At 38.3% G+C, this 72,089-nt stretch overlaps 3 protein-coding genes across 3 annotated transcripts; 2 read left to right on the plus strand and 1 right to left on the minus strand.

Moving 5' to 3' along the window:
* Positions 1–5,275: 5,275 nt before the first annotated feature.
* Positions 5,276–31,104, plus strand: LOC114706624 (interferon-induced very large GTPase 1-like). The gene is made up of 2 exons (XM_028889101.2): positions 5,276–5,347; positions 23,414–31,104. Exon 2 carries the CDS (start codon positions 23,418–23,420, stop codon positions 30,699–30,701), a length of 7,284 nt encoding a protein of 2,427 aa, XP_028744934.1. The 5' UTR covers positions 5,276–5,347; positions 23,414–23,417; the 3' UTR covers positions 30,702–31,104.
* Positions 31,105–52,182: 21,078 nt separating this feature from the next.
* LOC114706636 (olfactory receptor 52D1-like) lies at positions 52,183–53,732 on the plus strand. Its single transcript, XM_028889128.1, has one exon. It carries the CDS (start codon positions 52,183–52,185, stop codon positions 53,149–53,151), a length of 969 nt encoding a protein of 322 aa, XP_028744961.1. The 3' UTR covers positions 53,152–53,732.
* Positions 53,733–62,875: 9,143 nt separating this feature from the next.
* Positions 62,876–63,811, minus strand: LOC114706638 (olfactory receptor 52J3). The gene has a single exon (XM_028889130.1). The coding sequence runs from the start codon at positions 63,809–63,811 to the stop codon at positions 62,876–62,878; it is 936 nt and encodes a 311-aa protein (XP_028744963.1).
* Between the last annotated feature and the right edge of the window lie 8,278 nt (positions 63,812–72,089).

Genomic DNA, 72,089 nt, shown 5'->3' on the forward strand with positions numbered 1-72,089 from the left:
TTATAGGCATCACCTTCTTTATGTTAGGAAAACTTAATCTAGGATTTGTTGTAAATATTTTCTGGTCTTTTGATCTGGGATTCTTTTTCTTCCATTCCTATTATTCTTAGGTTTCTTCTTTTCATAGCATTCCAGATTTCCTGGATGTTTTATGTCAGAAATTTAGATTTAACATTTTCTTTGACAGATATACTCTTCTATTGTATCTTCAATGTCTGAGACTCTCTCTTGCATCTCTTGTATTCTGTTGAGAATAACTGCATCTGTAGTTCCTGTTCACTTACCTAGATTTTCCAATTCTGGGATTTGCTCAGTTAGTTTTCTTTATTGTTTCTATTTCCACTTTATTCATTTCTTTTGAATATGTTTTATTTGTTCTCCACACAAGTTGGGGGCTGGAACAGGATAATGTGGATGGGAATAGAGACTGGGAATAGTGTTGAGGGGGCACAGAGAGTGGAGGAGGTCTGTAGGATTGCATCCTACCTATAGTTCTGGAAGCCTGTAACTTGAGTGACCTCTGGTCCATCAAGGAGTCCTCACCCAAGTTGGAAACTGGTACAGAGTTACCAGGAGGGTAAGGGAGATTGGGACTAGTATTGGTGGGGGCACCAAGAGAGTGGAGTTGGTCTGTATGTGGGTTGCCTACTTGGTCTTCTGACAGGCATTACCTTGTTTGGGCAGGGGTGTTTGCCGGAGTTGGGAGCTTGGAAACAATGACAAGGAGGGAGGAATAACTGAGGATTGGGTCTGTTGGAAGTTAGAGAGTGGGGAGAATCTGTGGGTAGGTAGGAAATCTGGTCTTCTAGCAGGTGTGGCCTGTGGTTGACCAGGGGGTGTCTACCTGAGTTGGGGGCTGGGGCATAGTAATGAGAGAGGAAGGGATAATTGATTGAGCGTTGGGTCTATTTGAAGCTAGAGGGTAAGGAGGGTCTGTGGGCAGACAGCCTACCTGGTCTTATGGCAGACATTGCCTGTAGTGGGGCAGGGGGTGTCTGCCTAAAGGAACCAAGAGAATGGGGACATTCCAAGTGGGGCTGATCTACCTTGTTTTCTGGCAGGCCTGTCCAGTGGTTGGGCAGGGGTGTCTGCAGGAGTTCAGGGCTGGGGCATGGTGATGAAAGGGGATGATAACTGAGGATTGGATCTGTTGGAAGCTAGAGAGTGAGGAGGGCCCTTGGGAAGGTGGCTTACTGAGTCTTCTGGCAGGTGTGGCTGGCACTTGGACAGGGGTATCTACTAGAGTTGGGGGCTGGGACACCATCAGAATAACTCTTAAGGAAGCAAACAATGACATGTTTGCACCAATAAATAAATGCCATTCTTTATTCTAATGTGGGCACATGCATGTGTTAAAATCTTATTTCAGTAGCCAGGACAAGAACTTGCTAAACAAAGGGTATAACTCTTTCACTGTTAAATGGAAGAAGCCTAACACTATGATGGCAGTAGCCCCCAAACAAATCTATCTTCCAACAACTAGTATGTACATAAGGGGCAGAGAGAAAGAGAGAGAGAAGAGAGAGAGAGAGAGAGAGAGAGAGAGAGAGAGAGAGAGAATTCAGACTGTCACAGATAACTTTAGACCCACTGAATGGGAAATTGAACAAACATATATGACTGAATAAAAGTTACAATTAGCCTGTAAGTCAATTAAGTGGATGTTTTCACCCTCTTACCCTCGATGTAGCAACCTTCATTGAGAATTGAGGATCCCAAAGTAGAGCAATCTAATAAGAAGCCTCTGTTCTGATAAAGAGTAAACCAGATTTGAACAGGACAAAGCAATGAATTCAAGAAATATTATCAAGCAAATAAAGGAAAGATAAATAAAAACTATTTTTCTGATTTTATTATTACTCTTTTCATATGTTCTTTCATTTACTCATTTTTGAAAAAATTTTTACTTTTTATTTTTTACAAAGAAGAGCTCATTTTATTTTCCCCCAATATAATATTTTCATTAGTTATTTGGGAATTTCCTCCAATATACTCCAGCACACTCACTTTCTATTCCTCACAAATCAAACCCAACCTTTACCCCCCCAACACACACACACACACACACACACACACACACACACACACACACACACAATCTCACCAAGTACAATTTACATTGCCTATATACTCAGTGGAGCTTTTTCAAACTCCCCAGTGTCCAGCCTCTTAAAGAAGAAAGAGTCCTTCCCCACCCTGCCAGAGGCCAACAATTCTGAAGAGCTACCCTTCAGCATCTTTATCACAGTTTTTAAGAACTCTCTTGAATAGCTTTCTATCTGAACTGTTTCTTTTGGGTGAAGATGTCACAAAAGCCTTCAATGCTTCTCTTTCTCAGTTAAGAGTATCTAGGCATCCATACCACTGCAAAAGGAGCTTCCCTGCCCGTAGCAGCCAGCAGCAGCACATACCATATACTTCTACATGAATTCTGGCAGCATGCATGGATCATGGACTTTAGCATAGTTTCTGGCTGGCATCTTTCTGTTCATTCTAGGAAAGGAAATAACAAATCACAAAGATCAGTATTCAAAACATGGTGTTACCCAACTTTAAACAACCCAACCTGAAAGAGTAACCTGCCTGAAAGATATGCTCATGCAATACTAGTACAAATGTTGTGGGATTGACCAAATACTTTCTCTTGGAATTAAGACCCATTCCAAAAGTGGATCCATACCCAACACTGCTGTGAAGCCAAGAACCTGCGATTAGATAGGTCCCGGGCCTAGGGGAAAACTTACAGCTATTATTCTGGTAAAGTAACATAACAATACAATAACTATACCCCAGATCAGTGCTTTGATAAACTCTCACCAGAGATGCTTCTTCTTATAGCGGATGGTAATTAATACAGACCCACTGTGGACAATGTGCAGAGAATGGAAGACTTTGGAGCACTGAGTTCTAAGTAGGATAGCTTCATCAAATCCTTCTTCTTGAGATTTGGGGAGCTATGTGGAAGAGGAGGCTGAAAGGTTGTAAGAACTAGAGTTGATGCATGACTCCAAGGAAACAGTATCTGAGAAACATAACAGGACAGATGTACATATGAACTTATAGGGGCTATGGCAACACACACAAGATCTGTATAGGTTCAAGCTTGATAAGGTCTCAATACTAAGAGGAGAGAGTAAACACAGAGTCCTACCCTTAACCAAGAAGCTATCTGCAGTTGATAATTGCTGGTAAGGGAAAAATCAGTTTCTTCCAATTGAGTCTCATTTGGTATATTATCCACTCTTCAGGGCAGGCCCCACACCCAGGAGCATTTGGTCAACACAAACCAAACTCAATGGTATTTTTCTGAACTTTGTGTATCATTTTGCTTTGGGTGGGCTTTTTGGGGGATCTTAATTTTTTGCTTGTTTATTTTCATTTGTTGTGGGAGGATTTGGGGGTTGTTGTCATGTCTTTCTCTTCTCTTTTGTTTTTTGTTTGTTTGTTTCTCTGTTTGAAAAAGAGAGAAAAAGAACAAAGTTGTGTGGGTAGGGAATTGGGGAGGCCCTGGAAGGAACTGAGGGAGGGGAAAACATGATCAAAGTATAGTATATAAAATTTTTTCAATAAGATAAAAGGAACATAAAAATTTAAACAACTGTTATATATAGATCTAAGAAAGAATCATTTCTAGAGTTATAGTATGGTGATCAGGGGAGTGAGGGTTTACTGGGGGAGGGCTGGGGGTGGGAGGAGGGAGGATGGGGAAATCTGTGCCTGATATGTGAAATTAAGTTAATTATAAAATAAAAATACTATAAAAAAAAGTGGGGCAGGGTATGATGTTTAACAATGATTGTCAGTTTGGCAGGATCTAGATTTATCTGGAAGGCAAGCCTTCAGGTACACACCTGAAAATTTTTTTATTAGATTAGCCTATGCCTATGAGAGATAATAATGATTAGATCAATTGAGATGGAAATTCCCCAACTAGGAAGCCAATTTCCTGGGTTGCAGTCACAGGCTCGGTCAAAAGGAGAAAGTTACCTGAGCAAAGACCATTCACTGCTCCCCATCTGTTGACTAGAAATGAGGTGAGATCATCTGGCTCAAAGTTCCAACCTCAGTATTGGTTTACTAAAAAGCTAAATGGCCAATAGCTAGGCAGGATATTCAGGCCAAAGAGAATGCTGGGAAGAAAAAGAGCCAAGAAGCCAGCCAAGTTGTGGACTGAGTCAGACACACAAAATGGGATAAAGTTAAAAGTCACAGGGTAGAACATAGATTAATAAAAATATGGGTTTAATTAAGTTATAAGAGCTAGTGAGAAACAAGCTTAAGCTATTGGCCAAGCTTTCATATTTAATAATAAGTCTCCATGTTGTGATTTGAGAGTTGGCAGGAGAGACAGAAAAATCCATTTACAATTGGTGCCCAAAGTGGGGGACAAATATCTACATAAGACCTGAGAAAGCTTTTAAAAGGTTCTAAACACACAAAAATGGAGACAAATGCTGCAACCTTGGCTCCTCTGAAGAGGCACTGGCTCCAGGCTTAGACCAGCTTTGCCAAGTTCACTCCAGAACAAGGACACAGAACTAAAGTTCCCTTTATTCTTGCATTAGAGCCTCTGAGAAAGTCTTTATTCTGTCTGGCTCCTCACAGTTCAGCAAAGATCTCTTAAGATACAGAGAAATCAGAATGGTACAGTAGAATGGGAAAAGAGTAAGATATCAGGATCTTCCCTTTGGGGGACATTAAGAGGTGAACAGGCCCATATAGTAAGACTAAGAAACTGTAGGGTTTCTCACTGAAACTGGAGCTAACCAATTTTGGCTGAGTTAGCTAGCTAGCTTGCTCCTGCCTGTCTCTGTCTCCTATGTGCTGGTATCAGAGATACTCATTGTGACTGTCTGACATTTATGTGGGTTCTGAAGGTGTGACTGCTAATCCTCATTCATGCATAGCCTATGCTTTATCCACTGAATCATGTACCCTACACCTGCCTGATTTCTGCCTTTGATTCAGAAAGCATGACTTTCTTCTCTCATCTAGCTCTCTCTTCCTTAAAGCTACTAAGATCTTTAGCTTGCCTACCCTAGTTGGTTTTCATGCAAACTCTAAAAAATTAGTTTCTTAATCTTTTATATGAGATTAGCTACTTATAAATGGTACTCTGCTCTCCCTAGAGATGCAACTAATAATAGAAATAGTAATAACGTAAAACTCTTCCCAGAAAGGACTTGGAGGCTTACCCTGCTGAAGGTCAATTCAGCACCTGCCTTCCTATAAATAACACTGAGCTGTAACTTACAGTTAGCAGCCTTGCCTCCTTCAGGAAGGTTGTAGACCCAACCACTCTTCCTGCACTTCTCTCTGGAGCTGCCACCTGTCCTCAAGGAGACAAGTAAGTGGAAGAGTGGGTGGGAAGTGGGGTGGACAGACAAGTACAAAACAGAATAAACAGAACAGACAATAGAAAGTAGAAATTGATGGAAAGTAAAGTGGGCTGTTGGAGACATGGTGATTATTACATGCTGGTGCCACAAACATAATATGGTACTGAATATAAATTCATTGTAAACTGCTTGACTGAAAACATGAGATAAAGCCAACCCTGAGGAAAACAAACTTTACTGTCTCCAACTTCCATCTTCTAGAGTTAGTGATATGAAATACTTTTATGTCACCCAAGGAGAAATAGGAAAACGGTAGATGTAACAGTCTTATTAAATAAGAAACACAGAGCCAAATGCAGAGTTAAAAGCCCAAGAGGTCAGAGCAGTAGCTAAGAGCTGAGACAAAAAAAAAAAAAAAAAAAAAAAAAAAAAAAAAAAAAAAAAAAAAAAAAAAAAAAAACAACCCTTTCTTTCCCTTCGCTGCCTGCTGTCATCCTTCACCTCTGAAAGAGACCTACTTCCTGTGTATCTTTATATAAACTTTCTGTTCTGCCTTCTCATTGGTTGTAAACCCAACCACATGACCTCCTCATCACTACCTGTCTATACAGACCTCCAGGTCTTCTATGGTTAGTATTGAGATTAAAGGTATGTGTCTCCATACTGGCTGTATCCTTGAACACACAGAGATCTGTCTGTCATGTGATCGGGACTAAAGGTGTGTGCCACCACCGCCTGGGTTCTGCTATGGCTTGCTATTAACTCTGACCCCCAGGCAACTTTATTTATTAACATACAAGTAAAATCACATTTCAGTACAAATAAAATATCACCATAGAAAACCTCTCAGTGGATATTCTTCCTCTTCAAGCATAGAAGTTCTTGTTCTCTTACAAGGTTTAGTTGGACCTGAGACCTTTACTTCCTGGAGCCCGTAGATGCATTTTCTTTTCAAAACACATTACCTTTTGGCAAGTGATCATGGCAAGCTGAAGTGAAGGGGGATGACCCATGTGTGTAGTGGGTAGCCATTCCAGCTTTGACCTGGAAATACCACCCCCTTTGAGGCTTCGGTAACTGTCACACCTACAGGGCGGAGACGAGAGAGGACCTCTGAAGACCAGAGATCTGGATGGGGGACCTCTCTTGGTTCCTGGATCCTAGACACTGGAGGTAGACTAAACAGAGTTCTCCAGAGAATACTGAGGGACTGTGCTTCACCTCTCCCAGACCCTGTAATCTATCCCTTCACTTGTAAGTTGCCCCACAAAATAAACCTTCTTTTTAACTACATGGAGTTGCCTTAATATTAAACAAATACCTGATGCCCAACATGGGGCAAATTCCAAAGGCCTGGATGGCTCCCACTCTCAGCCTCCTCCCGGACTGGCAGGTACATAAAGCTGCCTGCAGAGTTCCATATAACTAGAGAATGCCTACACAGTTCCATTCCTTAAAAAAAAAAAAAAGAAAGAAAGAAAGAAAAGAAAGAAAGAAAAAGAAAAAAAAGGGGGGGGGAGGGGGAAACAGCTTAGCTCTCAGACCAGTGGAAAACCACTGTGAGTGAGGCATTCCCCCTCCTCCCTGAGTGCTGGATCCCTGCCATCTCGGCTCCTGCATTCAGCTGCCACCAGCAAATGTCGCCAGCAGGACCTGCTTTGGAGCTATACCACCTCCTGCTGGCTGATAAGCGCTACTACACCCCAAAAACCACTGGAGGGTAAGACAGACAAATTAGCATTTTATTTCAAGTAAAAGTACTTGATAATTTTACACCTTAAAACTGACTAACAAATTTTGAGTAATTCTTGTAATATGGCCGACAACATTACCTTACAAGAATTTTAAAACTTTTTTTGCCTGTATGATGAATGACATTTTTCCTGGAAATATACGACCTTCCTAAGGCATATCTGACCTGTACCATTTTGGCATTTATCGTAATAATTCACACAGTGTTCAAATACTGGTTTAATAATAAAAACAAAGATAAGTCATTATTGGGACTGATACAGGCTTTAAAAGATAACAATGAAGGCTTACATAAAAAGATTCTTTCTCTGGAATCTGCTAACCAGGATTTACAAAACAGGCTTGTACCCAAAATTGATTTTATTGATAATAAATATGAATATTTAATAAATAAAACACTAACTCTCCAGAGTAAAGTTGTAGCTACTCAGACACTACATAAAAAAGAAATATTATCATTAATTGATAAGATAAGGTCCATGGAATCATGTTTCAAAAAAACATAAAAACTTCCATGAGAAATCTGGAATCCCTTGCAAGAGAGGAGGTTCACTCCCTAGAACAGACCCTAGGTGCTCGTTTGCAAGCCCTAAAAGAAACTCTCAATAAACATGACAAGGGAACTAATAAGCAGAAGGTCAAGACCATACAGGTTGCAATATCTCCAAATGGTTCTCACACAATGGCTTATCCTGTCATCACCCATGAGAAACCAACAGAAGACACACACCCTGAGCCATATATGACATATACATTATAACCAATTTCAACAAGGGACTTTAAAAATATAAAGGAAGTGGTAGTTACATATGGGATACACTCCACATACATAAGACAGATGTTAAATTCATGGTCTACCTCACATAAAATCATTCCAGATGACTGGCATCAGTTAATTTCAGCTGTTCTAAAATATAGCCAGCAGTTACAGTAAAAAAAAAAAAAGCTGGTTGAGAATAAAGACAAAAAGTTTAGAACAACAAGGTAAACTCAGAGAAACATTAGGTGACTGTCCAGGCTGCCTGCTGTCTCTGTCTACTATTGCAAGACTCCCGAAAGTTGCTTGTATCCATCTTCCATTTCTCAGGTATCATTATATTCCTTCTCAGGTCTTTGATGGGATTGAAGACTATCAGTTATAGTTACAACTTTGTGTGTGTGTGTGTGTGTGTGTGTGTGTGTGTGTGTGTATAAAATCTTAGATAGAACTTATTAACTATTAGATTTAGGTTCTTTATGATAGGACACCTTTTGGAATGATCTTTATAACATGCCATTTACCTATGCTCCAGACTTCTCTGGGTTTTAGTATGTGTCTCTTGTTTGATATTGTTCAAGTTGGTTGTAGTTTCATCTTATCTAGGTCATTATCCCTTATTACTCCTGGACAATATTTGATAATTATTCCTATTGTATATAGTCTTGTATTAGGTTAGAACCTTCTTATTTAGACAAAAGGGGGAGATGTAGTGGGTAGCCATTCCAGCTTTGACCTGGAAATACCGCCTCCTTTGAGGCTTTAGTAACTGTCACACCTACAAGGCGGAGCTGAGAGAGGACCGCTGAAGACCCCAGATCCGGATGGGTGAACTCTCTTGGTTCCTGGATCCTAGACGCTGGAGGTAGACTAAACAGAGTTCTCCAGAGAACACTGCTGGACTGTGCTTCACCTTTCCCAGACCCTGTAACCCATCCCTTCACTTGTAAGTTACCCCACAAAATAAACCTCCCTTTTAACTATGTGGAGTTGCCTTAATATTTAAACCAATACATGTGCCTCTCTTTAGACCTTAGCCTACCATGCAAGAGAGGTGGGTCATTAAAAGCTGAAAGAAATAAATGCTATAGAAGGCAAAACACTAGTTTCTGCTCCATCTTGCTGGGGGGCAGTTCCAGCAGTTGGCAGGTTCCAGAAGAGAGGCAAGGAGTAGATGAGGAAAGAAGTGAGCAAAGCATGGTGGTCAGGAGAATCTTGTAACCTGAGTGACTGGCAGTCAGAGTGCTTCTTTATTTACACATAATTCAGTAAGCAAGGATAAATTCATGTTGTTCCAAAACACAGATCATATCATTTATGTCCTCTGACATGTGTTTAGCTTCCTCTTGCATATTTTTTAGTTATCATTAATAAACGGTGATGATAATTTTTTCTCATCAACTCTGTAATCCAGCTTTTAGGCAGCTCGTGCAGTTTCAATGACTCTAGATGGAAAGAAAATCTCCATGTCAGCCTGGGCAGATTGCCATGTCTGGAGCAATGTATTATTAACTTTTAATGTTCAGAGTTCCAGTCAGTAATAGGCCCAAGAAAAATCCTCAGGTCAAAGCTGCTGCAGTTATTATTCAATTTCTGACATAATACAATGTTTACATTTTATATTTTTATAGAAATTATTCATATATCTAATCCTAGTATTCTTTTGTTCCTTGATCATATGACACCATAGTGGCTCTGCACAAGTTAACTTTTCTAAGAAAAGAAGGTCCTGGTTCCTCATTCTTTTATTATTTCTCCACACCATTTTTTGTCAATCAATATAAACCTGTGTAGGCCAGAAGTAACTCCAGCCAATCTAACTTTGTTGCTAAATATGCCACATAATCAGCTAAATATATAGTAGGAAGAGGTTTATAATCTGATCTGTTGCCAACTCCTCTAGCCCACAGGATCTTGTTGACCTTTTAAAATTTACTTTGTTCTGATTATCTTGTTCCTGAGTAAGCACAGGGGTAGATGTTTCAAGAATATCTCAGAGCCTCATAAAGAGATCTTTGGTATCTTTATGTGCACCATGACCTACAGGGCTTAAGGGAGATCATCAAGTAGATAAAGGTATCTCCCCTACAGTGGGGGAGTAGTATGCTCAGGACTATCCTTAGAAGCAGTACTCCTGGGAGAAAGATAAATGATTCATGAGAAATTTCCCATAAATTCAATATTCTTAAGTTGTACAAATATTAAAAGTTCCCCTAACATGCAACATGTGAAGATCAAAACCAAAAGTGTAAGATGGTCACAATGTTGATCTTGTGGCTCAGCTTTGCTGGATATTTGTCATTCAGCTGTGCTGACTTTATAGCTTTTGCCATTCCCATCAGATATGACTGTGCTACCTTCTATGAGCTATCTTTTCTCCTTTGACATTTATGTAAGTTCCAGAGATCTGATTCAGGTTGTTTGGGCTTATGTGGAGAGTACTCACTGAAACATATTGTTGGCCAAGAGCAGGATCTTTCTTATATGGGAGAAAGACATGACGAGGAAGAGGCCAATAGTCAGATAGACACTATTCTCCCTGTGGCCAGGAAATTGACATATGAGAGGGAAAGATTCAGTTTTGGCCTCTCTCTGGAGGAGGTTCAAACAGTCCAGGAGCTGTGAGGGAGGAGAAATTAACTAAAGTTGTCAGAGTTACTATTTGACTTTTAACAGATCAATGTGAGTAAGTAATTTCACTAATGTTTTATGAGTCAATGAACTGGAATTTTAATGGAATTTTAATGTCTAGCCTGTCTTCAGTTAAAAGGGGGGAGGAGCAGACACGGGTCTCATCTAACTCTTACATAATTCTTCATCCAGGATTTTATACTTTTAATTCACATAGAAAGAAAGGTCGTTCTGTAAGAGTAATTCTTTACACTAAGAATCTGACCAAAGCTTTTAGGATAAAACTAGAGACCCAGAAGACCCAAGATCTTGGCTTGGTCACCAGTTAAAGTGATATATAGTGGTTAAAAAAAAAAAAAAAAAAAAAAAAAGAGAGGAGATTTGCTCTATGTGGCCACACTGGGTAAACACATACAGGGGACCTGGTCCCTAAATCTATTATCAGGGTATTGGCATGGGAAATTTAGATTCAAAGAGAGAGAAAAATGTATGCACAACTGAGCAATCCTGGTCTGGTTGTGATTCTGCACATCAGGAACCTATCAATGTCCCAGCATCTAGAAGGTGGTCACTCCTGCAAGGTTGTCCCATAATTGTTAAATTGTTCATCTATTCACCTGTCACAGAGAATGGAGCCCAGCCCTCATGAAAAGTTCTCCTTATCTAAGAGGTAATTAGTTCATCCTCCTGGGTTTTTCTCTTCTGAGATTCACTGTCCTTCAAGAGGAAATGTAAAGGACAATACTTATCTCTATTCCTACAGCCCAAGCACAGACATACAATGAAGGCAGAGAGATGTCAGACTTTCATCTTGTTTCTTGTTTCAGTTATCTTGTGAGAAAAAATAGAGTCAGTGGTTTTTTGTTTTTTTGTTTTTTGTTTGTTTGTTTGTTTTTTAACAAGAGTTGTTTCTAAATTCACCAGTGCCAACATCTTGGACACAAGTATTCAAACACATGATCCCATTAAGGACATTTCAGATACAAGCATATAATAGGCATCTTATTTACATCTATCTTAGTTAGCAAATATGAATAAATCTTCAATGTAATATGAATGAAGATGTTTCTGTGAACACATTTTCAACTTCTGTATGAAAATACCAAGAAATATGATTGCTTCATTCTATGATAAGTGTTTAGCTTTGCAGAAATCTACACAGTCTTCATGAATGGTATTAGCTTATTTGAATCTATATAACTTGCTCCACTTCCTCACAAGCACTGAGTATTGTCAGGAGCATAGATGTTGTTCAATTTAATAATAATATTTTGTGATTGCTTTCACTTACATTTTTAAAATGACACATCATATTTAAAAAAATCATTTCCTAAATCTATAAGTGATCTGTAAATCTTCTTGGTAAAGAACTTGATAGAGTCTTTGACCCAATCTTTAACTGTGTTCTTAGTTTTCTTGCTATTTGTCTTAAAGATACTTTTTACTAAATATTTTCTATTTTTTCTGAGCCTATGTGTCAGCTTCCTGTTCTATTCATTTTGCCTTTCACAGAGCAGAGATTTTTATTTTTCATGAAGTTGAATGGTGCTAGTCAGTTTTTTTCTCACTAAATATCTGAGAAAATCAACTTAAAAGAAAGAAACTGGATGTAGTTTATAGTACCTGAGATCAGTCCCTGGTCAGCTGATTCCATTGCTATGGCTCTGTTGATGAGACATCACCACAGTGCAAATGTAGGACAGAGCAAAGATAATCACCTCATTGTAAGCAAAATCCACAGACAGGCAGTCAAAGAGACAGAAAAACAGAACTCACAATCAGAGGGTTGCTTATGAATGACCTGTCTCTTCCAACTAGGCCCCACTTCCTAAGTGTTACCTCATCTCCCAGTGGGAGTACCAAATGGGTATTAATCCTCTTAACATGTTACTTTTTGATAGGAGTTTAGACACAAATTATAATACTACCAAGTCAATGTTTTGTGCCATTTGTTTTATATCCAAAATGTTATAATTACACTGGGAAAGGTCTAGGATTTCTACTATTTTGCTTTCTAAGAGACTGGAGTTTTATGCTTAACATCTAAGTCAATATTCCATTTAAACTTCTATTTTATTGTGTTTTTATAAATAATTATCAGTTTTTTCAGAATTTCATACAATGTATTTTGATCATATTTGTCTACTTCCACCAACTCTTCCCAGACCCACTACCCTTCCCTATTGACCCAACTTTGTGTTCTTTTTTTCTCAGACTCAGAAAGTCTAGTTTGTATTAGCCATATACTCTTGGGTGTGTGGCTATACACTGCAGCATGGTCAACCTATCAAGGACCACACCTTTAAAGAAAATTAACTCTTACTCCACCTAAAGCTATCAAATACTAATACCTTCACAGCAACTATTTGGACTTTGTACCTACAATGCTCTCCATGATGAGATTTTTGTCAGGACTGGGTTTTGTAAATCATGTGCATGCTGTCACAACTTAAGTTCACATATTCACTTTCCATGTTGTGTCCAGAAAACATCATTTTCTTATACTTATCCACCACTTCTGGCTCTTACAATCTTTATGCTCCATCTCCTGCAAGAATCCCTAATATTTGAAAGGTGTGGGTATGATATAGATGTCCCAATTAAGACTGAGAATTCCACAGTCTCCTGTTATCTGAGTCCTGACAACTTCTTAGCCTCTTGTTAATTGCTTCCATCTATAAAAAGAAACCTCTCTGATGAAACCTGAAAGATGGACTAATCTATAGTCTAATGATAAGTCAAGTGTCAGTTCAATACTATGTCCATTTAGCAGAACAATAGGGTTAAGTTCTCCTCTGGGTCATATTACCTGTTTAGTCTTGGATTCTAATGATACCAGGTTTGGGTATCATCTCAACAAGGCATTAAATCTGAACAGAAAGTGATTGGGTACAGCTAAATTCATATCACTATTGTATTACAAGTTATGCCTTAACAGCCAGGTCATTAAGGCAGCTTACAAGGTTCTCAAATAGGTAAGACTGATTATTATTTTCTGAGAGGAAAAGAAAGTATTGACTGAATGTGTAAAGAGCAGATGAAGTCCTGAGTGAGTGTGTGTTGTTGATATGGCACTACTATGTCAAGGACTCCAATACCTCAGACCGATGGGAGTATTAGTTTTCTGATGATGAGGCTCAGAGGACAGTGGCAAAGACTTCCTCTGGTCTGAGTGCAGATGTTGACAGTATATACAGAAACTATCAACCTGAGTGTCCTCCTCCTGGATTACTACAACCTGAGACTGCTACCCTACAACTCAGTTTTGTAATTAGTGATCCCATGCCTAGAAATTGTATGCTTTCTATGATATAGTTCATTTTACCCCAACACTCCTTCATGCCTTTTCCTGATGTTCTTCCCTTTGAACATTTTCCACTCTGCAGCCATTCTCGTTTCATTTTTGTTACTCTGGCAAAATACACTTAAAAATAATTTAAGGGAATAAGAGTTTATATTATCTGACAATTCTACCAATGCAGGGAATTCAAAGAGGTGGGAGCTGGTGAGAGCTAGTCATATCACATTAAGAGCATAGAGAAACAAACACACCTACACTGCCTAAATGCTTGCTTGCTAGCTTTCTTCAATCTTACATGGTTCAGGGGCAAGCCCAACTTAAGGTATGATCCACAGTGGGTTAGGTGTTTCTTTTTTTCAATTTTTTGTTATTAAGAGATTTTCTATTCATTTTACATACCAACCAGATTCTTCTCTCCTCCCTTCTCCTACCCCTCCAGCCTTCCTCCCCAACCTACCCACCATTCCCACCTCCTCCAAGGCAAGGTCTCCCGTGGGGAGTCAGCAGAGCCTGGTGCATTTAGTTAAGGCAGGTCCCCTCCTTCCTGCACCAAGGCTGCTTAAAGTGTCCCACCATAGGCACTAGACTCCAAAACGCTGGCTCATGCACCATGGAGAAGTTCCAATCCCACTGGGCTAGGTGTTTCTACACAAGATAACAAACAAGGCAAGCACACAGGTAGCATGATTTAGAAAGATTCTCATGAAGACCATTCTTCTACAATTCTAGGTTGTGTCATTAACAACTAACCAGCCAGCATGCTAGTCAATCCATATCTCAATTGGTCAGATAACTAGCTGTAGATGTAGTTTTTCTGCCTTGCCCACAGTCAGGACAAATCTCTGCCACCCGCTAGTCCCACAGCCGCTCAGACCCAACCAAGTAAACACAGAGACTTTATATTGCTTACAAAACCGTATGGCCGTGGCAGGCTTCTTGTTAACTATTCTTATATCTTAAAGTAACGCATTTCTACAAAACTATACCTCGCCACGTGGCTGGTGGCTTATCAGCGTCTTCACATGCTGCGGGTCATGGCGGCGGCTGCAGCAGCGTCTCTTTCTCTCAGCCTTCTTTTATTTCTCCTCTCTGTTAGTCCCACCTATCTTTCCTGCCTAGCCACGGCCGATCAGGTTTTATTTATTAACCAATCAGAACAACTTGACATACAGACCATCCCCCAGCACAGCCAAGTGCAGACCATCTCAAACACCTGCACTCAGGCCCATGGTCCTAATCATCCTCTATACGGACCTGCTGGGTAAAGCCACGAGGAACCCAAGAAGGGCTCCCACAGGACATACAGAACATCCCACAGCAACTAGCTAGCATGCTAGTCAATCCATATCTTAACTGGTAGGATTAATATCAGTATAGAAGAAATATTTCAATTCCCTTTTGCTTATTTGCCTTTTTGTCTTCTGTATACCCTGATGCAATAAGAGTCTCCTCTCCAGGTGCTTGTGTGCTGATCTTGGACTTCCCAATATTCAGATATTTGAGCATTAGTAATTTTAGTTAGTTTTAGATTTTCAGTCTCAGGTACTTTGTTATAACAATATGAAATAAAACAAGACAAAAAATGATACAGAGAACTTAACTGTTATGACAGTTGAATATTGCATAATATTGGATAATATGAATACATCATTGCAAGTGGATGTTAGAAAAAAGTTGGAAGAACATGGAAGAACACACTTGAGGTAACTTATATTACCCCCAAGAGAGTATTATGAGAAATTCTAATGAGGGCTCTGATTAAGGAAAGAACTATACATAGAATATATGGAAAATTTAAGTTGTCATGATTAGATATAGAAAGATGTACAGTGTAGATAGCTGTGTAACATGTCAGATGTAAATAAGGAACAAAGAATTGGAAGAAAGGGGAAAAGTCAATCTTATTAATAAGAGCAAAGAACTTTACTCAATTGTGTTTGTCAAGATGAAAAATATAAACTTATACATGAAGGATTAGACAGGATTGGATAAGAACTCCATCTGGAGATGTGCAGGAGGGCTTTGATCCAATCTACTGCACAAAGGAAAAGTAAACATGAAATATGTAGTTTAAAACAGACCTACATATATCATTTTATATAAATTAACAATGAATAATCTTACAAAATTGAAAATACCTGAGCCATTTTTCAAAAGGGAATTATGCCAAATATATGAAACATTATATCAGTTTTGAAAATATTCTCTTCCAGAAAATAATAAGTGAATGAATATCTTAGTTGATTCTCTGACGCCAGTATTACCCTACTACCAGAAACTGATGAAGACATTACATGAAAGGAATTCTATATAAAAAACAAAATATTGAAAATCTATTCCAGGAACTCATAAAAGAACATATAAAAGAAATTATATAATATGGTCAACTGGAATTTATTGTATGTATGACAAAATAGCCTAACATTTATTTAACACACTATATTACACCAACAGAGAAAAGAATAAAAGTTATCTGCTATTATCAATGAATACAAGAAAGCATTTGATCAGTTCCAATATGCAGTTATGAGTAAAATGTCCCAGCAAGCTATGAAAAGGGAGGAAATTTCTCAACCCTGTAAAAAATATCTGTTCTATATAAATGTTTAAATACAATTTAAACAGTTTAGTATTAGAAACTTGATGGTTTGTGCCAAGATCAGGAACAAAGTCAAGATTTCCCTTCTCATCTCTCCTATTCAACTTCCTTAAAATTCTAGGCAGTAAACAAATTTAAGAAGGAAACAAAAGTTATATATAGGGAAGTTATAAATAAAGACTGCATTTATTCTCAGATGAATGATTATTTGTGTAGAAAATCCTGAAGAATAAACAATGAAAATGTCTTTGAACTAATAGGAAAACTGTTTCAATTTATAAAAGCAAAAGGAGAAATTTCTGTTCTCTTACTTCAGTCAAGAATATGTGGGATATGAAGCAGGTCCAGGCCTATCCCCCTGCATCAAGGCTGTGCAAGGTGTCCAACCATAGGTAATGAGCTCCAAAAAAGCCAGCTCATGCACCAGTGATGGATCTTTTTTTCTTTTTTTTTTTTTTTTTTCGAGACAGGGTTTCTCTGTGTAGCTTTGCGCCTTTCCTGGGACTCACTTGGTAGTCCAGGCTGGCCTAGAACTCACAGAGATCCACCTGGCTCTGCCTCCCGAGTGCTGGGATTAAAGGCGTGTGCCACCACTGTCCGGCACCAGTGATGGATCTTGATCCTACTCCCAGGAGCCCCCTTAAGCAGATCAAGTTAAGGATGTGTTAAAGATATCTATAACAGAAAGGTAGCTTATCCAAAGCTACAGAGAAACCCTGTCTCAAAAAACAAAAAAACAACAAGCAGATCAAGTTAAACAACTGTCTCCTTTCTTCAGGGGTCCTGGTCCAATCCCATGGAGGCTCCACAGGTGTTGGTCTAAAGTTCATGATTTCCCACTAGCTTGTTTTTTGTCTGTAGGTTTCCCCATCATAATCTTGATGCCCCTTGCTCATAGAAACCCTTTTTCCTCTCTTCAATTGGACTCCTGGAGCTTGTCCTGATGCTTGACTGTGGATCTCTGCATCTGCTTCCATCAGTTACTGGATGAAGGCTCTATGATCACAGTTAAGGCATTCACCAATCTGATTACTAGGGTAAGCCAGCTCAGGCACCCTCTCCACTATTGTTTGTAGTCTAAGCTGGGTCATCCTTGTGGATTCCTGGGAACTTCCCTAGCACCAGGTTTCTGTCTATTCCCATGATGTTTCCTTCTATCAAGGTATTTCTTTCAGTGTTCTCCCACTCCATCCCTCCCCCAGCTTGACCATCCCATTTCCCTTATGTTCTCATCCCTCATCTACTACCCTCTATTATACCCCTCACCCCCAGTTTACTCATGGAGATAACATTTATTTCCCTTTCCCAGTGTGAACCATGCATCCCTCTTAGGGTTGTCCTTATTTTCTAGCTCCTCTGGAGATGTGGGTTGTAGTCTGGTTATCCTTTGCTTTATGTCTAGTATCTCCTTATGAGTGAGTACATGCCATTTTTGTCTTTCTGAGTGTGGGTTACCTTACTCAGGATGATATTTTATAGTTCCATCCATTTGCCTGCAAATATCATGAAGTCATTGTTTTTTACTGCTGAATAGTACTCCATTGTGTATATGTACCACGTTTTCTTTATCCAATCTTTGGCTGAGGGGCATCTAGGTTGTTTCCAGGTTCTGGCTATTATGAGTAATGCTGCTATGAACATAGTTGAGCAAGTGTCCTTGTGGTATGCTTGAGCATTCCTTGGGTATATGCCCAAGAGTGATATAGCTGGGTCTTGAGGTAGATTGATTCCCAATTTTCTGAGAAACTGCCATATTGACTTCCAAAGTGGCTGTACAAGTTTGTACTTTCACCAACAGGGGAGTATTCGCCTTATTTTCATATCCTCTCCAACATAAGCTATCTTCAGTGTTTTTTATCTTAGCCATTCTGACAGGTGTAAAATGGTATCTCAGAGTCATTTTGATTTGCATTTCCCTGACAACTAAGGATGCTGAGCAATTCTTTAAATGTCTTTCAGCCATTTGAGATTCTTCTGTTGAGAATTCTCTGTTTAGCTCCGTAGCCCATTTTTTAATTGGATTATTTGTATTTTGATGTCTAGTTTTTTGAGTTCTTTATATATTTTGGAGATCAGCCCTCTGTCAGATATGGGGTTGGTGAAGATTGTTTCCCATTCTGTAAGCTGTTGTTTTGTCTTGTTTGCCATGTCCTTTGCCTTACAGAAGCTTCAAAGTTTCAGGAGGTCCCACTTATTAATTGTTTTTCTCAGTGTCAGTGCTACTGGTGTTATATTTTGGAAGTGGTATCCTGTGCCAGTGCATTCAAGGCTACTTCCTAATTTCTATCAAGTTCAGTGTAACTGGATTTATGTTGAGGTCTTTGATTCATTTGGACTTGAATTTTGTCCATGGCAATATATGTGGATCTCTTTGCAATCTTCTACATATTGACATCCAGTTTTGCCAACATTAAGAGTTTGTAATTGATCTCTCCTATTTGTACTTTCTTCAGTTGAATTTTCTGAAAACCTATTTTATATCCTAAATAACTAATAGAATCTCATCTTTGCATTTTTTTCAGGAGCAATTTGTAATTTCAAAAAGGCAAAATTCTCTTTACTTCATCAAACATTTTTAAGGTATCTACATCTGAATCAACCAATAAGGTATTATCCATGTAATGGTAAATTATATTGATAAACAGAAAATTGTTTACAAATTATTTGAAATGGCTTTTGTATAAAATATTGACACAAGGTGGGGCTGTTTAGCAGTCCTTGAGGACGAATTTTCCAATGGTACCTCTTAATAGGCCAGAAATGAGTATAAGTAGGTACTGTGAGGCAAAAAATTTCTCTATCCTGTTCTTGTAAAGGTATAGCAAAAAGGCAGTCTTTTAAATCAATCCTATAATATACCATCCTTTAAGTAATAAAGAAGGCAAGGAAATTCCAGGCTGCAAAGAGCCAATTGGCTGAATCACCTTGTTTACACCCCTCAGATATGTTACTATTCTCAATTTTCTAGATTTCTTTTTGATAACAAATATAGAAGAATTAAAAGGACTGGTTGATTCTTCAATATGTTGGTCTTTTAGCTGCCCCTGTACCAGCTGTTTTAGTGCCTATAATTTTCTGATGTCAGAGGTCATTGTTCCACCCACAAAGGATTGTCAGTTAACCATTTTAAAGGTAGGACTGTTGCTACCTTTGGAAGACCAACAGCTGTTGTGTCCTGCTTATGTACAAACTTAACAGTCTGTGACTGTTCCCGATAATACCTTTTAATATTTATCTCAGAGGCATTCTTTATGTTTTGTTTCTGAAATCTGAGGAATGTTAATCTGTGTCTTCCATTGCTGCAACAAATCATATCCCCATAAATGCATTGCTATGTTAGCCCTATGGCTTTACTTTTCCTATCTGTCCTTCTGACCCTCTATACTTGACCCAACTTGTACTTTGTTTTACCTGAGATATGTAGCCAGAAGTTTCTCTGGTGGTGCCTGGCCCTGCAGTTGAGACAAACATCTCCCACCTGTGTCCACAGCTACTCAGTCCCAAGTAGACAAACAGAAGCTTATATTATTTACAAACTGTATGGCCTATGGGTCAGGCTTCTTGTTAGCTAATTCTTATTTATAACTTAACTCAGTCCATTTCTATTAATCTATATGTTGCCTCATGGCCATGGCAAAACTGGTCTGATGACATCTTGTTGCTCCTTGGGCAGCAGGCTGGGGTCTCCCCACTCTCCTTTCTTCTTCTCTCTCTCCAGTTTGAATGTACCACCTAACCTTATTCTACCTTGTTGCAGTAACGCCCGCGTTACCGATACCCGTTCACCATGTCCGAGCAGGGGCTGTGGATTAAAAAATAAGAGACAAGAGATAGCGAGTCATTCGCCATGGCTGAATGCGGAATGTCAATCGCCGTTTATTGAAAGAGGGAGGAAACCTTAAATACAGGCTTACAGCACAATGGAGGATCCCCAGAGGGCAGAAGTTCACTACCGAATGTTCTACATTCTTGCATCTAAGCTGTTTACACCAAATGCAGGATACAGGAACAAAGAACATCCAGTGAGTGTTCAGGAAGAAGGAAACCAGCAGGGAATCTGCATAGGGAGGACATCTGGTCAAGGCTGGCAAGCAGGCAACAGCTTTACTCAATATGGGAGGAGACCAGGGCCCCACACTCCCTTACCATCGGCCAAACAGCTTTATTTATCAACCAATGAGGACAATACATATTCACAGTGTACAGAAAGACATCCCACAGCAGAGATAAAGTTTCAATCCCTAAAAGCGGAACAGTTAACTCCTGAAAAGGCCAATCTGGATGCCAGGTTTTGGTAGAAGTATTGTTACCTTTGCTCCTTTGTCCAGTAATCTTTCTATTACAATGCCATATATTTGAATTTTTGGCTTTGGCCTTTGATCTTTTATAGCAGTTTACCAAAATACTTGCTTTTTTGGTCTCTCCTGAATTTTTGTTTTATCTACTGAATCTGCTCTGCCCTTGATCACATCCAGAACAGTGCTTAAGTCTTTTAATTTAATGCCCTGTAGATGAGTTTCTCTCATACTGACAGGCAATAGTAGAACCAAATTTGATATTGGAATCTGCAAAAGGCTGCCTAAGGCATTTCCCAATGGCAAAAGTTGCCTTGCTTATCCTTTGTTGATCTTCATTAATTAGTCTAATGTTGGTCTTTGTCACACCTTCTGCCTAATCCAGAAGGTTGGGGTATTGTTTGGATTATCTCTAGAAAAGAACATTGATTCTAGGAATGCCCCACCAACAATTTCTTTTCAAATGACCTTATTTTTCAAAATTAAAATATCTGATATTTTTTTTCTTAATTTTTTTAGAAATTACTACTCCTATCAAAGTAGCATCATCAACATGCTATGCAATATAAGCCATATTTCTAACCTATTCATCTATTGGTGTTGATTTTTCCCTTTAAAGGCCTAGTCACCCTTTTTCATTCAGAATTAGCATTTTCAAAAGCCAAAGATTCAATTAATATTTATCTGACCTCTGGATCTACTATTTTATTTACAGCTGATGTCAATCTTTGCAAAAAGTCTTTTTTGGCTTGTATAATTTTAGTAAACGACTTAGACCTCTTCCCTGATTCTTCCACCTTGTCCCAACTATTTAAAGCTGCTAAACAACATATTACCTAGCTATGATCATAAAATCAATCTGCCTTTGCGATTTAGAATATAGGCCCTCATCTAGTAACCAAACTTGGGAAATATCAGTATTTCTAGCCTTATACTGTTGTTCTATGATCCTAGTTTCCTCTTTCCACCATGTTTACCATTGTAACTGAGGACTAGTTTCCAATATTGTTGTGACCAAATCTTTCCAGTCTTGGGGGATAATTCTGTTCTGGTTTGCCCATAAATTTAACATGTGCTTCACATAGGGTGAATGCATATAACATGACCACTTGCTTAAATATTATCAAATCTAATATTTCTATAGGATTCCATTTAACTTCCACATAATCTTAGGGGTGCCTATTGTCTGTTCATTGTTCCTGTATAGTAACTGGATAAACTAAGGTTGGTTTTCTAATAACCTTGGGCAGCCCAAGGTTTATCATGCAGTGGTGTGGTAGGTTCCTATCTAAATCCCTCTGTCTTTGAGTATTTTTCTTATTTTCATTAGTATGTCTTTCTAAGGCTTAAATATTATCAGTCAAATTTTTATTATTTTCATTGACATGTCTTTCTAAAGCTTGTATCTTATCAGTCAACTTTTCATATTTGGCACAATTACCAGACCACTCTTTATTTAGCATAGAAGTCACTATGGATATTAAGAATTTATATGAATTACCAGACCGATAATAATTATAATTAGTATTATGCCAATCCCAGCTAGGTCATTTATCCCCTCACTTACTGTTTCCATTTTCAAGCCATCCATAGCTGCACTATACAGGGTCCTAACTCCTACATTATGATGTTTTCCATCCTTAACATAGGAGAGATTTTTTTAAAATATTATTTAACTCCCTCTTAAAGTACTTCCCAGGTCTCTCAGTTTGTCCACATCTGACCATCAGCAAACTCAGTCCTGTTCCATGATTTCTGAACATGAGGCTGCCTTCTGGAATACCCAAGAGTGGCAGTAGAGGCATCAGATGGAGTAAATTTTTTTTGTCTGTGGTCGTGCCGCATGTTGGAGTGCCAAAATATTGTTTTTCTGCTGGCACTGTGGCTGCACCTGAACTGACTGCTGTTTCAGCCAGTAATGGAGGCTCTGCAGTTACTGGCTTGCTTCCCTGGAAGTGGCCTGGAGGGACCTTTATGACTCACTGTATCCACAACCTGCTGCTGCCACCAAAAGTAGTTTTTAACTAAATCTCTATTGCTTTATTTACCAACACAGACTCATGAATCAGAGGCTGTGGTGAAAATCTGCTAGCTCAGAGAGGTTGAGGAGCAACTAGCTGACCTTCCCTCTTTGCTGTCATCTCAGAAAGAGAGGCCTCTTCCATTGCTACAAAACAAAAAGTACTGAACTCTCAAAGTTCCTCTCTATGACTTCCTGCACATCTGTCTGTTCATTTTCCAGACTCCCTCTGGCTCTCTATGATTATTTTCTGTCAACTAGTTAATGCATTTGTAAGGATAGGAAATTAAATGAATATTATATAACTTGAGATGTATTTAGGGATATATGAATGGAAACAGTCAACATAGATTTCATAGAAACAAATGCAGAAAAGTTAATCAGCAGATATACTCTTATTTACAAAATAAAAAGTGAGTTGTCATCTATGTTTTAAAATTCCAACCATTAGCTTACTGGTTTTGATGTTGAGTAAATGTAGGAGGAAATGCCAAAAATCAGTCTATTACATTGAAGCTCATAACAACAACTATAAATACACACTATTTTGAGTAAACAAAAAGATATGACAAAGACATTAAAGAAATATATATCAGACAATTACATGAAGGCATGAGAATCTTTGAGAATTGCCTCCTTAGAACATTCACACACTGAATCATGTGTAGAAGATTTTGTACAATTGGGATAAAGACTAAATAAGTATCTGTTCTTTACAGAGTCATGGCAGCCATAAAATGCACCCCTGATGATCCTCAGTCTAGCAGAAGGCAAGATCTCCAGGAGATGCTGACAGAAGTGGGGTTGTCTGTTGACTACTGGCTGCCTAAACTTCAGGAAGACCTGGGTGTGACCTGTGCCCAGGCCTTACAACACTTAGAAGAAAAAGACCTCCAGAAGCTGAAGTCCCAGACACAATACACATGGGAGAAAAAGGCTCTGGAGAAGCTGCTTGACCTCTCACAGCCAACGACTGTTGCAGAGTTCCAGGAAACTCCAGGGGAGATGATGAAGAACAGGCAGAGGCAGGCAGGACAGACACTGCAGGAACTGAGGGCCTTGCAGTCAGAAGGGAAGAACAGACAGGAAGAAGCAGTGAGGAGGAAAGAAGCAGAGCTGAGGCAAGCAATAGAGATCCCTGAAGAGTGCTGGCCAGGGCCTGAGGTGCCCCTAAAAGATGTCACTGAAACAATGGAGAGACATCTCAAGAACATGGAGCAGAAAATTTCCTACAGTGGAAACCTCTCCAATAGAGATCTGGTAAGATGGGCATCTGGAGGGCTGGCCCTGCAGGGAATTTATAAGACCTGCTACCAAAAGGACCTGGTCTCAAGGAGAGAAGAACTACTCAGAGTTCCCAAGGAATTCTTCCTCTTTGGATCTGAACAAGGGAAAAGGATGGAAGCAAAAGAATTTACATCTTCTCAAGAAGAAATCATGTTCACCAAAACTGTGGAGAAGCTGGGATTTGGAGCAACGATATCAGCCAAGGATGGATGCTGGGAATTTAGTCTGAAAGGTGGTAGAGATCAAAGTAATCAGTCAGACTCTAAGGACATCAATGAATCATATTCAGAGCATTCTTATTTCTGTTCAGCCAAGTTCAGCTATGTGCCCCTGGCCTCCTTCCACTTTCGAATTGATCAGCTCCAGCTCTCCACTGCTGCTCTCAAGGAACTAAAAATCATTGAAGAACAGCTGGAACATAGTAATGGACCAGACAGATTCCTCTTACTGAGGAACAGGACTGAAAACTTCTTCAACAGATTTGGCTCTCATGCTAATCAAGGACCTCTGCACCTTGGGGGAATATACTGCTGGAAGGGCATTGCAGAGGGTTTCCAAAGTGACCAGCTGGATTGTGTGAAGCAGCAGACAGCAGAGGCGTTGGAGAGTTACATAAGAGGGAGCTACAGTAGCTTTGGAATTGAGGTTGGTGGAGGGATGATGAAATCAGACTCACATTCAGTAAGATCCTACAAAAATGCAAGCAATCAACAGCTCCAAATCAAAGTCCAATTATCTGTGGCCCAGATAGGTGGACCACCAGAAGCAAATGGAGTTGCTCAGTGGACAACAGGCCTTCTCAGCAGCAACAAAACCTGGTCTGTCATTGACCGAGAACTTCAGCTAGTGCCCACTTGGGACATCATCCTATCTAACCACGGAAGCAATTTTAAGGACCCCTTTCTGGTAGCTAATTGCCTGGCAGACAACTACTCTGCTCTGACTGGCCTTGCTGCCCACATCCAGGCTGGAGAGGAGTTGTCTAGCTCCATAAAGGAGGCAGGAAATTTCCTCAATAATGTGAAATCTTGGAAGGTCTCTGACCCTGAAGAACAGCTTAAGAACCTGATGGATTTCATGCAAACATTGGCTCACAAACCAAAAGGATATGACATTTGGATTAATAGATGTCTTGCAGATTTGGATCTGCAGAATTTTCTCATAAACACTTTCAACTTTTGCAAAAACCCATCCATTCAAAAAACTCAGTTTATTAAATCTCAGTTCCGCAGCCTCCTAGAACCTCATATCTACAAAGTGAAAAACTTTCCTCAGGCACATTCAATCATGCAGTGGATCTACCAGGAAGACTCAGAGGAACAGCAAGTGAAGATCACTGAATTTTCTGAATTCCTTAAAACTTTGAAAGAAATCCAAAAATCTCTCATAGAAGTAAATGTCAAGTCTAGGTACTCAGAAACAGTGGAAGAAGCTCACAGAAAGGCCACCTGTGAGGTCACCAGAGCTCTTGGCTCCTTCTTGAACTACCTTGGAGAAGCAGAACAGCCAGACATGCAGCTGCTGCTACTCTCCATTGCAGCTGGTGCAGGCTATCAGCTGGAAAGCAAAGTTTTTCAGCCTCTCCTGGGGTGCTCTGAGATAAACTTCCTCCTGGATGAAATACAAACTGTCCAACACAGATATCAGGAGCTCAAAACCATCTGCACAGGCAGGGCACAGGCATTCCTAGTGCTCAAAGCTCTGACAACCACAGTTGGAGTCTCAACCATTTCTCCAGAAGAAAAAACACGACGATTGGCATTGACAAGACAGCATATGGAGCCTTTATTGTCTACAAAATTTGCACATGTCCTCACAAAATTTGAAACAGATCACAATTGGGAAAATCTAGAGAATAATTTGAGATTACTCATTGATGGGAACTATGGAGACACCATCTCTTCTTTGCTGATGGATGAGGTGAAACAATTGCAAAGTCTCCTCAATAAAAAGAAAGAAACTTATGAACAACAAAATGATGACAATGAAAAAGGGGTGGTAGAAAAAGAACCTTTCCTACATTTACTTAAGCGTCTAGGTCTAGAACATCACTACCCAAAAAGGATGAGCAGAGCTGACTTCCACCAGATTTATAAGACTTCTGTGCACAATACACAGCCAGGATCTGAACAGGAACTTCCCTTCTATTTCCTCCAAAAGCTACTGATGTTAGATTGTGGGTTTAGATATCTAGTCTTCAAAAATGCTGAAAATACAGAAACCCAAGTCTCTGTAGTTCCTTGCAACCAGGAAAATAAGACTTTTGATCCATATGAAGAGTTGTTTGATGACAGAGATGAAGTCACTAATTCTTCACCCACTGAGTCCCAGCCTGACATTCACCCAATGGACATCCAGATGGCCATTTTTCACTGTGCAGATGATCTTGCCAGGCAATATATTCTGTCCAAACTTTCCATTTGTCAATTTGCACTCCCCCTTGTGGTGCCAAATCCCAACACTTCTCAGATGGAATTTTCTCTCTGGTCTCTCAGACAAATTAGGAAAAGTTGGCAAGAGTCAAGTAAATCACCACAGGACAAGAGCTACAGTCACAAGAATCAGCAGATGTGCTGTATCTCTACCCCCATTGTGTCCTTCATTAGAGTTGGAAATGGCCTCTCTGCTTCCAAATCTCAGATCATGAACTCTTTGATGAGTAAACATAAACATGATGTGTTTTTTCACAGACACTGCAGAGGAAGCAGCAAACACTGTCTCCTGATGGAGGGAGTGGTGGAGATCTGCTGGTTCTGTCCTGGGGGCCAAGGTGAGGACAGATTTGACAAGTGTGTGGCCTTCACCAATCTTCATGGAGATGCCAAGGAACATAGACAACAACTCAGCTTCCTGCAGGATGTCTCTTCTCTCATTGTGATCCTCATGTCAGCTTCTGATGACAATAAAGAAAACAAGAATCTTGTCAGACACCTCTGTCAGTCATCAAAACCTCTGATCTGTTTGGTTGATGACAAAGAAAAGGTTATAGCCAATAATCCTGGTAAAAGAATGAGAATTGGCATCAGGAATAGAAATGAGGCAGAATTAACAGAGGAGCTCACAAATGCCATCAAACATTTGCTAGAACTCTCTGGCACTCCTCTCAACTTAGAGGACTGTTCACAGATGGCTAGAAAACAAGGATTTCTGATTGATGAAGACAAAAAAGAAATGAGCAAAGCCAAAGAAAAGGCACAGACTATACTGGACCTCCTGAAGCTATCAAAGTTATCTGAGATAAAAGAAAACTTGCTGCCCCTGCAGGGACAGCTGTGGCACCATTGGTGTGAGAAGGACAAGGAACTCTATCATCTGAGAGAAAAAGGGAATCGGAGCATTGAACAACACAAGAGTGAAATTGAGATAGAAAAGCAAAAAATACGATGCCAGCAGTTTAAAAAGGCGTATCCTCTCAATCCTTTAATGTGCTCTGTTCTACAAATTCTCCAAGAAGATTTAGAAATTTACCCCAAACTCTATTTCTTACACTGGTTAAATGTGGTTTTAGAAAATCTAACCTCAGGACACTTGGAGAATTTGTATGTGGAGCAACAATCTTTGTGGTCAGTGGTACAGGAGGAAAAGCAAAAGGCACAGAAGAGCAGCTCCCTGACACTCTGGCAGAAGCAGATAGAATCCATCTCTACTGAGATTCTTAAGTGCACTTTAGGAATTGAGCATCTTCTCCGAGAAGTTGGCCAGATCTATGAAGCTCTGGAAGAAACTTGCTCCTTTAGAGATAGCCTTTTTCTCTGCCTCCCTGAAATTGCTGCAGACCTGATGGTAGCTGGTGTTCCCATTGAGCTGATGGATGGGGATGCTTCATATGTGCCTCTAAAGTGGGTGGCAGCTGTTTTTGACAAAATCTCAGAGAAAATTAAAGATAAAAGACTGTTTATTCTCTCCGTCCTTGGCCTACAAAGCTCAGGGAAGTCCACCCTGCTGAATGCCCTGTTTGGGCTGCAGTTCACAGTCAGTGCAGGCAGGTGTACCAAGGGGGCCTACATGCAGCTCCTGAAGGTAGATGAGGAATTCACAAAAGAACTTGGCTTTGATTTTGTGCTTGTTGTAGACACAGAAGGACTTCGGGCTCCAGAACTCAACAACAAAACCCACAATTGGGACAATGAGTTGGCAACATTTGTCATTGGTCTTGGAAACTTGACTCTGGTCAATATTTTCGGGGAGAATCCATCAGAGATACAAGATATTCTACAAATAGTTGCCCAGGCCTTTCTTAGAATGAAACAAGTGAAAATTTCCCCCAGTTGCCTATTTGTTCATCAAAATGTGGGAGAAGTTACAGCCAAAGACCAAACTATGGAAGGACGGAGGAGACTGGAACAGAGACTGGATGAAATGACAGCATTAGCTGCTGAACAGGAAGAGTGCTCCAACATAACCCGCTTCAGTGATGTAATCAAATTTGATGTCAATAGTCATGTCTACTACTTTGCCCACCTCTGGGATGGCAATCCCCCAATGGCCCCTCCCAATCCTCAATATAGTCACAATGTCCAGGAACTGAAGAGTAGGATTCTTTTAACTGCCCAGCAAGAATCCAGGAAAAGGATCATGAGGATATCAGATGTAAAATTCCGAGTTCAAGATTTGTGGAAAGCCCTTATCAGTGAGAACTTCATTTTCAGTTTCAGGAACACCCAAGAGATCATAGCCATGAGTAAACTGGAAACCATGTATAACCACTGGACCTGGGAGCTGAGGAGTCATGTGCTGGACTTACAGAATCAGCTGAACAATCAGATTCAGAATGGGAAAATCCTGACACTCACACCTGACACACTGGTCGGTCTAGTTAATAAGAAATATGAAACCATCAAGCAAAAATTTGACAAATATTTTGAAGAAGACCCAGGTAGGGAAACATTGGTGCAGTGGAAAGCAAATTTTGAACAGAAGCTACTAATCCTTAAAGATGCACTTATTTCAGACACCAGAAGGATAGGAAATGAACTTATCAGTTTTAAAAAAAGTCAAGAAAGACTAGATAACCAAAAGTCACAATATGAGAATGAATTGTTAGAGAAGAGCCAAAAATTGGCTTTAAGTGTGAAGGGTAAAGAATTAAGTGATAAAGAGTTATATGAGAAATTTGATCAACTTTGGACAAATTGGATCGACAATGTTTCTTTGACTGTACCTCCTGTCAAAGAGCCTGACATTGATTTGGATTCTGAAAACATCCTACTGGAGTATTTCAAGAAGGCAAAAAACATTGGGGAAAGACTTAAAAAGCACTCTGGAGAAATGTTTGTAATCAATTATGCCAAACATGTCCAAGTGAAAAAAAGGTATATGGTATTTACAAAAGGCTTAGAAACATGTCATGAAGAATCTATTAAGAAGACTACTAATAACATTGATTTAATATTTAATGAAAGAATTAAAAACATTAAGAAGCAAAGACGTGATTACAGCCAGAATGATTTTCATGAAATCTTGAGGATAATAGAAAATGAACTGAAATCTGTACCTCCTGAGGAAGACTATACATTTACCAGAGACTACAGCATTGATTTATCCTTATGCTTATTCCAAAAAGCATCTAAGCATTTCAAGGAAATAAACATGGCATTTAAAAGAGAAAATGATCCTGTAAACTATTTAGAGAGAAAGAAAGATGATTTCTTCATGAGTTTTAAGATCTCTTGCCAAGGTGCCACCTCCATCACATCTTTTGTTGACTTCCTGTGGCTCAAGCTCACTCCTGCTATCTATGCCACTATATGGGAGCAAATGGGTCTTAAAGTAGCTGGGAACATGAGAGCCACATGCCCTGCATTCAATGGAAACAGGGCTAACCTGGAGAAACATATTCTCATTTCTCTAGCAGAAGAAGAAAACTTTGATAAGTATTGGCAATACATTCATCATCCAGAATCCTTTTTCAGGGATTACAATAGTGACCACATTAGAAGATACTGTTTTGAAAACGAAGGTAAAAAAATAAAGACTTTCTTAAAAATAAGCTTAGGTGACATCAAGAATGCCATCCTCACTGCCATTCATGAGTCCACAGCAGAAGCTAAAGATAAAGGCAGCACTGTTTCTGCCTGGTTGGATTTGTTCTGTGATCACCTAGGGAGCAACCTGATCTTTCCAAGAAGAGACCTGATAAGCATTGAGCACCAGGAGATAAAGGATATGGAGTTTCTCAAAGAAGCCATGAGTGCAGCTTTGGATCCTGCAATGAAGAAGGTAGAAGAGGACTGCTCAAGTAAGGACATAAATGAAATGGTTCCTGATATTGAGAAAATTCTCTCTGAACATCTCTGTGGCTGCTGGAAACAGTGTCCTTTTTGTAAAGCAATTTGTACTAATACCATTCCCCAACATGAAGGAGACCACAGTGTGCCGTTCCACCGTCCTAATGCTGTCAATGGATGGCATTACAGAAAAACAGAGTACTTTTACACTGACATCTGTAATAGTTCAGTAGCAAGTAATGGTTCATTTTATTTAGGTGATTATAAGAAATTCCCATACAAGAAATATCGAGAAGCAGGAGGTGATTATGCCACGTGGAGCATCACCCCAGACTCATCTACCCAGCTGTATTGGAAATGGTTTGTTTGTCAATTCAGATCAGAGCTTGAAAAGAAATATGAAAAAAAATTTATAAAGTTAGGTACTATTCCAGATCCATGGACCAAAATCACAAAGCAAGAAGTACTTGATGACTTGAAAAATAATAATTGACAAAACAAACACTAACACTGCCACACAAAGTTCACATTTTCCAAAGAATCTGAAAGTCAATTTAAGTGGCACCTTCAAGATTATTGCTTATAAATGAAATACATAAAAATAAATTAGTTACTATTTCAAGACCTGAAGATTTTGTACTAAAGAAATATTTTTCTGTCTTGATTTCTCCTGCTTTAAATATAATGTACTATACATGAAAATATATGAAAAAATCAATATGCATTCAAAAACCTATTTAATACTTTATTATTCTGAATACTTGTTTAGATATATAGTGACTCATTAGAAATTGTCTTATTAGAAGATAAATCTAGCATTTCAGCTGCTGTGGGATGGTCTGTATGTCAAATTACTCTGATTGGTCAATAAATAAAACACTGATTGGCCAGTGGCTCAGCAGGAAGTATATGCGGGACTAACAGAGAGGAGAAAAGAAAGAACAGGAAGGCGTAAGGAGACACTGCCAGCCACTGCCATGACAAACAGCATGTGAAGATGCCGGTAAGCCATGAGCCATGTAGCAAGGTATAGATTTATAGAAATGGATTAATTTAAGCTATAAGAACAGTTAGCAAGAAGCCTGCCATGGCCATACAGTTTGTAAGCAATATAAGTCTCTGTGTTTACTTGGTTGGGTCTGAGCGGCTGTGGGACTGGCGGGTGACAAAGATTTGTCCTGATTGTGGGCAAGGCAGGAAAACTCTAGCCATGTATCCATTTAGAACAACAAAATAGAAAATTCAACCAACATATATGTCTGGGGATAAGCTATAATTTGCCTTAAAGTTCTTTAAGTGGGTGTTTTTACCTTCTCAGGCTAATGAGAAAACATGGTTGTAGTGTTTTTAATGTAATTAGTCTCCATAATCGCATAGAAAGTAGCACTATTAGGAGGTGTGGCTTAATTGGAGTGGATACGGCCTTCATGGAGGAAGTGGGTCATTGTGGGGGCTGGTTTTGAGGTTTCCTATGCTGTCTGAAAAATGTAGCACTCTCAGCTCCAGCACCACAAGTGCCTGCATGCTGTCATGTTCCCCACCATGATGAAATGACTGAACTATAAGGCACCCCTTAATTAAATATTTTCCTTTATAAGAGTTGCTGTGGTCATTGTGTCTCTTCAAAGCAATAGAATCCCTAACCAAGATAGAAGTTTGTGCCAGGAACTGGGATACTGTGGTGGTAGACCTGACCATGTTATTGTTTGGAGTAATGGTGACTTTGGGAGTTTGGGTTAGGAGAGCAGTAGAATGCTTTAAATGTTGCTTAATGGGCCATACTAATAGGAGCATGGAATACAGTGTTACTGAATGTAATTTGATGGACTGCGGAGATCAAAAGGTTTCAAAGGAGATGAATGTTAGTATGTGGGCTAGAGACTGCTCTTATAATATTTTGGTGAAGAAAGTGGCTGTTTTTGCTCTTATCCAAAGAGTCTGCCTGAGGCTTAAGTGAAGAGTTTTAGATTAATTCCATTGGCAGAAAAAAATCTCAAGGCAGTCTAGTGTAGACTCTGTCATGTGGTTACTAGTGTTCATATTTATAAAGCTTTATAATGAAAAGGAACAGGTTGCGCAAAGTAAATTACAAAATGAAAATTCTGAGGAAACAGTATATCAGGAAGTAGAATGGATCTAAATCCTGTATTCAAGAAGATAAATGGATTAAGAAATGGAATAAAGGGAGTGGTGACCTCAGGGTAAGATTGCACCCAGCTAAGTTTCCAACTTGTGGGGAAAAAAAAAAAAAACCCAAAGAAAAGGTTAGAGTCATGTGTGGTAGGGCACACCTTTAATCCCAACACTGGGAAGGCAGAGGCTGGCAGATCTCTGAGTTTGAGGCCAGCCTAGTCTAGAGATCCAGTTTCAAGACAGCCAAGACTAGGCTAAATAACACGGTAATAAATGATACTATACCCATAGTTAAGTCAAAGAATCATCTTCTTACAGTAGATGAGAATTAACACAGAGACCCACAACAGGGCAATGTGCAGAAAGTGAGAGACTTTGGAGCACTCCGTCCTAAATGTGATGTCTTCACAAATCCTTCTTCTCAGGGAGCTGTACAGAAGAAAAGGCTGTGTGATGGCTTAAAAAAAAAAAAAAAAGCTCCATTTTATGCTGGCCATCCATCTTGGAACTCATTGGACATTTGTCTCTGACTCCAATTCCTAGACTATAAATTCTCAGTAACCCCAACTCAGTGATACCTCCCACATATAAACACACACAGCCAAAAATGTGTATCTGTGACCATCTACTTTTTATATGATTAACTTATATAATAGACCAGTTTTTCCTTACTTGAGCAGATAATGAAAGTCTTCTAAAGGTTTTCACCATAAGAATCTTTTCATTGCTCTGATGACAATCTCAAGTTTGGCTCAGAGATTGTTGTCCTGATACCAGCTAATCAATAAAACACTTAATTATAATTGGATTGAGTCTATTGTCTTTTCTAAGATGTCACAAACTCCATAACGTTTGGATGCCCCTTCAAGATCCCTAGGAGTTCCTAGACTCAGTACTAGGGATCTAGAATAGGCTCCAGTATACTTTGAAGTCCAGGGAGCCCAAGATCATAGCTCCACAAATTAAAGGTTGCTTATAGGTGATAGACCCCAGAGGGATCAAGTCCACTTATTAGGCCCCAGGGATCTCATATTATAACTGCCCAAATTTGCAAATTGAAAGCAAAAACAAAATTAAAAATTGCTAACAAACTTGCTGAAGTTCAGACTGATCATTGACTTGTTCCCTTCTGTTTTGAAGTCCAGACATTTGGAGAGACAATGGGGAGATCAGACAAGATCATAGACCCAGTCTCCAGGGCAGAGTGAATGACCTACTGTCCTTGTGGTTTTGGTGTGTAAATGAAGGTGGCCACTACATGTCTGAGTTCATCTGGTCTTCCCTGATTGTGTTCTTATATTGCCTTTCTACAAGAGACACAATGACCACAGCAACTCTTATAAAGAAAAACATTTAATTGAGGGGTGCCTTGCTTACAGTTCAGAAGTTCAGTCATTTCATCATGGTGGGGAACACGCAGGCAGATGTGGTGCTGGAGCTGAGAATGCTACATCTTTCAGGCAACAGGAAGTTGACTGAAATATTGGACTATATCTTGAGCAGAGGAAACCTCAAAGCTAGCCCCACGGTGTCACATTTCCTTAAAGAACTTTAAGGCAAATTATAGCTTATCCCCAGACGTATATGTTGGTTGAATTTGCCACTTAGTTTTTCTAAATGGATACATGGCAGCTGAAATGCTAGTTATCTTCTAATAAGACAGCTAAGCCTGAGAAAAGATAATGCAAGTGAAAAGTCCAATAGAGAAAAGATAATGCATGTGTTACAGTTTATAGGGAAAAAGGGTGGTGGAATATACACCCTGACCATGAAACCAGAGCCAGCCAAAGAAACACACCCTGACCCTGAAACCAGAGCTAAAGAAACACACTTTGGCTCTGAAATTAGAGCCAACTTATTAGAAAAGGTCAATGAAAGAAACACACTTTGGTCCTGAAACTAGAGCCAAAGAAACACTCTGTCTCTGACCAACTGAGCATGAAACAAACAAGCCTCTGAGCAGGAAAACCAACCAATCCCTGAGCATGAAATCCAGTCAATCTCTGAACTTGTTGAAGCTCAGGGATTGAAATCTGACTAATTCCCACCCTGAAAATCTTCACCCTGGAAAATCTCCAGCCCTAAGAAGCCCTATATAAGCCCTGTGCCTGTTCAGTTGGAGGCTTCCCTTTTCTATCCCGGCAGAGGCAGTCACTCTCCTTGTCCCAATAAATCTCTGGAATGAGTTTTTGGTAAAGATATTCTTTCACCAGAGCAGAGCAGAGAAGCAATGGACATCTCTGCTGGGAAACTCTATTACCAGAGTGGAGCAAAGCTGAGCTGCAAGGGCTCTCTCAGAAAGGAGCAAGATTGCCACATCGTTCAGGGAAACCATCCCAGACCAGAACACAGCTGTATAGCAGTATAGCCTGACTTCCCCAACAGTCAGGATTCTTTTCTCTTCATAACTGTAGGTGCAGCCTGACTTCCTGACAGTCAGGATACCTTTCCCTCCAGAGCTGTAACACTTGCATTATCTTTTGTCTGTTTGAATTTTCAAGTTTGTTGCAGAGATAGAAGTCAGACTAAGCACAGCTACATTGCTGCTAATCTGCAGGTCACATTTTCAGGATTTCTGAGAGGCAGACATCTCCTGCCTGACTCCACATCAGGCACTTCTCTATGTACACCCTTCTGTTTGCAATCCTTTTCCCTCCCTCTGCAGACAAGAATGTCTTTTTTCCTGCTTGCCCTATCTTCCAGCTGGCTTCTATCTCTGGCCATGGAGCTCTGGCTGCCACCACCCCAACCCTACCTTTGCCTCCAGGGAGTTTATGGCATCTGAAAGGGCTGTGCACAGGGGCTCTTGCATCATCCGAGCCCAGAGGCAAAGGCAGGGTGGGGGTGGTGGTAGCCTCTGTTTCTCTCCTGCTGCTCAATGTGCTGCTGCAGCTGACCCACATTCAGAATTTCTTATCTCTAGCCATCTACTTTCTCTGCTTACTCTTACTCTGATCACTAGATTTGGTTTTGCAGGGATTCAAGTGTCTTTTGATTATGGATAACATTATTTTATGCTGTTTTATTTTATTAAAAAGATGGATGTGGTCTTGGTTTATGGCCTTCCTATCCCAAATCAAGCATGCTTATGTAAAAATTTTCTCCTTTGTCCTAGGGTCAGAAGCTCATCTGACTCTAGGACAAAGAGAGGAAATAAAGCATCCCAGGAAAAGTCACTATACGCTTTTTTTAATACTTCCCTTATACATTATATCTTGATCACTGTTTCTCCTCCTTCCACTCCTCCCAGCCCCTCCCCCCACTTCCACTCTCCCTCAGATCCACTCCTCCATGTCCCTCCACCCCCAACCCCCCAAAAAAAGAGCAGATGTCCCAAGGATATAAACCAAACTGGGCATGACAAATTACAATAAAACTAGTTACAAACCTTCGTATCAGGCTGGACAAAGCAACCTAGTAGTAGGGAAAGGGTCTCAAATGCAAGCAAAAAAGCCAGGGATATGCCCCCACTCCCACTGTTAGAAGTCCTACTAGAACACCAAGCTACACAACCATAATGTATATGCTTGTCACTTCAGTCTTTGTGAGCCCCTGTGAGCTCTACTTAGTTAAATCTATGGGCTATGTTCGCCTGGTGTCTTTGACCCCTCTGGCTTCTATGATCCTTCCTCCCCTTCTTCTGCAAGGTTCCCTTGGCTCCACCTAGTTTTTGGCTGTGAGTCTCTGCATCTGCTCCCATCAGTTGCTTGCTGTGGGATGTTCTGTATGGCAAATATGTTAATAAATAAAACACTGATTGGCCAGTAGCCAGATAGGAACTATAGGCGGGACTAACAGAGAGGAGAATGAAGGGAACAGGAAGGGAAGAAAGAGACTGCCTGCAGCCGTCGCCAGGACAAGAAAGATGTAAGGTACCAGTAAGCCACGAGCCACGTGGCAAAGTATAGATTAATAGAAATGGGCTGAATATAAGAGTAATAACTAGACAATGATAGGCCTGAGCTAATGGCCAAGCAGTTTAAATAATATAAGCGTCTGTGTGTTTATTTTATAAGTGGACTCTGGGACTGGCGAGACTTGGTGGAACCTGGAGAGAAAACTCTCCAGCTACAGTTCCTGGATGATGCCTCTCTGATGACAACTGAGCTATGCATTGATCTATAAGTATAGCGGAATATCATTAGGAATTATTTCATTAATTTTTTCCCCAGTGATATTTGTTTCTATCCTGGGTCTTTGGGCTGTCCTGCCTCAGGTTCCTGGCTATCCAGGCAGTGTAAGGCATGGGATCCCTCTCCTGACATGGGCCTCAGGTTGGACCAGTCATTAGTTGGCCACTTCCACAAGTTATTTAATTCCATTGCACAAGCACATCTTGCAGGCAGGATAGACTGTAGGTTCTGAGGTTTTGTAGCTGAATTGATGTTACAGTCCCACCACTGGAAGCCTTGCCTGGTTAGAAAGAATGACTAGTACTTTCTAATCCCAGCTTATGACTTTAACCTGAGAGGAGTGAAGGCTTAATGTTCCATATTGCTGGTATTACAGACACCTTGGGTGGACTCTAGCCTCAGCCTCCAGGCTTTATTTACACATGCTGGCATGCTTTTTCATCTGTCTCTTCAGGTTTGCTATTAAAATGGAAAACAAAATAAAAAGAACCCTAAAGACAGGAGAAGTAGGAGAGAAAACATGTTGCAGAAAGCACCAAGAATATGAGAGGAAGGGGGCAAAGAATTTTCTCTGTTAATAAAGTGATCCTTGCAGAGGAAAAATCAAAATTAAAGATTTTCTCTGTATAGTGACTATGTTAGATATAAAAAATGAAATCTCTTCCTGGTTAAGATGGGACACAAACCATTCATATGTATATATTGGGTTTGCTAGAACTGCTAAAGTCCTAAACAATGCTGGTACAGAGAGTCATAAAGATGGAGAATTTTACAGTGAAGAATCATGCCATAGAATGACTAATAACTGGATCTACTCTGTGCAGAATTGTATCAAGTGAAGGTGCAGCAAAGCCCTTTGTGTTTATTTCTCTTTGGGTTGCAGTTGAAAGATGCAAAGTAAAAATCTAGAATGGCTGTTTATGAATAGAGAACACCAAACCCTCTATGAATGTATAAAGTACAAGGAAGTTCTAAAGTCTGATGATCAAACAAACATATTACTGTGCAAGTTTTGGCAAGTGTGAAGCTTTCCTGTGAAATCCCCAATGCCCAATGCCAAGAAACAGTTTCAGCTTGAATGAACATAGAAATGTTGAAACAGTTCAAACATACAGAAAGAAGATAGAGAGGGGAGAGACAGAGACAGAAACAGAGAGAGACAGAGAGATATTTGGGAAAGAGATAATAGAGGAAGGAAAAACTGAAGATGTAGGCAGCCAGCACTGTCATCCAGAGCCATGTCTTCTGATCATGACTATCAGTGCTCACTAGGTATTAGTCTCTTCAAAGAGGTCTGGCCTAAGCCAACAAGACAGGTATTGTATACCAAATACAAAATCTCAAAATCATAACTAGTCAAATTTATCAAATTTGGGCCTGGAGTGTTGATTCAGGGTTAAGAGCACTTCCTGCTTTTATAGAAGACCTGAGTTTGGTTCCCAGTACCCATAATTAGGAGACTCACAACTACCTATAACCTCAGGTCAAAGGGATCTTTTCTGACTTCTGTGGACACACACACACACACACACACACACACACACACACACACACACAACTATCAAATATTTGGGTCAAAGAAACAATGTTCTTAGAGACTTGTTGAAAGTAAATAAAGTCCATTGCTTATCTTGGTATTTTATTTATTTATTTATTTATTTATTTATTTATTTATTTATTTATTTATTTTTAGGTTTTTTGAGACAGAGTTTCTCTGTGTAGCTTTGTGCCTTTCCTGGATCTTGCTCTGTAGACCAGGCTGGCCTCGAACTCACAGAGATCTGCCTGCCTCTGCCTCCCGAGTGCTGGGATTAAAGGTGCGCCACCACCGCAGGCTTCATCTTGGTATTTTAAAATGTATCAGCTTCCATTCACACTTAACAAAAGAGAGTCTCTCAAAACTCACTTATGTGTCAGCCATGAGAGTGTAGGTGTTGTGCCCAGGTCACAAGACCCCCAAGCAAGACCACCACAGAGCCATTTTCCAATGCAAGCACACAGAGGTTTTTAATTAAAAAAACAAGCAAGCTTGGTCCACAGTCCAGCATCCAACACAGCAGGTGGAGGAGAACGGCCCTGAGCACTCACTTTAAGGGGTATATATAGGAAAAGTTTACATGCAGGAAGGGGTTGGACTAGGGGGCTAGAGGTGAGGTAAGCATAAGGTTACTAATTGCTAAAAGGATTCAGGGTATCTATAGAGACATAAATTTTTATTCCATATGACATGCTTTTGTTGACACATTCATACTTATTGTTGTAGTCCTATTCTCCTCTAAGGTCAACTTCTGGTCAGTTGTGCCCATTACTCCCAATATTTTGTTTTGCCAAGTCCAGCATACATAGATTTATTGTCCCAGTCTTAAGTTCAACTTCTGATCACTTCTAAAACTGCTGGTCAGCAAATACCTTTGGAGGAGGAGAGGGGGAAGCATCTCTTAAAATGGCTACTGATTTTTCCCTTTCATAGGTACTTGACACACAGTTAACCAGTTCCAGTACTATATTTGTTACTCTTCTGAACAATATTAAAGCATTTCAAAAACATTCAACTGAAGAAAAATCAATGAGTTTGAACTTGATGCCCAAATTAGAGTATGAATCCTAGTGCTCCTATGTCCTGGCCTCCTGAATATTAGTCCAATAGTTAAAGCTCTCTATGCTTTTCTTTTCTCATCCAAAATATTGACAGCAACAGTGTCTATCTCCTAGCAATACTGTGAGGATAAAATGAATCACCTACACATAGTCCTTACAATATCCTTTAAAGCATAAAAGGTGTTAGCAATTGGTAGCTAGTAGAGGATTGCTACAAGATGTAGCAGGAATCTTAAAAGGTCTTATTAATAAAAAACAAACCCAGAGCCAGTTATTGGAGTGAACACTGAATGATCTGAGAAACAGAACAAGCCACAGACAGCTTCTTCGCCTCGCCAATTCCTCAGCTGATCCTGTTTCCTCAGGCTGGAAGCTTCTGAGTCCTCATCCAAATGGATTTCAGCTGAACTGCTCCTCAAAAGCCTAAAAGCTTACCCTGACTCTAGTTCCTGGTCCTCCTATACTTTTCTGCTTCCTGCCATCACTTCCTGGGATTAAAGGCGTGTGTCACCATGCCTGGTTGTTTCCAGTGTGGCTTTGAACTCATAGAGATCTGGATGGATCTCTGCCTCCAGAATACTAGGATTAAAGGTGTGTGTGCCACCATTTTCTAGTTTCTATATCTAGTGTTCTGTTCTCTGACCACAGATAAGTTTATTAGGGTGCACAATATATTGGACAACACAATATCACCACAACAACTATCATAGTTTGAATAAAGTTTGGATTTCATTCAAAGTGGTAGATGCCTCAGCCTAGCATTCATATCTAACATAGTCTCATTCTACATTGTACTCAGACTGACCCTGCATGTGGTAGAAAGAGGAAATACATGGCTCTGGGGCTAGACAAGGAAGGACCTGTAGCATTCATTCTGACATTTTTCATTCCATGTTGAATCTGAGACTCCATTGAAAACATCTAGCTGTGTTGAGGTCATAATGTTAAGAGAAACCCTCATTTTCCCATCTTGAGAAGCCTCATAGAAGGAAAGAGAGATGATGTCATCTGGATATTCACACCTATAAAAGTCATATTATTTGTGCCTCTAAACGTCATGGCATTATCCCTTCCAAAACTGCAGATTTATGAAACAAATAGACGGTTGCTTTCAGGTGCTTTAATATAAAACAACAAATAACTGATCTATTAATTTGCTTTGTCCTCCTTTTTCTACATATTTTTCTCTATATGTAATTGTGGTCTTATTATTTTTAAAAGTTTCTGTCTCTTTCCCACTTCAAGATCTAACCTACATTGTTTTAAATTTTCTTAAGTTTTGGTTGTGTATATGTGAGATTATATGGGTGGATGTTCATACCACAGCACATATGTACAAGTCAGGAGTCAATTTTGGGGGGTCATTAGGGAACAAAAACAAGAAATCAAAGGAAAAGAAACATGACTGATGCTAGGTATGGTGGAGGAGAAAGTTTATTATAGATATGTGGAAGAGCATAGCCAGAGGCAGGGGCATCTGGTAGAATCCAGAGTGGACATGACCAGACTGAGCTGTGCCATCTGAAGAGGATAGGTAGGGAGAACAAGAGATGAGAACCAGGTCCATTATCATGAGGCCCAAAATAGTAGATGAAAGGGGCATGTAAACAAAATGGTTGGATTAGATAGGACAGCCCAGCCCCCTGGGCTGTAGAGTTCAGAGTAGGGGCAGGATATGCTAGCCAAGAGGGCCTTATAACATGTAGGGGCTGAAGTATGCAGGGAGAACATGGAAGCCAGTATCCATTTTGATACATTATGTTAAGTAGGCACCTCAGCCACTTGTCCTGGGTTTGAAACCTAACAACAGGACAACTTTGTGAAGTTGGTTCTTGCCTTCAATGTTTACCTGGGTTCTGAGCAACAGCACTTTCAACACTAACCCATCTCACCATCCCTAAACCACAGTTTGTCAAGTCCTCTTTTAAGTTTTCCTTGGAGAAAAAACAACATTCATACAAGTAAACAAAAGAATTAATAAATAAATGGATATTATGGTTAGAATAAGGCAACTTATCCCATGTCATCTATACTGTATAATATCTCATTCAACAATTAAGTGAGTAATTCCCAAAATCTTTGTTCTTATATGCTTGATATTCCTTTCCTTTCTTATGAAATTTAAGTGTTTCTGTGTATGCCAGGCATGTTTTAGTTGATATAAGGACCAGATCCAGACCTTTCAGAATTTGTTGTCAACTCCCTATGTCCAGATGCTAATTCAATTATTATGGTTCTTTCTTCACTGGCCCTTACATTTCTATTCTTATCCTGTCTCTTAACTTGAAACCACAGGAAGCTGAAAGGTAGAAACTAAAACCTCTGGGCACTTTTGCCTTCTGGAGAGGAGTCACATTACCTTGGATGAAATGAGAAATACTGGCAGTTTTGAAATGGTAGCCCCACAGGAGGTGTTTCAGGGGCACCAGTAAGCCCCATTCATGTTAGTAATAAAGCACAAGCTCAAATAGATTCACCCAAGTTCAGAATGAAGCAATAGATGATAACTGATAATGAGGGTTGTAGAGGGCAGAGATGCACTAAGAGAACCAGGAATGGTAATCATGCAGGGGTGCCCCCCCCCCATGGAAGAGATGAAATCAAATAACTGTAATCAATCCAAAAAGCGAAGAGTGGAGGTTGTTAATGAGCTGGTGAACTTTTTGCTGTCTATAGGTACAGACCTCACCCTAACTCCCTAGAATAATTATTTCAGGCTCTTCCCTCTCTAGACTGTTACCCATCCTTAGTCAGATGTCACTTGTACTTTATGACCTGCTGACCTCTATGCTATTGGTCAGAGACTACATTAGATTTTAGGCCTTTTAGCTACAGAACCCTCCCTCATGGTCACATGAACTTTGTAAAAGAGTTTCTATTATAGCTACATCTTAAGCTATATGGTGCACCTGGAACTGGAATGATTATGGGAATTATTGTTGCCTGGAGACCCTTTTTCTAAATTCTATTGTGTTTAAAATCTGTCTGCAATGCAGTAGACTACCTGGCAATTTACTCTGTGAAGTCTGACCCAGGATGAGGAAGTCAGTCTGCACCAGGGTTTCCATTCTCACCTCTTTTCCAGTTTTGCTTCTCTGTCTCACACCTGCAGGGAACCCCTCAGAGGATGGTGATAATTTCTTTTAGATTATGAAACTTCAGGTGCTATTCCTTTATCATTATATCATATAATAAACTGAACTTGTTATAAAAAATAATCACAAAAGTGTTCTTTCTGGGCACTGATGGTGCGCACCTTCAATCCCAGTACCTGGAAGGCAGAAGAAGATGGATCTCTATGAGTTCAAGGCCAGCCTGGCCTACAGTGGGAGTTCCAGGACAGCCAAGACCTCACAGAGAGACCCTGTCTCAGGGAGGCAAAAGTGTTCTTTCTGGTACATCAAAATCCTCTGATCACAAACACAAATTACTTTTTTTATTAAGAAATTTTTTTATTCATTTCACATACCAAAAATCCCCCTCTTCCCTCCTCTTGCCCCTCCAGCCTCCCCCTCCCAATACACCCCCTACTCCCTCCTACAAAAAGGTAAGTCCTCCCATGGGAGGTACATTTAGTAAAGGCAAGTCCAAGCCCTTTCCCTTGCCTCAAGGCTGAACAAGGTGTCCCATCACAGAAGTGGGCTCCAAAAGGCCTTCTCATGCAACAGGGATGGATTCTGATCCTACTGCTGGGGCCCCGTAAGCAGATCATGCTACACAACTGTCTCATTTATGCAGAGGACCTAGTCCAGTCCAATGCAGGCTCCACAGCTGTTGATCTAAATTTCATGAGTTCTCACTAGTTTGGATTGGTTGTCTCTGTAGGTTTCCCCATCATGATCTTGATGCTCCTTGCTCATAGAATCCTTCTTCTCTCTCTTCAACTGGACTCCTGGAGCTTGGCCTGGTGTTTGGCTGTGGATCTCTGCATCTGCTTCCATTAGTTACTGGAGAAAGGCTCTATGATGACAGGGTGTTCACCGATCTGATAGCTGTGGTAAGCCAGTTCAAGCACCCTCTCCATTATTGCTATTAGTCTATGGTGGGGTCATCTTTGTGGATGCCTAGGAACTTCCCTAGCACCTGGTTTATCCTATCCCCATGATGTCTCCCTTTATCAAGGTATCTCTTTCATTGCTCTTTCACTGTTCCAGCTGGACCATCACATTCCCTTATGTTCTTATCCCCCATCCCCTATCCTCCATTGCCCATCCCTCATCCCTAGTTTACTCATGGAGATGTCATCTATTTCTCCATCCAGGGCTATCCATTCACTCCTCTTTGGGTCCTCCTTGTTAGCTAGCTTCTTTAGAGCTATAGATTTTAGTCTGGTTTTCCATTGCTTTACATCTAGTGTGCACTTATGAGTGAGTACGTACCATGTTTGTCCTTCTGAGTCTGAGTTATCTCACTCAGGATGATATTTTCTAGTTCTGTCTATTTGCCTGCAAACCTCATGATCTCATTGTTTTTTACTGCTGAGTAGTACTCCATTGTGAACATGTACTACATTCTCTTTATCCCTTTTTTGGTTGAGGGGCATCTAGGTTGTTTCCAGGTTCTGGCTATTACAAATAATGCTGCTATGAACATAGTTGAGCATGTGTCCTTGTGGTATGATTGAGCATTCCTTGGGTATATGCCCAAGAGTAGTATAGCTATGTCTTGAGGTAGATTGATTCCCAGTTTTCTGAGAAACCACTATACTGATTTCCAAAGTGGTTGTACAAGTTTGCACTCCCACCAACATTGGAGATGTGTTCACCTTACTCCACATTCTCTCCAACATAAACTGTCTTCAGTGATTTTTATCTTAGCTATTCTGACAAGCATAAGATGGTATCTGAGTCATTTTGATTTGCATTTCCCTGATGACTAAGGATGTCGAGCAATTCCTTAAATGTCTTTCAGCCATTTGAAATTCTTCTCTTGAGAATTCTCCTTTTAGCTCTGTAGCCCATTTTTAAAGGATTGTTCAGTATTTTGATGTCTAGTTTCTTGAATTGTTTATATATTTTAGAGATCAGCCCTCTGTCATATGTGGGGTTGGTGAAGATTTCTTCCCATTCTGTAGCCTGTCATTTTGTCCTACTTACTGTGTCCTTTGCCTTACAGAAGCTTCTCAGTTCAAGGAGGTCTAATTTATTGTTGCTCTCAGTGTCTGTGCTACTGGTGTTATAGTAGGAAGTAGTCTCCTGTGTCAATGTGTTCAAGACTACTTTCTACTTTTTCTTCTATCAGGTTCAGTGTAACTTGTTTTATATAGAGGGCTTTGATCCACTTGGACTTGAGTTTTGTGCATGGTGATGGATATGGATATATTTGCAATCTTCTACATGTTGACATCCAGTTATGCCAGCACCATTTGTTGAAGATGCTTTCTTTTTTCCATGGTACAGTTTTGGCTTCTTTGTCAAAATCAGGTGTTCATAGGTGTGTGGGCTAATGTCAGGGCCTTCAATTCGATTCCATTGGTCCATATGTCAGTTTTTATGCCAATACTAACTAAGCTGTTTTTATTACTATAGCTCTGTAGTAGAGCTTGAGGTCAGGGATGGTGATGCCTCCAGAGGTGGCTTTATTATACAGGATTGTTTTAGCTATTCTGGGTTTTTTGTTTTTGCCATATGAAGTTAAGTATTGTTCTTTCAAGGTCTGTGAAGCATTGTGTTGGTATTTTGATGGGGATTGCATTGAATCTGTAGATTGCTTTTGGTTAGATTGCCATTTTTACTATGTACCTATCTATGACCATGGGAGATCTTTCTATTTTCTGATATCTTCTTCAATTTCTTTCTTCAGAGACTTAAAGTTCTTATCATAAAGGTCTTTCACTTGCTTAGTTAGAGTTACCCCAAGGTATTTTATATTATTTGTGCCTAGGGTAAGTGGTGATGTTTCTCTGATTTCTTTCTCAGCCCATTTATCATTTGTATATAGTAGGGTTACTGATTTTTTTGAGTTAATTTTGTATCCTGCCACATTACTGGAGGTGTTTATCAGCTGTAGGAGTTCCCTGGTAGAATTTTTTATGTCCCTTATGTATACTATTTTATCGTCTGCAAATAGTGAAAATTTTACTTCTCCCTTTCCAATTTTTATCCCCTTAATCTCCTTTTGTTGTCTTATTACTCTAGCTAGGACTTCAAGTACTATATTGAATAAATATGGGGAGTCTGGACAGCCTTGTCTCATTCCTGATTTTAGTGAAATTGCTTTGAATTTCTCTCCATTTAATTTGATATTGGCTGTCAGCTTGCTATGAATTGCCTTTATTATGTTTAGGTATGTTCCTTGTATTCCTGTTCTCTCCAAGACCTTTATTATGAAAGGGTGTTGGCTTTTTCAGCATCTAACGAGATGATCATGTGGGGTTTTTGTTGTTGTTGTTCAGTTTGTTTATATGGTGTATTACATTGACAGTTTGCAATTGACAGAGATGCAACCATCCATGCATATCTAGGATGAAGCCTACTTGGTCAAGGTGGATAATTTTTCTGATGTGTTCTTGGATTAAGTTTGCCAATATTTTATTGCTATTTTTTGCATCAATGTTCATGCAGGAGATTGGTCTGTAATTCTCTTTCTTTGTTGCATCTCTGTGTGGTTTGTTTGATATCATGGAATTTACAGGTAAATGGATGGAACTAGAAAATATCATCCTGAGTAATGTAATCCAGACACTGAAATACAAACATGGTATGTACTCACTCATAAGTAGATATTAGATGTAAAGCAAAGGCTGACCAGATGATAACCCACAGCTCCAGAGGAGCTAGCTAATAAGGAGGACCCTAAGAGGGATGCATGGATTGCCCTGGGAAGAGGAAATAGATGAGACATCCATGAGTAATCTCAGGTTGGGAGGCAATAGAGGGTAGGGTATTGAGGATGAGAACATAAAGTAACAGGATGGGAAAAGATCTTCACCAACCCCATGTCTGACAGAGGACTGATCTCCAAAACATATAAAGAACTCAAGAAACTAGGCAGCAAAATAACCAACAACCCAATTTAAGCTGGTCAAGCTGGAATAAGGATGGAGTGGGAGAGCAATGAAACAGATACCTTGACAGAGGGAGGCATCATGAGGATATGAAGAAACCTGGTGCTAGGGAATTTCCCAGGAATCCACAAGGATAACCCCAGCTTACGCAACTAGCAATAGTGGAGATGGTGTCTGGGCTGGCCTACTCCGGTAATCAGATCGGTGACTACCCTAACTGTCATCATAGAGCCTTCATCCAGTAACTGATGGAAGCAGATGCAGAGATCCACAGTCAAGCACTAGGCCGAGCTGCAGGAGTCCAGTTGAAGAGTTGAAGAGGGAAGAGGGATTCTATGAGCAAGGGGCATCAAGATCATGATGGGGAAACCTACTGAGCCAACCAAACCAAACTAGTGGGAACTCAGGAACTTTAGACCAAGAGCTGTAGAGCCTCCATGAGATTGCACTAGGCCCTCTGCATAAGTCAAACAGTTGTGTAGCCTGATTGCTTAAGGGGATCCCTGGCAGTAGGATAAGAATTCATCCCTGGTGCATGAGCTGGCATTTTGGAGCCCATTACCTATGATGGGACACTTTGCACAGCCATGATATATGATGGCTGATAGCTGCATTTATCTATGGGTATAATGATAAGTAACTAGAAAGAAGTTTGACACTATTTCCATTCAGCAAAAGATTCTCCTCTAGGGTATTTGATCACCACTGCCATGGGTTCTTGGTTAGGTTTACAGATATGATTTCTACATATATGAAATCACAAAGCTATTGGTTATCTACCATAGTATTTATACCACCACTTCACCAATGGGTATGAATTGCCAAGCTTGTCAATATTATAGTTAGCAGGGCTCATAGCTGGGTAAAAATTGTTCATGATTTTTCTTCCCCCAGGTGCCTGTATAACACCTTTGGCACAGTGTAAGATAGTCAGGATAAAAGAAGTTGTCAAGCAAGTACCATGTTTTGATCTCCATGTTTGGTGATCACAATATGTGGTGTCTCCAGCAATAGAGCTTTATAATCAAGTTCTAGTAATAGAAAAAAGGCAATGGCAAAACCTATATATTGTTTTTAAGATTGCTGGGATCCCCCATCCATGACCACCAACTTGAAGGGAATTATCTAGTATGTGACACTGGAATTTTTGTTTAGTAACCTAAGCCTGGTTCATTTGAGGATTTTCCCTTCAGAGTTTCAGTTTGGTCACATGACACTTAGTATAAAGTGACTCCATCATAGCTTAGAGTGTCATGCTGTAAATTTTATGTAAAACTTCTTTTCCATGCATTCACCACACACTATAGATAAATATAAAGATTCCTAGGTAGACATTATGATTTGTCATGATCCACGAAGATACACAGTAGATGACAACTGATATTTATAAGGCAAATCTACCAGATGATCAACTAATCTGATGGAGGAAACTCATAAGCAAGGCTTATGAGAATATTGCCTATGAATAACTGACTGCTTCTGTCTGTAATTCTCTTGTGTGCTACCCTAATCCCACCCTAAAACAGCCTTGGGATTTGTACCACAACCTTGGCAGTGTGTTCTTCACTTTTTAAGCATAGTTACTTCAGTGATTGTTAGAAGGAAAACTTCTCCCTACACTATAATTCTGGTGAATAAAATAAGCCTTCATAGTTCAGCCTTTGTTCTACAAAATGGTGAGAAACTTAGAAGCCTGTTTTATATCTTTAGCTAGCTGACAAAGCAATTATGTTCAATTTGCTAAACTAAATATCTCTTTGTACATATTTTAAGTTAAACCTTCACAGATATACATAAGGACAGAGATGCAGATATCTGGTTTGTTGAATCAATGTCTTTTAGATACAAAAGCAACTTAAAATATCATGCCAGTATCTGTAGCCAGGCCTGGCTGATAACACAGACCAGAGGCCACTCCCTACTAAATTCCTTAGCAATTAACACTCTACAAAAACTTCTAACCTCAGTTTATGATATAAAACTCAAGGTTCAGCCGGGCAGTGGTGGTGTATGCCTTTACTCCCAGCACTTGTGAGTTCCAGGATAGGTTCCAAAGCTACACAGAGAAACCCTGTCTTGAAACAAAACAAAACAAACAAACAAACAAAAAACAAAAAATCTCTCAAGGTTCACCTAACTAACTGTTTATTGTTTAGATATCAATTAATCAAGTCCAGAGAGAAACAGCTTTATGTCCATCTAAACCATGAAAAACTTTCATGATTAGCCAGGCTACAGAGAATGGTCTGGCCTCACAACTTAAATAAAGGGTTATAAGTTCCTTTCCTTGTATAAGCAGGATACAACAGTGGGTTACAAGCAGAATAAGAGAATGTATTTTTAGGTTTGGGATGCTTTCAATGCCACTGCTTCAGGAAAGTGCCGAGCACCATGTCCCATTTAGAATTTTCTAAATTCCTTACTCATAGCGTTGTGAAATTTTTCTAGAATTACTCAGATAGAAATTCATTTTGCTATCTATGTTTTTATTGTGTACATTTAGAAAGTCTGCATTAATGTATACATAGAGAAACTTGATTTTCTTTAGGGACATGCACTGATGCTTTAACTTGTAACTCATATCACAAAGCACTGCAATTCATTATGCATGGAACTTATCTAACAAAGTTATTTTTACCAAGTACATGACCAAGTTCTGGCTCTTTGGAACACTTTACATGATCCCAGTACTACACTGATAGACCATTTTACAGGGAAATAAAGATAGGAAGAGGAGGAAAGAGACTGAATAACAACACACAAAAGATTTTGTTTATGATATTTAGAATTAGAATTTAAGAATCTTATTTTGCCAACCCTCTTCTGAGAATATGTGTATTAGAACATTCAAAAATTTGGGAGATTTTTGTATGTGTTTATTACTTTGAATGAGCCACAAATACTCATTTGGACTTACAATTATGCTTTAGGAAATAGATATATTTAAAATATGGAATCTATAAATCATGAGAATTAATTACATATATATGTGTAATATGCACATACATATTTAATACATATATGAAGAACACAATTCAATATAAAAATAAATTTATACAATACCAAATTTTATATCTAACAAAAGTAGTAAAGTTGACCTTTGTCACGATATGCTTTGTCAACTTGACAAACTATAATAACCTGGAAAGGGATTATATGACTCAGGCTGGCTGTGGGTATGTCTGTAGTTCATTATCTTAATTAAGGTAATTGATGTGGGAATCCAGCCCACTGTGTGTTGCACCATTCCCTGGGAAAGTGGTCATGAACTATAAAAAGTTCTAGAAATCAAGCTGAGAACAAAAAAGCAAGCAAGGAAGCATGCATGCATCTCTTCTCTATCTGTTCTTGAGTGTGAATGTGATGTGATTAGTTGTTTAACATTATTTCCTTGATTTCCTCACAGTAATGGACTATAACTTGGACTTGTCAGCTGATAAAAACACCTTTTCCCCTGTGGTGAATTTTGTCAGGATACTTTATCACAGCAACAGAATTGAAACTAGAATCCAACTTTTATTTTTAAAAAGGCTAAGTCTCCATCTTTTCTTTTTAACATTTATTTAAAGTTAAATAGTGAGATTCAAACAATTAAAAATGTTGCTGAGAGGGAGGGTGCAGAAACAGAGGATGTCTCCCTGCCTGCTCTGTTTTCCAGAGTTTCCTGTAAATAAGATGTGAATCCAAAGATCTTAAAGTTGTCTCTGCTCTCAAATCTCCAACTTCAAATCTTTTGGTTTTCTTTCTCCTGATTCTACAACAAAGTCATCCTCATTCCTTAGCCATGGAAGTCTGAGGCAACTGAAAATTGTCAATAACTGGATTCAGTCATGACACACAGTAAGACAAGGAAGAAACTGTAGATTACTTAAGCCTAGCAGATGCTCATCTTGATGCTTGAAGAATTGGCAATGAGGTAATGAATACACAGTAACTCTCACCATATGATCAGGTAGGTGTATATGAGTCAAATGGAAGTGTCCAGGGCTCTACTCAAAGCAACCAGTCACTTACATCAGCTTCTATAAGATTTCTTGGGATCCCATATGTTTTTGTGCTAACTGTGCAGAATGCATCTACCTTATAAGCAAAAAGTACATAATCATAATTGTAGAAAAAGGTAAGCTTGAGAGAGAGAGCTAGTTATTTCAATTTTTCTTCTCAGCTAAGTGTTCAAAGTTGCATTAGGGATGGTCTAGTTTGAAAAGGAAAAGATTAAATTTGGAGGAGCTTCTTCATGTAATGAAAAATTGGAGCTTTTAACATTACTTGTAATCAACTTAATACTGAAGTCATGTTTTAATGTTGTATAAACAATAACACTCATCATTTCTATTATACCAATACAATAAAATAATATTAATGATTAATAAATTGCATGAATAATTTTCAGTGTAATTAAGTGTGAATGTCCTGAAGTTAGTATGTGAGATAGAATATAGGTCTATCACTTACCAGGTTTTTAAACTTATAAAGTTACTATGACTCTACTCAACAAGAAGGTAGATGTATGGGTTAATACATGTAATGTTCTCCAAAGAACAATTGCCTTATTATCAATCACTGGTAGGTTTAGAAGCATAGGATAATATATAATTAAATAACTTCCCAAGTACCTTTTTTTCTTTATATTCTTGTTCTAACCACTATATGATATAGTTTAGAAATTTCATTGCTTAAAAATTACAAAGCTGCCTTGACCTAGCTATCCAACTATTTCTTCTAAAATTAAGAAAGAATATCCATCTGAAAGCTCTCTGAAGGTCACATAGTAGAAGTGAGCACATGATTTGTATTTGAAATTTCAAATAAAAAATTGTTATATCTTTCCAATTTGATATTGACACCCAGTCTGTAATATATATAGTTTAAACCTGATTTTTTGGATACTGTTAATTTTCATGATCATAATCAAACCATAATGTAAGGCTATCTGTAATAGTAAATATTTTAGGAACAGCTTTAATTGTGTTTCTAAATATAAGATAATAAAAATAATTTATGTATGATGACACTGACACAACTTTCCAGGTTCTGTATTAATAATAAGTTAAGTAAGTGAAATTATCAATTTATAGCAGAAATCTGAGGATGACAATCAGGCAACAAAAACACACTAGGCAAAGGAAAAATTTTGAACTGAAGTTTTGATGAATAATACCTGTTTTATCAACTTGGCTAAGGAGAGGTTGTTTGACTCATAGATAATGGAAAGATGTTTCAGTAGCTAAAATAATGTTATAATTAACTTACTGCAAAAATCACCAAATAAGGTCAAAACTAAAAGTACAGTAAAGTTTCATGAATAACACCTTGCCTTATTTATCACCTAGTATAATTTTTCTGACCACTAGTGCTGTCATTTTTAATGGCTTTCAGATAGGGATGAATAAAGATGTACATGGTCATTCATCCACTATCACTGACAGATTAGCCAATGTATTGGTATTCCTATATCATAGGTATGTGCACATAGTCATTTGGAATTTCTCTAAAGTATAGTTACTAAAATTCATTTTTTAAAAGAAAGGAAGGTAAAGAAAGGGAAAAAATACTCATCTAGTCCCTCATAGACTACGTTTTCTTTTCAATTTTTTTGACCTCCTTTCACTATAACATACACATTCTTCAATTTTCAATCAGTATCAAATTCTTTCCAATGAAAGATAATAGAATTTGCAAACATTTAAATATGTATTTTGGTACTTAAATGTCTTTCTCATGTGCAAGTATGCATCAATCATATCTGAAAATGAAAATTTATATAGTAATATAAATAACAATGTTAATACATAAATAGAAAGTATGAAAGTTGTTCTCTGTGTGGTTAAGGAGAACAAATACTTTCAGGGCAGCCCATTGAAATAAAAAAATTCATGAAGATCTCTTTACAGATATCAACTATTTCTGAATTTGAGTGGTAAGTTTTCAAAGGCAGAGTAATTCTTTAATTACAGATAATTCTTTTATGCCATGAAATAACCTTTTGCTGTACATTTAAAGATACAGAAATTTCTCTAGTGCAAAAGGTACTCCCTGTATATTTTAACCAATGAGAAGTTTCAAATTTAGAAATTATTTTTATTCTTTTATAGAAAACACCCATGAAGAAGAATCTAAGACATCTAGCACTTGTTATGTCTGTCTACAATAAGTCTGATGTCCATCCCTCAACCTTCATTCTCATTGGCATTCCTGGATTGGAGGCAGCACACATGTGGATCTCCATTCCCTTTTGTGTGGTCTACATTTTGGCACTAGTGGGAAACTGTTCTCTTCTGTTTATCATCAAGACAGACGTCAGCCTCCATGAGCCAATGTACCTCTTCCTCTGCATGTTGGCAGTGGCTGACCTTGTGGTGTGCACTACAGCTGTTCCCAAACTTCTCAGTCTCTTCTGGTTTCATGATGGAGAGATTTCCTTTGAAGCTTGCCTCACTCAGGTCTTTCTGATTCACTCTTGCTCAACCATGGAGTCTGGCTTTTTCTTGGCCATGGCATTTGACCGTTATGTAGCCATTTGTAACCCATTAAGACACTCAGCTATTTTGACACACACTGTAACCGGAAAGATAGGTCTAGCTGTTGTCCTTCGGGGACTAGCCCTTCTCAGTCCTCACCCTTTCTTGCTAAGTTGGCTTCCTTATTGTAAGACCAACATAATTTCTCATACTTATTGTGAGTTCATGGCCCTCATCAAGATTGCCTGTGCTGAGACATCCATCCGCAGAGCTTACAGTCTCGTTGTTGCCTTCCTCACTGGGGGTGTTGACTTCATACTCATCATTTGTTCTTATGTCCTTATACTCAACACTGTCTTCCACCTTCCTTCCAAGGATGCCAGACTCAAGACTCTGAGCACCTGTGGATCACATGTTTGTGTCATCTTAGTGTCGTATACCCCTGCCTTCTTCTCCTTCCTCACCCACAGGTTTGGGCATAAAGTGACACCCAAAGTGCACATATTTGTGGCCAATATCTATCTTCTTGTACCACCTATGGTGAACCCCATTATTTATGGAGTAAGGACCAAGAACATAAGAAACAGATTTCTCAAAGTATTCAGGTTTTGAAAGCTTACAAACTAAATTGGTTTTGTTGAAGAGTGCAATCTAAGAACACTCTTTTATCTAATTTAGGACATGAGTTAATTTTCTTTATTTTAAAGTATTTTTGTAAGATAACTAAGGGTTTTCAGTGGAAATTGACTCATGAAGTTATAATTGTTTGCTAAAAATATACAATTGTAGTTTTCCTGTGAATTTCAGACCTGTTTCCCAAACAAGGAATAATTACTCTACAATGATACCCTAATCATTATCCTATAAAAATTATTTGAATTTAATTACTATGATTGCAATACACAGTATTTAAATGTTCCATTTAACATAATGCCTATATCCTCACTATAGAAAATATGATTCTGGATTTGTGTGGAAATTGGGGATTATAGAAAAGCATAAAGCTTTGAGGACATCTTACTTTGAACATAGTTTTCATCTATTTTGACAACACTATATATCTCTTCATAGCCTGTTGTAATTATTTCTCATTTCTTCCAGTATTATTCTGTCCCTTCTTTTTTGAGAGCATCTTGTCATCCATTCTTAATGTAGACCCACAAAATGTTGCCTGTCAGTCATTTGTTATGGAAAGTTTCCTAACTTGTAAAAGATAATAAAATATAGTTTAACTGAAATTTAGACAGTGTTGATAACATTTGGATTTTTTTTTTTAGTAAAAAATATTCTGAAGTTGCATCCACTGTCATTTGGCTACCTGAATTGTTCATAATGATATATTATATTTTGTGAGGTTTATTGATATCTAACGTTATAAAATAATTCATAATAATTTAGGAATGTTATAACAATTCACAACAACCAAATATTTGATCATATTGGCAATTAGCTTTCATGATATTCAAGATATATGTCTTAATGCAGTAACAGCCTCTAGTTAGGGAACATAAATGTAATGACAGCCATTATTTTCAAACAGATGTGTTTTCAAGACAAACACTTTATCAAAATATTCTTTATTCAAAAAAAAAAAAACAAAAAGACAGTATCTAATGTGGAGAAAAGAGAGGCCAAGTGCTGGGAAATCAAGAGTGAGCGTGAGGGGAAGTTTCATAGATCAGTGTTTCACCATTTGGAACACATTAAAATTTTCTCTTTTGAAAATCACCATACACCTCTGAACTATATTATTGCTTTGAAACCATTTGTTGCTTCCCAAATAGTCATTAATCTGAGGATAATTGTCTTTGCTGTCTAACCACTGTTAAAATCTCTGTTTGCCTTTGGTATTCAGTTGTTTCTTATGGGTGACTCACCAGCAATATGTTAAATGATGGAAGTTAGACACAGAAAACCCACATATAGCGTGAGTGTGCAAATGTTCCTCTAGAGAAGACACACCTACTTTGGAGTCATGTTTTGATGCCTATGTTTTAAATTTGAAACATTCCGCATCTTGCAAGTCAAAACACATACTATATATAAATGGGGGTTATCTGTGGTGCAAGAACAAATGGAAAGATCTAGACTTGATAAGCAGATAAACACACACCAAGACAGATTATCTGCCCAATCAGCTCACATGCTATACACAAGGTAAACCTAGTGGAAAGAGAAGCCTGTGATTCATTCACAGCCAACAAGAGGATGCTGATGTCATGAGTAATGAGTCACTTTTTAAAGAAATTGAGTGAGAATAAAGTAACTTGGTGGTAAACTGCCAGGATGGCATATAAGATGCCTGACATACTGCCAGCAGAAACTGGAGATGAGGGACCCGAGATTGTGGACCGTCATCCCTCCATGCATTCTCCTCTGGATCTTCTGTTTAGCATGCCTCTAGAGGGCCAAGGCAGAATGCCTATGTGTGCCAAGGTCATGCTTTATGGTGTGCACATGTCATGGTCATGCTCTCCTCCATATAATTATTTCTTGTAATGCTAGTCTTTTTCTTCTATCTGATCTTCATGTTCTGTGTTCCCAGACCAATGGTACTTTCTGTGAAACAGGATGAGAATGAAAGAAATTTCAAGGGAAATTATACAGAGATGATCACCCAGGCTGGTGTCAAGGCAGTTATGAAGATCATGGGAAAGAACCTGCAGCCTGGGGAAGCTTTTCAGGCTTGGATAGATTATACCAAATGTGTAGTCAACTATAGCACATGGTATGATGTATATCAGCACACTGGACTCAGTTTAGCTATGATGAATATAACTCAGTCTCTGAGGATACTCCAAGGAAATTGTGTAAAACTTAAGACCCTAAGGGGTATTGGCTGAAGAATGTGGATAGAGTAACATATAGATGGGATGAAAAACAAGAAGTGTGGGAACCTAGAAGAGGAGGAAAATGGTGGCCTCCACCAAGAAAGGGAGATGGCAACTTTAATCCAGATATTTTGATTCCTCCTAAAGGAGTGTGGAAACAATGTGGTAATGGTTGGAGTGATTCCTGCAAGTTTTATTGGGTTCCTAGATTGAAAAGAGCTGCCAGGAAAAGTGAGCTTCCTTTCATGGAAGCTCTGAAAATTGGATCAGGTCTTCCTTGGAACTGTTGGGATAAGAAGGACAAAAGTCGTTGACTCTTGCAGGGGCAGATCTCTTGTCTGAGGTCATTGTGGCCCACCAGTCATGGGGCTTAGTGTTTGCAGAGGCTGAGGAGGAACTTAGGCAGCTTCAGGGGTCTTGAGGTCAGAGCAGGCTGTGTGAGAAGGAAACGATTGTCTGGTACATTAACCACTGTTCTTTTTTTAATTTTTAAAATAAGTGTTCCTTTTTTGCGAAATTGCATATTGCTAGCCTCTGGGTCAGGTGCTCAGAAGATTGTATAATCATTATTAATAAAAATAGATTATGCTTGCTTTGGTGTTAAGCCTGGGATAGTTTTTGTGTTTAATCAAAGATGATGAAGAATATATTGGTGATTTTCTAAAAATAACCTTTGGAATCATGAGAACACTCTGTATTGAGTGATTTCCCCTTTTCCTTCTGTTTCCCCTTGCTCATGAAAATAAAAGACTGAGGTTACCAAGGCAAAAATCAGAAGCTGTAGCAAAAACTACTTAGCAACTGCAGAAGCCTGAAGTAACCTGTCAGCTTGCATGAGCATTGTCTCTGAGTCGTTACTATGCCTTCTAGGTATCCCGTCCTTCAGACCTCTGAAACTGCTGAGGTTGGCCCACCAGCAGTAAATTTCCAACTCAAATTCTACCCTGGTGAATTTACCAAATGTTCAACCAATTCCACAAACGTTTGTCAACATATAGACATGGAGTGAACATTTTTAACCACATTCAAAAAGCAACTAAGATGCTTAGACATAGAACTATTTCATGACTAGAACAAAAGCATTAAAAGATGATTTCAGTGTCACCAGTAAAGCCAGAAGAATCATTTTTGTGACAGGTGCTGAATAATTTTCCATTGAGTTTCATGTTCAAGATGCCATATTTACAAATAGAAATTTCCTCTGTTGGTGACAATAAGTTTTCTTTATAATAAAAAATAGATAGGTATTTTATTCTCCCTTAACTCTACTTTTCAGAATTGGAATATCATGGGATGGCCTAAAATGAGTACAGTAAAGTCAATCTCACTCCAACCTTAAACTACAAAATATGACAAAACTTCTGTGTACTTCATATGTGTTTAACTAACTTTGATATTCCATTTAATAGACATTAATCAAGTTTTCCAGCATATACTTGACAAATTCTCTGCTAAAACTGGCTGCAAGAGAAATACAGGAAAGCTTCTTCTTCATGAACCTTAAGATTGGAATTTAATTTTGCACCAGTGGCTACAATTAACAGAGTCAGATATCTTGATTAATAAAATATGTATGAGACAAAAATATTTCTAAGCTTATTTAAATGTAAAAAGAGTCTCCTGACAATGTTTAGACTCCAATTACTGAAGAATACTTTGAGTTGTGATAATTTGCTTTATGAATGAGACATATTTTTAACTAAATAAACATCATTATGAGTCTTTATTGGTGATGCTTCTGAATTATGCAAATACAATATAATTTTCACATAAACAATAAGGCAACAAGATAGATGTTCCTAAATCAATTTTGAATGTGAGTAGATGCCCTCTTGGTTAATCTTCTAAAAGCATTTATAACACATAGATGTTGCCTTTATTCCTTCTTTTGTTTTGTTTTGTTTATCATTTTAGTTTTTTTCTCTTGTTTTCTGAGAAAAGCTACTGATCTGTAGCCCAAAGTGGACTGGAAATAATTATGCACCCAAATTTAACCATATCACAGATCTGTCTTTATCAGCCTTCACATCACTGGACTTACAGACACATGTGATCAAGACTTGCTCCATAGTTAACTTCCGGTCTCTATTTCTGATCTCTTCCTTCTTGATAGAACAAATATATATATTTGCTTCTGTCTCTTTAATGTGAGGCCCAAATGCCTTTTCTCTATTGACTTGACAAGAAGCCTTTCCATTTCTTTTGAAATTTTCTTCTGTTGAAAATAATTTTGTCATATAATATATTCTGAATACAGGAGGACCAATGCACCTACAAACTCACAGAGACTGTGGCAGCACAGACAGGGCCTGCATGGGTCTGAGGCAGATGAAATTCCATGACTGACAGGGAAATAGGCACAAATCTGCATAGGGAAGAGGTGTTTGGTACTTCAATCAAAACAATCCCTAAAACGAGACCTTTAGAAGTGCCTGATGATAATGAAAAAAAAAAAAAAGGTCATGAATAGTATTAATCTTGCCTCATTAAATATTTCTCATTAGACCATTATCAGACAGTAATAAACTGTGACCTGTTGTAAGACCAGGGACACAAGGCTAAAACTATCTTGTTTCCATCAGGGGAACTGTTTAACCTTACAAAATTTTAAACATTTTTTTTCTAATTTAGAACATGAAATTTGTTCTGTGATCTTTGGCCTGAAATCCTCAAAGATGGGCTGTCTACATACCCATAATGTTTATGTCAGTGACAGTGTTAAAATTGAGTTTATCTTATTGAAAAATTGCAACATACCACTGATTAATTTCATCCCAACATTACAAAATTACATGGTTTACCATATCAACAGTTTTTAGTATTTCTACAATAAAAATAAACTTGCAGAATTTTTCTTACATTGAGATATATTATGCTGGTTTAGTGATTTCTCTGTCAGTAATGGAAGTAAGATAAAGAGCTAGCAGGTAGATACTATTGATATTGTTGTTACTTCCTCTCCAATGACTAATATAATAAAACCATGTGCATATTTCATTAGTCTCAATTTTGAAATTTCTCTTCAGAGTAAATAAACCTGTCAAATAAGTATAATTTATTTTACTCCTAATGTTATTAAGCATAAAGAAAAAAGTACATGAGATTAGTGAATATCACATGATGCTAAAAGCTGAATGTTCAAGTTTTCATTGGAGGGCTTGTTCATGAAAGACTTGGACGTGAGACACCCATCATTCAGAATAAGTGACTCTCATGATCCATTGACGAAGAACAATGTGAAGGGACATTGCAGCTCAGTCCTCTGAGTGTAAAGGCTTCACCTTAGGACACCACAAATCATTCCCTCCTTCTTCCTTCACCCAATTTGCTACTATGTTGATTTTAAGAGAACAAGTATGTCTGGTTCCTACTGGTATAATAACAACCAAAATTTTAGTGAGGTAAATTACTACAGGTTTAACACTTCTCTGATCTGTTGTTTAGAAAGTCAGTATGTTTCTCATTAGATGAATCAAGGTGCCCTCTTTTCTTCAGGGAGAACATTTTTTTTTTTTCTGATTTTTTATAGTCTGCTCATAGTCCCAGTTCAGTGTTTTCAAGATAAGCATCAGGAGTACAATTCATCCTCATATGTCATGACTGTAGCCGTGCTTTGTCACTGCATCTCCTTTCAACCTTATCTTTTTCTTGTCCACTTTTAATGGTCCATGTGACTATATTGGATCACCTACATAAGGAGATTTTTCCTACCTTGAAGATAGCTGATTGAAAACCACCATACCATCTCTGACCTTATTCCTCTTTGCAATGAAACTTAGTGTGTTTCATTGTTTTACCACTCCCAAGTAAGCCTTCTACTTTCATACTTTCACCCCAGAACACTCCTTCTTAAAATCCTACTTGCAAAAACTGCTTAGTCTAGATGCTTTAAGGGAATCAAAAAAGCAAAGAAAAACCTCTCAGTAAATAATCACAACTTCTAAAATGTTACAAAACACAAGATATCTTGCAATATTTTACACATATGCAGCTAGAATCCTTAAATGATGTGTGTTTGTGAGGAAGACAGAATCATGAGTACTTACAAAATAAAAAATTTACTGTTTGAAAGTATTTATATTGAGCAGACAAAAAGGCTAAAGACAAAACATGCAATTCTTGAAAGAAAGGTAAAATTCGTGAACAGAAGAATTCAAATTTTATTTTTCAATATTGCCAGGGATGTACAGAAGTATAAGTGGTAATAAATATATAAACAAACAATGAAAAACTCTTGAAAATGATAAATAAATAGAATTTCAGACAGTAAGAATTTATTGAATACTGAACATGAGTACATGAGTATATTGAACATGAATACATGCATATATATACATATCTGTGGGGGGGGGTAGGCAAGAGGGTGGCCTGAGCTCAGTCACTGAAAGCTATGTAAAGGTCAACAGAGGAAACACACAACACAAAATTGTTCTATGACCTCTGTGTGTCTGCCTTGACTCCCCCAACCCCCAACACAAACAATAATTATAAATAAAATTCACAATTAGTCAAAATATATATGTATATATAATAAATACATCAATAAATGTACATAAAAATAAGCATGTCATCTAAAGAATAAGGGAAAGATGTTTTTAAATAACTGAATTTTTATTCATATAAAGGAATTTCATTAACAGCATTAGTTAGTAGGAAATAAAAACAAGTAAGAAAGCAGTAGAATTGAATGCTCAAAATTCTACTCTTTGATTCAAATACAAATGCAATGAGGAAAATGTAAACATAAAGACAAAGTAAAAACTAGCAAGCTCAAGGGAAACTGTGGTCAGCCATAGTGCAGATTGAGCATACTGTTATGTATCTCATGTAAGCTTGTGAATCCCAGAAAAAGAAAAAGTATTTATGACATTTTTTTTTTTGCAAAAACAAATTGCTAAAAGCATGTCTCAAGAAACAAAAATCTTCATTTAATGTTTTTTTCTTAACTCTGGAATTTATATTTCATGATTACAACATGGGGTAAATAGATGCACAAGAATTTTTTTAAGATATAAATGAAAAGAAAAATAAAAAGAACACATATTTTTGTTTTGTTTCACATAGAAAAGTTACATTTTTTTGGTGTTTTGTTTGGTGTTTTTTTTTTTTTTCTGGCTTTTCAAGACAGGATTTCTCTGTATAGACAAGGCTGGCCTTGTACTCACAGAGATCAGACTGCCTCTGTCTCTCGAGTGCTGGGATTAAAGGCATGAGCCACCACTGCCTGGCACAAATTGATTTTAACACAAATTGAAAATGAGGTCTGAAACTTTTAATAATATCCAACAAAAGAAGTGATAAATTTTATAAGAATCAATCAAGAAGGCAGGTTTAAGAAGGACAAAGTAACTAAATAATTGAAGGTTTATAATAAAATAAAATTTTTGGAAAACATGAAGTTTTTTTTAAAACTACTGACTCAAAAACAAAGATTAATAAAGTAGAAAGACATTGTTACTGATGATATCCCTGTCACTAATAATTCTACTTAAAAAAGAAAAGCAGGATAAATTACACTTACATAAAATCTGTAGAGATTGGCAACATATTCTCCAATTAAAATAAAACAAGTAGATGAATATTTAAACTGAATTAATTTTATAAACACACAGAAAAAATTAACCTATTATACAAGTATTTCACTTCCTTGGTTAAATTTATTCCAAGGTTTATTTTTTTTAGGCTGATGGGAATGGGATAGTTTTCCTGATTTCTTTCTTGGTGTGCTTGTTGGTAGTATATAGTTGGCAACTTACTGTGTGTCAAGTGGTTGTTGTTGGTAAATAGTTGGTTGACTGACTTTGTGTGATAAGTGGCTCTTGGTGGTTTATAGTTAGTGACACATTGCATATTAAGTGGTTGTTGTTGGTAAGTAGTTGGTGATGGGCTTTGTGTGTTAAGTGGTTGTTATTGGTATATAGTTGGTAACTGACTTTTCTGTGTTACCTTTGTATTATACTTTGCTGAGCATGCTGATCAGCTGTAGTAGATATCTGGTGGAGTGTTTAAGATCTTTTGTGCACAGAGTCATTTTAGCTGCAAATAAGAATATATTGACTACGTTCTTTCCTATTTGTATGCTCTTATATCCACTTGTCTTATTTCTCTAGCTAGGACTTTGATGGATTTTACAAACAGAAAACAAAGGAAGATGCAAATTTGAATGGAAAGGTAGGTTGAGATGGATCTGAAAAGAGGTGGAGGTTAACCAAGATAAAAATGATTTGTATAAAAGCCTCAAAGAATTAATAAAAGTATTACTTTAAAACATTTAGTCTATATAATTACATTATTATTTATATTAATTAGATCATTAAAAATGATCTAACAAAAAATCCATGATTGGTATAAGACTAAATACTTTTAGTTAGCAAAACCACTCTCTAGAATTTGCCCCCAAAATCCAGGAGAGCAACTGTGTTAGGGCATTGCTAAAGGCAATAACGTTGCATATGTCTTAGTAGCTGCTATCTTTGAAAGGAGTAAGTGGAAGGTTGTTCACTGTTACTCAGGGCAGAAACCATCGCTTATGTTTTCACTTTACTTCTTTTTTTAGTTTCAAAATACATAAATTAATTTTTTTTGACGACACAAATTTGATTTCTAGGCTTTGTCTTTAGTAAATCACTTGAAAGGCCTCTCTAGCCTCATGTAAAAATTGATTAGTCTCAGCTCACAATGCAGCTTCTCCTTTTCTTCTTAAAGAGAATGAGAAATATATCATAGATTCATGAAAAGGTACCTTGGATATTGAAAAAGAGTGTTGCAAGATCAAAATATAAATTGAAAAAACAAGACTAGCCACAGTGCCAGGCAATTAAAACATATGTCACATAGGTATGAATGCTCCATGTAACTGGATTATGTTATGCTATGGAGCTAATGCAGAGTAGTCAATGATACATTGCTGGTGACTTTACAGGAAATGTTCTTGAAAAGAGTTTGCTTTGGCTGTCACTCCACTGAGTCCCATATATTTGGCAGACTATTCAAGTTTAAGCTACCAATTCTGCAATGATTGTTTTGAACCAAGGATTGTGAATTTAGAGGAGCATACAGAAACACAATGTTTTCAGAGCCAAATAGTTTGAGTTGGCTCTCAGTTTATCTTCCAATGTTAGAATGGTGCAAGATACACAACAGACACAATGTCATTGCAAACCAAACAAACCAAAACAAAACAAAAAACCCACCACCACCAACAACAACAAAAACCGACTGCAAGCATGCGTAAATGGAAGAAAATAGCAAAGGAAGCCAGAGTTTTTCATGAGGCCATACAAACAATTTCTACATGACTTTCTCTTAAAGTAGCCTGTCCAGTTTAGTCTAACAGTCCTCCAACTTGGAGATATGATGAAGTTTCTGCAGAACTGTATTTTAACCCACAGGCTGAGACAAACCAACTAGTCTTGCAAATTGATAGCCCACGGCAAGGCATAGGAACTATCCACTAAGACAAAAGCATGAGTCTTCGTGGGTGGATCAATGAATATGAGAGACTCTTACCTTTTAGTAAATACATGGAGAACCCGTTCTCTTATCTGCTTTGTCCTCACGCCATAAATGATGGGATTAAGTGAGGGAGGAATGACCAGATAGAGGTTTGCAACAAGAATGTGAATGTAGTGTGGTATGTTGTGTCCAAATCGATGAGTGAGGAAAGAGAAGACTGATGGGATATAAAAAACACAGAGAACAGCAACATGGGAACCACATGTGCTGAGGGCTTTTAACCGTGCATCCTGCGATGGGAGTCGGAACACAGCACGGAGAATGTATCCGTATGAGATTCCAATAAGGAGCAGGTTCAAAAGAAAGAGAGAGACCACAAAAAGGCCATACACAGCATTGATATGTATGTTTCCACAGGACAATTTTGCAATGCCCATGTGTTCACAATAGGAATGTGCTATTATATGAGCTTGACAAAAGGGTAGGCGGTAAATGAGATAGATCATGGGGCATATAAACAGGGCTGGACGGATCACAACACATATACTGATGCCCATCAGCACCCGAGATGTCAAGATCGTTGTATAGTGTAGTGGAGCACAGATGGCTACATAACGGTCAAAAGCCATGGCCATGAGAACCTCAGCCTCCATGCCAGTGAAGGCATGGATCAAAAACATCTGAGCCACACATCCACCGAAGTTTATTTCATGGGCATCAAACCAGAATATGCCAAGCATACGGGGAACAGAGGTTGTAGAAAGGGCCAGATCGACTGAAGAAAGGATGGCCAGAAAGTAGAACATGGGCTCTCGGAGAGAACGCTCTGTCTTGATAACTACCAGAATTGTGGTATTTCCCATTAGGGCCACAAGATAAATACAGCAGAAAGGCAGAGAGATCCAGGCATGGATTTCCTCCAGACCTGGGATCCCAATGAGGAAAAATGTGGCTGGGTGGGAAATGCTTCTGTTGTGGGTTGTCATCTTGCACTGGTTAGAAGAGGGTAAGCTTTTCTTCCTGTTGGGAAAAAATTAGGGAAACACACACACACACACACACACACACACACACACAAACACACATACACAACACACACAAGATGGAGAGACAGATAGAGACAGAGACATACAGAGACACACACAGAGAGAACACAAAATAATAAGATGATAAGGAGGTGGGGGGATGGAGGGGTTAGTGCAATTGTTAACAACATGTGTAGAGCTGAACTCACTTTTACTATGAAATGCAGCCTGTTGCAGCAGATTGTGTGCTCACTCGTATCTTCAGCCATTTGAATAATTCTGATCATGTTCATACAGCAGTTTTTCATTTACCTCTGTGCATAGGCACTGTGGCAAACTCAATGCAGATTTGTAATAATTAGACCTCTCTTCTTCCTTTGAGAAACATTACAGAATGTGATTTGATTCCAGGAATCCTCTCTGTTGCAGGAGTTATTATAGGTAAAGGGAATACACTACAGAGACAGTAACAAATGCAGTAAGCAAAGTATAGTGAACACAAATCATGGATTCAGACTTTTAGGCATGTTAAACCTCAGAATAGAAATTCTGACTTCTCAGTACAGACCATTCTAGAGACGCATGTATGAAAACAGATCTTAGCCTGTACTTCTCATATGTCTCTCCACGTACTGTCTTACCTGCTCACCAGATGTCAGCAGCAGATTCACTGTGGTTTTCTGCAAAACCTCAAATAGCATAGTACTTAAACTCCTTTCTGAAAAGTACCCAAAATACACATTTATATTGTGTAAGTACTGCAAGGATTTTGCTAAAAATATATCCTATTTTAACCTCAGATTTAGACTCAGCTCTGGGAGAGAATCCTTAGAGACTGCTTATGTAATCCTAGATCCTGCTCTGGAAACAGAATGACAATGACAAAAATGCCCAAGAATAATTGAAGCTCATTTTCTTATCTGTATCATAAGTAGGATTCCCTATCATAAAACACTAAAGATAAAATGAGATAACACCAGCAATAAAGCTAAAATGGTAGCTAATAGGTATAAAACTTGTGTTGGTGTGTGTGTGTGTGTGTGTGTGTGTGTGTGTGTGTGTGTGTGTGTGTGTGTGTGTGTTTATAGACACATGGCTATGAACTTCAGGATTTATCAGATAATGCTATAAAATATTACTATTTTCCTCCAAAAAAACATAGAAATGAAATTACAAGATTTGAACATCTCACTGACCCCAGAGCACTACAGCAGAAATTCCATGGCATTCAGCTCCATAAAATTACTGTATCTGTATTGGTTTTTGTTAGTTGACACTCATAAACAAATTTAACCTCTTTTTCCTAATAAATAAACACAATTTCAACCAGTTGTCTAAAAGATCAAATTTGCTACGTGTTCTACCCACAGATCCCTTATACACTGAATCCAACCTCTCTACACAAACAGATCTCACACAGTTTTCTCCAAAGTCTAGCCCACTGAGTCTCCCTAGGCCTCCACATCCATCCACTGCAACAACCTGACAAATCTAGGCTAGTTCCCACATCCAGTGGCCCGTACTAGTCAAGCCACCATTGCATATACTGTATGTAACCCATTTCTAGGTTTCAGTCAGGACATTTCCTATCACCCCCAATCTTTCTACATCCAATCTTTCCACCACACCAGACCTACACCTATGCTCTAGGTTTTGACCAGGAAGCACATCTTGCAACACTAACCCAATTCTCTCTGTCCACCTTACTTCATTCCACACAAACCATACCCAATCTCTGGCCTATCCTACTTGCATATTCTCTCTTTTGCCCCAACTTGCCCTGTATATATCAGATTTAGAATTAACAAAAGAAGTCAACATGCCCAGACATCATTGCAAGACTCCAAACAATGTGAAATATCAAGCCACCATCTTCTCTCCAAAATCTATCAGTTCTATAGAAATGCTTGCAAATGAGAATTACCTAAATGAACTATAGGACATATAATGTAAAAGAACAATAATAAACTTCATCAAAGAATTGAAGGAGATCAAAGAAGACACAAAGAAAGAGCTCAATGAAATTAAGGAGAGAGAATGTGAAGAGAATAAATGTCTGAGAGATGCTCAGGAAAACACAAACATGAGGCTGATGGAAATAGCAAAGACAATGCAGGATTTGAGAATAAAATTCCATAAGGTGATAGAAGTATTTAAGATTACTCTAGCTGAAATAAAGATGGAATTGGAAAACTCAATAATTCAACTAGAAAACTCATAGGAAAATGTTACAATGAAGCAAGCAGAATGTAGGATATCAAGTAAACAAAGAATATGAAAAAAATAAAATACAGGATAGATTATCCAGGAAATTTAGGACACCACAATAAAACCAAAACTTTGAACAGGCATAGATTATAGAAAAGAATCCAAAGTCAATGCCATACACCAGATTCTCAACAAAATCATAGAAGAAAAACTACCCTAAACCAAGGAAAAACATGTCGAACATATACACACAGAATCACATAGAACACCAAATAACAAGATCAGAAAGGAAAATCCCTCATGGCATATTATAGTTAAAACACTAAATATACACAACTATGAGAGTGTATTGAAAGCTGAAAAAGAAAAAAATGAAAGTAACATCCTAAGTAAATCCAACAGAAAAACAACTAAAAGCCTTGAGCATTGCATTCCATGTCCTAAAAATTACAAAGGCCAACCTAGAATAGCATACCAAGCAAAACTTTGCCATGATTGAAAGAGAAAAAAAAAATGCATTACATAAACAGCATTATTTAGAGACTTCATTAGGATTGCCTTCATACATTTTAGGAAGTTTTCACTGCACTTGATTTCCATATGACCCCATAAATGCCCCATAATTCTAGCTATTTCTTTTCCAACTCCTCCATCAGCCTCTTCTCACTTCTTCCCCACCTGCTTCTTCTGTTTCTACCATTCCCTACACAAACCCTAGTCAGCCCATAAAATCTATTCTGTTCTACCCCAGAAAAATCTATGTGTCTCCCACCCTCAGTTCCTTAATGTGTACCTAACCTCTCCAGATATTCAGATTGTAAGTTTTGTTATCATTTATTTAATGGCTAATATTCATATATAAGTAAATGCATATATTTATTGGGGGGGCGTCTATGTTACCTCACTCAAGATGATTTTTTTCTGGTTCCATCCATTTGCCAGCAAATTTCATGGTGTCATTTTTTAAGAGCTGTTAATACCCCAATGTGTAAATAAATATACCACACTATTTATCCATTTTTGTTGAGAAATACGTAGGTTGTTTTCAGTTTCTGGCTATTATGAATAGAGCAGCAAGGAACATGGATTAAAAAATAGTGTCTGTGTGGTAGTATGAAGTGTTCTTTGGTTTTATGCCCAAGAGTGGTATAGCTGGATATTGAGATAAATCAATTCCTGTCTCCTGAGGAATCATTATAATGGTTTCCACAATGGCTGTACAAGCTTGCAATCCCACCAACAATGCAGGAGTTTTCCTCTTATTCCACATTTTTGACAACTTGAGTTGTAACCTTTTTTATTGATCTTAGCCATTCTGACAGGTATAAAATAGAATCTCAAAGTGGTTTTGATTTGTGTTTCTTTGATGGTTAAGAATGTTGAACATTTAAGTGTTTCTCAGGTATGTAAGTTTCCTGTATTGAGAATTCTCTGTTTTGAACTATACATCATTTTTTAATCAGATAATTTGGTTCTTTTGATATCTAATTTCTCAAGTTCTTTATTTATTTTGGATATTAGGTTTCTATCAAATGTGGGGTAGGTAAAAAAAAAATTCTCATTCTGTAGTCACCACTTTGACCAAATGATAGTGCCTTTCCCTTATTGAAGCTTTTTGGTTTCTTGAGGTCCCATTTATTAGTTGTTGATCATAGTGCCTGCTTGTGCTAAAGGTGTTCTGTTCAGAAAAATTACTCCTGTGCCAATGAGTTCAAGGCTATTCCCAATTTCTCTTTCTATCAGGTTTATGTTGAGGTCTTTGATGAATTTGAAGTTGAGTTTTGTGAAGTGTGATAAGTATGGATATATTTGCATGCCTCTACATGCAGTTATCCAATTTGACCAGCATCATTTTGTTGAAGATGTTCTTTTTCCCCCAGTGTGGGTTTCTGATTTCATTAAAAATAACCAAGTGTCCATTAGGTTTTTTAGATTTATGTGTGGATCTTCCATTCCATTCCATGTATCAACATGTCTGTTTTATGCCAATATAATGCTGAATTTATTACCATCGCTTTGTAGTACAACTTGAAATCAGAATGGTAAGCCCTTTCAGCAGTTCTTTTATTGTTCAGGACAGTTTGAGCTATCCTGGGCTTTTTGTTTTTGTTTTTTTTTTTTTTTTCACATGAAGCTAAGAATTGTCTTCTCAAGGTCTGTAAAGAATTATGTTGGAATTTTGATGAGGATTGCATTGAATCTGTAGATTACTTTTGATAGGATGGTCATTTTTATTTTGTTAATCCCACAGATTCATGAGAATAGGAGATTTTTCCATCTTCTGCTATCTTCCTCAATTTCTTTCTTCAAAGACTTGAAGTTTTTATCACACAAGTCTTTTACTTCATCGGTTTGTGCTACCCCAAGATGTTTTATATTGTTTGAGCCTATTGTGAAAGGTGTTGTTTCATTGATTTCTCAGTCCATTTGTCATTTGTATATATGAGGGTTACTGGTTTTTTTTTAATTTAATTTTGTATCCAGCTACTTTGATTAACGTATTTATCAGCTATAGGAGTTCCCCCAATTGAATTTTTAGGATCCCTTATGTATACTATCACATAGACTACAAATAAAGATACTTTGACTTCTTCCTTTCCAATTTGTATCCCCTTGATCTCCTTCAGTTGTCTTGTTCTAGCTAGAATTTCAAGTACTACATATTGAACAGGTATGGAGAATGGATGACATTGTCTTTTTACTGATTTTAGTGGATTTTACTTTGAGCTTGTCTATATTAAGTTGATGTTGGCTGTGGGATTCCTGTAAACTGCCTTTATTAGATTTAGGTATTTCCCTTGTATCTCTAATCTCTCCAGGACTGTTATCATAAAAGGGTGTTGAATTTTTTTCGAAGGCCTTTTCTGCACTAATAAGATGATGATGTGGTTTTGTCTTTCATTTTATTTATATAGTAAATTACATTTTTTTGTTTTGTTCTAGATAGGGTTTTTCTATGTAGGTTTGGAACCTGTCCTGAAACTCACTCTGTAGACCAAGCTGGTCTCAAGCCCATAAAGATCTGCCTGCTTCTGCCTCCAAAGTGCTGGGATTAAAGGCATGAGTCACCACTGCCCGGCATGAATTACATTTTTTTGATTTGGTCATATTTAACCATCTGTGCATCTGTAGGATGAAGACTACTTGAACATGGTGGATGATGATCTTTTTGTCATGTTCTTGAATTCAGTTTGCAAGTATTTTATTGAGTATCTTTGCATCTATGTTTATAAGGAAAATTGGCCTGTAATTCTCTTTCTTTGTTGAATTTTCATGTGGTTTGGGTATCAGGGTAACTGTAGCCTCTAAAATGAATGGGACAAAGTTCCTTCTGTTTCTATTTAGTGGAATAATTTGAGGAGTATTGGTGTTAACTCTTCTTTGAAAGTCTGGTAGAAATCTGTACTAAAATTATCTGGCCCTGGACATTTTTTGCTTGGGAGACTTTTAATGACTGCTTCTATTTCACTAGGAGAGTTATGGGTCTATTTAAATTGTTTATCTAATCTCTATTTAACTCATAAGTGGTATCTATAGAGAAAATATCCATTTTTTTTTTAGATTTCCAATTCAGTAAAATAGGGTTTTAGAGTAGGACCTTATGATTCTCTAGATTTCCTCAATGTGTATTGTTATGCCCCACTTTTCTTTTCTGATTTTGTTAATTTGTATATTTTCTCTTTGCCTTTTAATTAATTTTCATAAGGTTTGTCAATCTTCTTGATTATTATTTCAAAGAACCAACTCTTTGTTTCATTGGTTCTTTGTATTGTTCTCTTTGTTTCTATTTTATTGATTTCAACCCTGACTTTGTTTTTTTTCCTTGCCATCTACTCCTTTTGTGTGTAATTTTTCTTTGTTGTCTGGAGATTTCAGGTATGCTCTTAAGTTGCTAACATGAGTGTTCTCCAGTTTTTTCATATAAGCACTTAGGGCTATGAATTTTCCTCTTAGAATTGCTTTTCATTGTGTCCCATAAATTTGGTATGTTGTGTATTCATTTTCATTCAAATATGAGAGGTCTTTAATTTCTTTCCCAGCAAGGGAGCTGGACCCCACCCCCACCCCTGGTGAAACTCCACTGCTCTGCTGCAGTCCCCACCAGCCTGCAAGCAGGTGAGACACCTGCTCCCAGGCTGCGCCCCCACTCCCACCACCCACTGGATGCTGTCCAACCAAGACCTACTCTGCCACCCAACCCCAAGCACCTGGTCAGCTTCCCCATGGTCAGCCCTGCCCCGCTAACCCCATCAGACTACATAGGTACAGGTGCAAACCACACTAGTTGGAAAAACAGCAGACTACACAGGCACAGTTGCAAGTAGCAACAGTTGAAAGAACAGGCACAGGCACAAGCTACACCAGTTGGAAGAAAAGATGAGTAAACACTGGTGTAAGAATACATTAAACAACTGAAAGAGCAATATGGCATCACCAGAACCCAATGATCCTACAATAGCAAAACCTGAACATTCCAATGCAGCTGAAATACAACCAGACAAACCCAGGGCCAGATGATATCAGTGCAGAATTCTACCAGAATTTCAAAAAAGAGCTAATACCAATATTCCTCAAATTGTTCTGCACCAAAGAAACAGAAGGAACATTGTCAAACTCTTTTTATGACGTCAGAGTTACTTGAAACCTAATCCACACAAAGATGCAACAAAGAAAGAGAATTACAGACCAATCTCCCTAGTGAACATTGATGCAAAAATACTCAATAAAATACTGGCAAACCAAATCCAAGAACACATCAAAAAAATCATCCATCATGATCAAGTAGACTTCATCCCAGAGATGCAGGGATGGTTCAACATAGGAAAATCTTTCAATGTAATCCACCATATAAACAATCTCAAAGAAAAAAAAAAACACATGATCATCTCATTAGATGGTGAAAGAGCCTTTGACAAAATCCAACACCTCTTAATGATAAAGGTCTTGGAGAGATCATGGATATAAGGAACATACCTAAACATAATAAAGGCAATATACAGTAAACCAACAGCCAATATCAAATTAAATGGAGAGAAACTCAAAGTGAATCCACTAAAATCAGGGACAAGACAAGGCTTTCCACTCTCTCAATATCTATTCAATACAGTACTCAAAGTTCTAGTTAGAGCAATAAGACAACAAAATGAGATCAAGGGGATACAAATTGGAAAGGAAAAGTCAGACTTTCTTTATTTGCAGATGATATGGTAGTATACATAAGTGATCCCCAAAATTCTATGAGGGAACTTCTACAGCTGATAAACACCTTCATTAAGGTGGCTGGATACAAGGTTAACTAAAAAAAAAAAAAAAAAAAAAAATCAGTAACCCTCCTATATACAAATGATAAATGGGCCGAGAAAGAAATCAGAGAAACAACATCCTTTACAATAGCCTAAAATAATATAAAATATCTAAGGGTAACTCTAACCAAACAAGTGAAAGACCTATATGGCAAGAATTTTAAGTCTTTGAAGAAAGAATTTGAGAAAGAGATCAGATAATGGAAAGATCTCCCATGCTCATGGATAGGTAGGATTAACATAATAAAAATAGCACTCTTACCAAAAGCAATCTACATTCAGTGCAATTCCCATCAAAATCTCAACACAATTCTTCACAGACTTCCATATCAACCTGATATGGAAAAACAAACAAACAAAAACACAGTATAGCTAAAACAATCCTGTATAATAATGAACTTCTCAAGGTATCACCATCCCTGACTTCAAGCTCTACTATAGAGCTATACTAATAAAAAACATTTTGGTATTGGCATAAAAACAGACATGAGGATCAGTGAAATCGAATCAAAGACGCTGACATAAATCCACACACTTATTTTTTTTTTATTTTGATACTTTTTTTTCTTTTTTTTTCTTTTATTTTACAATACTATTCAGTTCTACATAACAGCCACAGATTCCCTTGTTCTCCCACTTCCTGCCCCCCTCCCCTTCCCCCCAGCCCACACCCATTCCTACATCCTCCAGATCAAGGCCACCCCCGAGGACTGGGTTCAACCTGATAG

This window comes from Peromyscus leucopus, chromosome 1, assembly GCF_004664715.2.
Source record: "Peromyscus leucopus breed LL Stock chromosome 1, UCI_PerLeu_2.1, whole genome shotgun sequence".
NCBI lineage: Eukaryota > Metazoa > Chordata > Mammalia > Rodentia > Cricetidae > Peromyscus > Peromyscus leucopus.

Excerpts from the sequence above, each read along its gene's own strand:
- LOC114706624 (XM_028889101.2), top strand. The coding sequence starts at position 23,418 with ATGGCAGCCATAAAATGCACCCCTGATGATCCTCAGTCTAGCAGAAGG.
- LOC114706636 (XM_028889128.1), top strand. The coding sequence starts at position 52,183 with ATGAAGAAGAATCTAAGACATCTAGCACTTGTTATGTCTGTCTACAAT.
- LOC114706638 (XM_028889130.1), bottom strand. The coding sequence starts at position 63,811 with ATGACAACCCACAACAGAAGCATTTCCCACCCAGCCACATTTTTCCTC.